The sequence below is a fragment of the Equus quagga genome, chromosome 11 (assembly GCF_021613505.1).
Source record: "Equus quagga isolate Etosha38 chromosome 11, UCLA_HA_Equagga_1.0, whole genome shotgun sequence".
In the NCBI taxonomy this organism is placed as follows: Eukaryota; Metazoa; Chordata; class Mammalia; order Perissodactyla; family Equidae; genus Equus; species Equus quagga.
This window is the reverse complement of record NC_060277.1, coordinates 64,011,303-64,082,963: the sequence shown is the minus strand read 5'-3', so window position 1 is coordinate 64,082,963 and position 71,661 is coordinate 64,011,303. Positions and strand designations below refer to the sequence as shown.

The window sequence follows — 71,661 nt, the reverse complement described above, 5'->3', positions numbered from 1 at the left end:
CGCTTGGGAGAATTTCTTCCTGCAATCATCTCCCAGAAATCCTGACATGGGAAAAAAATCTAAACAACCATGAAAATTTCAAATAATACTTCATGGCAATTACAGAAGAGAGATCACAAATTAACATGTTTATTTGCTAACTGCATAGTATAACACCAACCTAAACAATTACAGGGGGAATTATGCATCATATTCAGTTTTATTCTGCAGGTTACCTTATTTTTGTTCATAATTGCATATCTTCTTATCTTTTTACTCCTTGTAAAAGCTTCTTGAAAGACAATGACCTGTTTTGCTGTCTTGTCTCCCACACTGCCCTTATCGCAGGACCTTACATTTGGTAGGCCCTCAGTAAAGGTTACTGTGTTGTCTTCCCTCCTTGACTGGTAACCTGATTAGGTGTAATCACAGCTACATGGAGCAAAAAAGTGGGCACTTGTGAGCACTTACCTTGAGATGCTGCGATCGGAGCAGTTTCAAAGTGTGGCCCCCACCTCTCTTTATACTCCCAAATCTGCCAGCCCAGCACTCTATCTTGGCTATATTTGGGGGATCACCATTTACTCATTAGATGTAAATGCGTTGCAGCCCTGATCTCTCACTCTTGTTAAATTACTTGGATAAATGACCAGCGGAGGCTGCATAATGCCAAGTCAGCTGGGTAGGGATTTTGACGCTGGACACAGATCTTTGAGACTTAGAGTCCTAGGGGCTGGAACTGGGGCAGAGTGTGCTAAGGTCAGTGAAGGGCAGAACCACAGGGTGAATTGTCAAGCAATGGGTGATCAATAGCAGGGACGTTAACCACATCTCATCTACCTAGCATCGATGTGGGATGGTGTTCACTTCTTCTCAGAATTTTCCGGAAAATTTAAGATCTACCATTTAACACATTGTTATTTATGTATTTAAAAAAATCCATCGATGAAGAGAAGGTTTCTAAAATGTATTACTTATTATCTTATTTCATTTAATCTAGTAACTTGAATAGAATTTAACTTTTTCCTGATCACACAGGGGCCTGGGAGGTTGATGTAATGAAGTTGTCAGAGATATTAGTTTCTTGGTGGATTTTACCCTGCACTAACTGTTCTCAGATGGCTATGAATTTTTGTGTCTACTCATTAGTTTTTATATCTTCATCTTCATGGCCAGTGTCTCAGCTGTAATTCTTTCTGTGGTTGTATGTTTGCCTCTTGTAGGCATGATTTTGCATTTTCCTAATCTGCTGTAGACTGGGAAACAGATTACAAAGATCAGGCTAAAGTCAGAGTCAACAATTTCTGCAGGAAGTTCTAGAGGGTTCTAATGGAAATATGTGGTCTTTGTGACAACTCTTATGGTTGCCCTGGGGGATTTTTTTGCCAAAACATTTGTGATTTTGGATGTAGGAACAGCTGTACATATAGAAGTTAGAGCCACTTACAGTAATATAACCTGACCAGTTTAAATTGTATATGATCAGTGTTTACTGAATCAAGGTTTCCCATCCAGGCTTCCAGTGGGTAGTCTCCGGTAGGTGGAGCATTTCCAAGGGAGAGTTTGTATTAGTCAAGATAAATTTGTGGGCAGAGGAGGAACAGATAGGAATAGGACTTCCACATAGTGTTTTGCAAGGTAGGTTTGACAGAATGCTGATTTTGAGAGAAACTGTGAAATAAATGGTCCCATGGTTAAATGCGTTTGGGAAATGTGGCAAGCTCTATTCCCTGCTGTTAGAGATTCCCTGTAAATACTAGTATGTTAAGGGATCTGACAAAGCTTTCAGTAAAGAAATATGAATAACTTCTTTGTACCTGGTGACTTGATGTTGGAACACCATCTTACTCCCTGTTCCAGAAAACAAGAAGGGAAGGCTGAAGTCTGTCACCCATATGGAAGTTGTCTCTGTTTCTCAGCACCATTTGTCCTAGAAGAAAGCAACAGAGAGATGATCAGGCATAAATCCAGCTGCTTTTATTCAAGGAACAGCCTTTTGTACATAGCAGATGCTCAATAAACGTTTGTTCTGGTGAATAAACGAGTCAAGATGATTCATGGGGAATCTGTGTTGAAAGAGGACTGAAGTGATAAGGGGGAAAGAATGGGACCAGACTCCATCTCACTTAATGGTAATAGTTTACGTTTATTAAGAACTCGCCGCACGCCAGGCTTTACCCACACTGGCTCACTGAAGCTTCGTGAACAGTGCGGGGAGGTAGGTGCTGATATCATTCCCATTTCACAGTCAAGGAAATTGGGCCACTAAGAGTTTAAGTAAGCTGCCCAAGGCCACACAACTAGTAAGTGGCAGAAATGAGATTCAAAGTTCTCTGGCTCCAGTCCCTACGCCTATCACCTTTCACTTGATAAGCACGTCATTTTTGAGCACCTGCTTGGCACAGGGCTCTGTGCTGGGAATAGGGAATGGGATGCGAAATAGGGTCACTGCCCCAAAGGAGCTGATAATGGACGTGGGAAGAGAGTACATAGACATGAAAAGGATAAATCACTTCTCCAAGGTTAAACTAAATGTCAAACTGCCAAAATGAGCAGGATGCACAGTGGATCAGATGTGTATGAGGGATTTGAAACTATACATAAAATATTATCACAATTGCTACAGATGATAATGACACTACTTTGGAAGAAAGAAGAGATCTATAGGGGAGTGGTGACTGTGGAGATAATAATGACCTTTTTGTAGTACTTTCCAGTTTACATAGCATCTTTGTATATTTTATTATGTTTAATTTTCTCTGCAAGCCTGAGGGGTTTATACTATTTATATTATCATTATTCCCATTGTCCAAATGGGGAAACTGAGGCCTGAGAGGCTTAAGAGATTGGCCAAATGGCCCCACAGCAATAGAGCCAGAATTGAAATCCAGGGTTTCTGATTCCAGAGCCTCACTTTTTCCTCTATCCTCTCCACTCTCTTGCAGAGGGTGGGCCTTTATATGGGTGAGAGGAACAGCGAGGGGGATCCAGTCTTGGGGAACTGAGGGATCATGGCTTTGAGACAAGACTTCCCAGGGTGTGTTTCAGGAAGGTCGACCAGGCAAGCCTGGAGTGAGGGGTTGGGGTGGGTAGGGGGCAGAATGGCGGTGAAGGCTGGAGAAGTGGGCCGGGCTTGTTTGAGATGGGCTTCCAATGCCCAGCGAAGGAGTCTGGACATTATTCTGAGATCCCTGGGGAATCACTTGAGATTTTGAGCAGAAAAGTGAACATATATATATATTTTTGAACATGACTCCAGAATTGATGATACGATATAATGAAGAGGGGAGAACCTGGGGGCCTAGAACCATTTAGCAGCTATTTAAAAATTCTTAGTATAAAACTTGTTGAGATGATCATACAGGCTCTCATGACTTCTGGGGGCAGCCAGCAGTTAGAAGGGTTAAAATTAGCTCCTGGATGCCTCTGCAAATTCAGATCTGTGTTAAAACTCTCTAGAGCACCAGAGCGCTGGCCTTCACTATGGCTGTGCCCTGGTGTCTCTGAGTCCATCCTGCAGAGTCGAGGAGAAGTGCATTGTGCGGATCAAAGTTTTTCTGCCTCACTGTCCCATTTAGATGCAGCAGATGAGAAGACTTTTAAGCCCCAGGAAGTAAAAAGACCTCTGTGAGTTGCAGGCTTATTTTCGGAGGTCCTATCTCATGTTATAACAATACCTTAAAATCCACTCAACACACATTAAAAATCTACTTTCATTGAATGTAAACAATAATTGTGGTGTAAAGTGAGGAGGGCCTTGACTAAGCAAGATAGAAATGAGATTTAAGAGGAAAGGGGAAACTCAGAGATAGCCGGAATGCAGGATCCGCAGGACTTTGATGACTGCCGGGTTTGAGGCGGGAGGAGGAATCAGAGAATCCTGTCTTTCATCCAGTCCTCATTTCAGCCTGGAAATCTAGGGGATGACACCAGCCCAGAGGAAATACTAAAGAGGGGAAAGACGAGTTTAGATTTTAGATGTATTGAGGTCAAAATGATGGTAATGTTCAGCTGGTAGAGAGAGATGAGGGGTCAAAGTTTAAAGGAGAAGTCAAGGCTGAAGATGTAGGTCTGTGTGTTTTTGTGTGTGTGGAGGTGTCGCCTGTATAGAGGTGACACGAACTCATTAAGGAGGTTGAGTTCTCAGAGGAAGGCTGCATGTTTAGGAGGTGGGAGGAGGGAAGGAAGGCAGAAAGAATGGGGAAAATAAAAGCTCATTCTGCAGGGAAGCAAATACCTGAGTGAGATCTTGCTGGAGCCCAAAGAGCCAAGTGGGTCCATATTTTACTTCTGCCCTTTACTGACTGTGGCTGGTCACATCACCTCTCTCAGCAACTGTGGTGTTTTCCCTTTCAGCCGCAAAGTCAGACAAATAATTCTGTTTCTGTCCAAGTCACGAGGATGGTGTGGGGGGTCAAATGAGATACTGTCTTCCCATGTATATGTGGCTGTCTCTGCATGCAGTCTGTTTCCAGCCCATGCCAAACAGTGTGTTTTGATCTGTGTCATCCTTGACACAGACTTTAGCAGATAATGCATGACTGCCAAAGACGGAAGCCAGCAATGTGGACTTTACTGAAGATTTTGTATGAAGAAACATAGAAGAGGATTATATTACACACCTTGATGCTAGTGGTTCATTCCTTTCTTCCCCTGAGGTGTATCTCCCCCACTCTTACTGGCACTCAGTTGTTACTGTATTATGGGGAGCCTTTTAGCTCTGCCATAGACCTGCATTCCTATTCATCATGGTTACTCAAGAAAATAAAAGTCCTCAAGTAAAGAAGACCACTTTCATCCTTGGAAAGTTTGGTGACCACCTATTTTTACTCACATATGCCCTTTTGGGGGACTCACCTTACCCTGCCACTACCCCCTGTAGTCCACAGCTCACATCCCACACTGCCGTCCCATCTCTCTCTAACCTGAGAGGAGTTCTGTGAGTGAGGGTTTTCTCCAGGCTTGTTACAAAATTGTTTTGTCAGCTCTAAAGTGAAAGGAACTTTATTAGTAGTATCAAAAGAAGTCAGGGGAAGCGATATTTTCAAGAGAGAGGATAGAATGAAGAGCACTAGAGAAGCTGGAGAAAAGGAGGATCATGAGAAGGATATTGGACTGGTCAGGGAGGTGATCTTGATATTAATGTCAGCAGGATGGTGGGGGTAGAAGCTTTGACGGCCAGGGATTAAGGAGTGAGCAGCTGGTAGGGAGGAGGAAAAGTTTTCCTGATTTTCCTAGGAGCAAATCTCTCCACCAATCACGATATAAGATGCCTTCAGAGGAAGTGCAGATTCGGGTGGTGCAGAAAGACAAGGCAGTAGCAGGGCCAACGAGAGAGGACTAGGAAAAAGTGTGATCCACGTCAGTCCTCAGAGGGCTACTTGAGAAGAAAGGGCAATTAGCTGTGCTGATAGCGGGATCACACTCACCCCTCACAGCTCTCTAAGAGCTTATGTAACAGATGAAGTTTCAAAAAGCAGCAGGAAGCTCCCTCGCCAGGAACAGAAATTTCTAGGTGAAAGTCATGGGACAGGTACATTAGTGAGCGACGTGAATTTATATGTGAATGCCTAATTAAAGATTTAAGAGAGAATATTAGATTCCAGAATGAGAGAGGGCCTTCAATATGATCTAATCTAACCCTAAACTTACAGAATCAGAAATTGAGGTTCTGGACAGGTTACCTAATTAATACTAAAGGTAGAAACAGACTCTCCTCTTCTGCTCTCAAACTCAGGAGAGCTAGTTCAGAGCTCTTTCAAACGCAACACACAATCTTCTTCACTGCTAGCATTTATACACTGAAATTTTGCAAAGCAGAAAGTTGATAGGGGATTATCAAGAGAATTATTTAAATGGACTCTTCTTAAATCTTAAAGAGGAAATAAATTTGTCAGTTTTATATGTTGGAAAACTGAGGCTTCGCAAGGTTAGGTGCCTGGTAATACAGCTAGCGAGGGGCAGAGTGAGAACTGGAAGAAACATCTTTGATTCCGAGTCTGGTTTGTCTTTTCACTACAATTCAGCTGCTTCTGGTTTTGCAAGATCCTGTAAGACACTAATGCTCTCAGAATCATACATGCATCTCAGAATTACACACAAACCAGGCGCCCTTCTCTGAAACAACTTGGAGAGATGTGTGGATGGCCTGGGAACATTATGTTCAGAGAAGAAGTCCTACCAGCTAGGTCTGCTCAATAAACTGGAGACTTCCCCGCCTGGCCCCATCACCTTGACTGATACCTGCAAGGGTCAGAGTCTCTGTCATTTACCTTTTTTTGTCTATTAGTTGTGTTTTGGTTATTTCAGTTGCTTAAAGCCTCATTAGAACTAAGAAAAGAATAAGCAATTCCTTTTACTTACTGCTATTGGGTCTTAAAAGATGTGTCCTTAAATAAAAAAAAAGATATATCCTTTGCTGGACATAGCCAAAATATGCATTTATATTGTTAAAATTCATGACAATGTAGTAACTAAGAATTGACCTTGACCGTCAGAATGCTGGGATTCAAATACTGACTTTACCATTTAAACTATGTGAATTTGGGTAAGTTATTTAACTTTTTAGAGCCTCAGTTTCTTCATTGATAAAATGGTGGTAATAGCGACATGAGATTCTAGTGACAACTCAGTTAATGAATGCACAACAGGGTACTATTTAGAAGTGATGTGATAGTTTGGAAAAAGGAGAGTGGGCGGGACCTGAGATTTAGAAACCAGGAGCTTTCAGTAGAGAAAGCACCAACCCCTGCTGGTGCCAGAGGGCCCCGGAAGGCAGGACAACATCTATGGTGTTCTCTCATGTCTTGTTTGTTGCTGTTTGGTGAGACTGCCAGCTGACTACAGCCTGACCATGGTCCATCCGGTCCCTCCATCCTACCTGCCATGTGTAGCCAATTTCCTGTTCAGATGGCCCAGAACACTCTTAGGTCCACACCCTCACCCCGCCTGCCGATACCTCCCCCCACAACAATAAAACAAAAGGAAGATGGAGCCTGGATACCTGAAAGTAGGGTGACCAACAGTCCTAGTTTGCTTGGGACTGAAGATGTTCCTGAGACCTTTAGTTTTAAAATTGGTACAGTCCTGGGCAAACTCAGATAAGCTCCTCATTGAAAGGTTGTTGGGAATATCATGGCAAAAGCCTCAAATCTGATCAAGCCAGGGCTAGGTGAAACTAGCTTGAGATCTTTCACCAAGCTAGATGGTGAAGAAATTCACACCTCAAACTGCTAATTTTGAAGCTGCAATGCACAGAGTCAGCAACACTCATTCAATTGTTTATTCATCATTAATTGAGGGCTTACTATGCTCTGGAGGATTTTAAGTGCTGGGGAACAACACAGGCAGTCTCTCTCCTCATGAAAATTCTATTCTAGGGGGCCGGCCCTATGGTCTAGTGGTTAAGTCTGTGGCACTCCACTTTGGCAGCCTGGGTTTGGCTCCTGGGTGCCACCTACACCTCTCATTGGCAGTCATGCTGTGGCAGCGACCCACATACAAAATAGAGTAAACTGGCACAGATGTTAGCTCAGGGTGAATCTTCCTCAAGCGACCAAAGGAAGATTGGTAATAGTTGTTAGCTCAGGGCCAACTTTCCTCAGCCAAAAAAAATTTCTATTCTAGGGTGTGTGTATATGGGGACAGACAACAAACAAACAGATATCTAATGTCAGTTAATGATAAACGCTCTGAAGGAAAGGAAAAGCAGGATAAGGAAATAGTGGTTGTGTGGTGTGTAAATGAGTTGATCAAGGAAACCTTCCTGAAGAGGTGATATTTGAAGTGAAGGAGGAAGCCATAAGACTATCAGAGGGACAGTATTCCAGGCAGGGGAAACAAATGTGAAGGCTCTGGGAGGTGAGCTGCCTGCACAGGGAAAGAAAAAAAGGCCAGTAGGGCAGGGGTGAAGGGAGCGAGGGAAACAGGAGTAGGGAATGAAGCGGCAGAAGTGGCCAGGGGCCAGATGGTCAGAGCTTTGCAAACTAAGGTAAGGACTTTAGGCCTTAAATGTCAGCTATTGGTAGAAAGGCGACTTTATTCTTCCTTATTCTGTGCTGCGTGTTGGCCCGATTATCTGCTCTTTTTCTATTCAGCTTTGCTTCATTCTGTCAGACAGAAAGAATTTACTGAGCGCCCCTCAGTTAACAGGTGGCTTATGAAGACACCGTTCCAGGCATCGTGGATAAAAAGTTGGTTTTCTCCAGCAGCTTATGATCTAGTTGGGGGTGTGCGGGTGGATCGCAGTACTGATAACGGAAGAAAGCACAGGAGTGCTGACTTGGAGGGACCCACCCAAAGTCCATTGGAAAGAAACAAAGTTTCAATTTACCAGGGAGGGGAGGATCACTTCCGGTGCGCCCCAGGGCATCATGGGGGAGCCAGGCTGAGGGAAGGAGAGGCCGGAAGTGCCCCGCCCAGAGCAAGACCCGCCTGGAGGCGACAGTGGGACGTGGGCGGTGAGTGAGGCTGTGAGAGTTTGCGGGCCCTGAGGGCCCAGCTGGTCCCCCGGTGTTCCCTGAGCCCCCGGTGTTCCCTGAGCCCCCGGTGTTCCCTGAGCCCCCGGTGTTCCCTGAGCGTAACTGCGGGAGGCAGAGGGCTGCTGGCGGCTGTGAAGCTGGCCGTGGGGCGGGAATTTGAACGCAGGACTCTTGACGTGACCGGCCAGAAGGAGATTTTGGAAAAATTTTTAAGTCGCCAGTTTCCATTTGAAATTTTTCATTGCCTGTGTAGGCACGTGATTGTACTGTATATACGTAAACTTATATAATAGATGGTGCTCAGTCCATTTTGGGTCCTAAAATCTGTGGCTATCAATTGAATCAGTTTTCGGAATCCTGGAAAAAATTATGATTCTGTTGCTCAAAAGGCACCACCTTTGCCATCCATGCTCTTATCAAAATTCCTCATAATTTGAGCCCTCGCGCTGCATCGTACCTCAGTTTCCCCAAGAGAGAGCCGTAAGCCATAGTTTCTGTGAGGAGGGGAGAAAAGAGTCCGCCCTCTTGTGAAGGTCAGGCTACTATAATCTAAGAAAATCCCCGTTTTGGGTGGGTCCCCAAGGGGAGTGTTTTCTCCTTCACCCCCGGAGAGGCTTTCTTTTTCCTTGTGGGCTCCGGAAACGGCATCTTGGTGGCCCGGGGAGCCAGGAGGGAGGAATCAGGCTGGTACATTCCAGCCTTAAGTAAGGTTCTTTCCATGTGCCCACAGCTGATTCTTCTGTTTCCCACTTAGGAAAATGTGACTGATACAGTCTGCAGCAAAGGTGCCTGGGGACACTGGCATGTGTAGCGTGTGCCCGGGCCTCTGCGCGCACTGACAGCTGCCGTGTTAGCCCTGGAATGTTAATCCCCCCTGAAAGCTTAGATGAAAGGCGACGGCTTTCAGCAGCTGTGCTAATGGTCTCATCCATCAAATGACCCTCTCCTCTTCACCTTTCTGTTGTCACTCATGGCCATGTCTTTGATGAGGGTGGATATGAAATCTTCTTAAGAAGCAGGGTAATTTTATTTATGTATTTAAAAACTATGAGCCTTTAAAAAAATTTCAGAGGTAATGTACACGTTGTAGAAAGATGGAAAAATATGCTGAAACGTGGAAGGCAAATTTTGAATCCCTCCTAAAATTGTAGCATACATGTCATCTCTACCTACATTTTGATTTAAGTCCTTTCTCACCTTTTTTTACATGTTTGTAAACATGTATGCAGTTTCTTTAAACACATGTTTTTAAACCGTGCACCGTTGGGATAGTTTTTTGTTCTGCCTTTAAAACTTAACAGATTATGAAAATTTTCTCATCATATGAACTCTTCTTCATCATGCTTGTTCATAGTTACATAGCCTTCCATCCTATAAATGTACCATCATTTATGTAACCAGTTTTCTGTTGTTGGACATTCAGGTTGCTTTAATTTTTTGTTCTTTTACATATTCTAGTAAACATATGTGTATGTAAATGTTTATACATGTCTTTAATTATGAAATTTATAGACTAGACTTTCTGGACAAAGGCTTATGGATGTTTTAAGGTTCACAATAGTGGCGTGCCTGTTGTTGGAGTCTCCACAGGAATGATATTGCATAGGAAAACAAAAAGTATTCACTAATGATTGTGCTTATCGTCCGATGTTGTAAATATTCAATAATCAACGTAACATGACTGCAAAATAAAATGACAGATCTTGTAAAAGTTGCAGAATTTAATCAAGTTGATGAAAGTGGTATTAGAAATCTGCTTGAATTTTGCAAAGCCGTTGACCACTGTGGATGCAGCAGCGCTGAACTGGCTGAGAACAGAAGAACTGAAAATGGACAAAGATGGTGATCCAGTAAGCATTTCAAGAGAATGAGTTTCAGGATCAAAGGATGAGGAACAACTTTAAAAATATCAATGAAAATAGGGGCCGCCCTGTGGCCGAGTGGTTAAGTTCCGGAGCTCTGCTTCAGCAGCCCAGGGTTTCGCTGGTTCAAATCCTGGGCGTACATGCCACAACTAGAAGGACCCATAACTAAAAATACACAACTGTGTACTGGGGGGCCTTTGGGAGAAAAAGGAAAAATAAAAATCTTAAAAAGAAAAATATCAGTGAAACCATCACACCCTTTTTGCAAAAAGGGACATTTTTAATGATTGCATTGCAAAAATTAAACATAAAGGATGCCGTTTCATATAAGATTGTGGGAATTATGTCCCTCTCCTCCCAACTCCCACATTAATTCATTCTCTAAGAATTAGCGGACAGTTGTAAGTATAATCTAAATCTTGTGCAATGTAACGTAAAGTAAAGTTATTTCAATACTTTGGCTTTATTTTTAAGATAAAATCCCAATCAGACTTTTCCCCCCCAAATTTACTATGTCATTTTGGACTTCATGGTAATTTAGATTCACTTTAAGTGGTGGTTTCCCCAGATGACGTGATTGGCCATGTAGAAAATCCCAAAGAATTTACAAAGAAACTCAGAACTATTAAGTGAGTTTAGTGGGGTTTCAGGATCTAAGATAAACATACAAAAATCAATTGTATTTCTATGTGCTATATGCTAGCAATGAACATGTGGACACCAAAATTAGAAATACAGTACCATTTACAATCACTTAAAAACAAAAGGAAAGAAAGAAAAAGAAAAATTTAGATGTAAATCTAACAAAGCGTGCAGGGCTGTATGCTGAAAACTACAAAATGCTGTTGAAAGAAATCAAAGATCTAAATAAATGGAGAAATATACCACATCCATAATTTGGAAGAATCAATATAGTAAATATGTTAATTTCCCCCAAACTGATAAATACATTTAATGTAATTCCTATCAAAAATTATAATTCTGGCTTTAAAGTTTGACATACAGTATTCTAATTATTATTTTCCCAAAGCACTATTATTGTAGTATTTCCCTCAATGAAAAATTTTAACCAGGGTTATGAAGTTATGACTGACATATAATAAGCTGCACTGTTTAAAGTGAATTAGACGTATGTATACACTGTGACACCATCATCGAAATCATGGTAATGAACATGACCATTGTCCCCCAAAGTTTCCTCCTGCTCCTTGGAATACCTCCTACTGTGCCTCTGTGCTTCCCATAAATCCTACCTCTCCATCTCTAGGCAACCACTGGTCAGCTTTCTGTCACTATAGAATAGTTGTTATTTTCTAGATTTTTATATAAATGGGATAGTAGAGTCCACACTTTTTCTTTGGTCTGGCTGCTTTCACTCTGCATAATTATTTTGAGATTCATCCATGTTTTTTTGTGTGTTGATTGTTTATTTCTTTTTATTGCTGAGTAGTATTCCATTGTATGGATTTACCACAATGTGTTTATCCATTCACCTGTTGATGGACATAGTTTTTGGCTATTACAAATAAATATGCTGTGAATATTTGTGTACAAGTTTTTGTGTGGACATATGTTTTCATTTCTCTTGCGTAAATACCTAGGAGTGGAATAACTGGAACAAATGGATAATTTCTTAACTTTTTAAGAAGTTGCCAAACTGTCTTCCAAAGTTGTTGTGCCATTTTACATTACCACTAGCAGATATGAGAAGTCCAGTTCCTCCACCTCTTGGCCAACGCTTGGACTTTTAGCGATTGTAATAGATATGTAGTGACATCTCATTATATTTTAATTGTGTTTTCCTAATAACTCATGATGTTGAGCATTTTTCATGTGCCTGTTTGCCATCTGTAAATCTTTTTTGGGGAAATGTTTGTTTTAATTTTTTGCCTCCTTAAAAATTGGGTGATTTGTTTTCTTTTTATTGAATTTTTAGATTTCTTTATATATTCTGGACTCAAGTCCTTTATCAGGGATATAATTTGCAGATACTTCCTCTCAGTCCGTGACTTCTCATTCTCCTTAACAGTGTTTTTCAAAGATCAGAAACTTTGAAATTTGATAAAGTCCGATCTATCAATCTTCTCTTTCGTGGCTTGTGCTCCTGGTGGTGTACCTAAGAAATCTTTGCGTAAGCCAAGGTCACAAAGATTTACTCTTATGTTTACTTCTAGACGTTTTTATAATTGTAGTTTTGGTTTTCACTTTGATCCAAAATTTTGTTTAGGAGAGTATTTTGAAATTTTTTTTGTTTTAAACTTTTGGTATGATTGTAGACATACTTGAGATTGTGGCCTGTATAATTTGTACTGTACAAGATTGGGGCGGGGGAGAGTGGATGCTAGAAGGTGGAAGAGGGACAGGAATGCATAAAATACAATTTTTATCTAGATTGCATTTTTGTTCTACTCCCTCCTCTCCTTCTGGAGATCAAACCCCTCATGTTTGTGCTTCACCAAATCTTTCTTGTCTTATCCTTCCATTTTTCCTAACTTCTTTCTCTCTCGTCTCTCTCTTACCCACCCACCCGTCCAGTCTACCAGAAAATCCTGTGTGCGCTACCTTCATAGTACATCAAGAATCCACCTACTGATCATCTCCCAGTGTTATTTCTCTGGTCTAAGCCACTGTGGTTTTTTATCTTTTATTTTACAATAGGCTCCCAGCTGGTCTCCTGGGTTCTACCATTGCCCTTTTCGGTTTATTCACCCCACAGCAGCCACAGTGATTCTTGCAAAATGTGTATTAGTATCACCCCTCTGCTCAAAACCCTCCTTTCCCATCTCACTCTGAGTAAAGGCAAAAGTCCTCAGGTAGCCCTTGGGCCCTATGAGAACTCTGGGCCCTCTGGTTCCTCTCCTTTGTCATAATTCTCTCTTGCTCATTCTCCTCCAGCCCTGCTGCGCTCCTTCCTGTCCTGTGACATGCCAACCTGCCCCTGCCTCAAGGCTTTTGCGTTTTCTGTGGTTCCCTCTGCTTGGAAATGCTCTGCCCTCATGTACTCACTTGGCTTACTCCCTTGTTTCCTTCAGGTCTTTGCTCAAATGAATGTCTTCTTATTGGAGATCCCCTCGTTCACTACTCTCCTCACAATACGAACTGCCACCTCCTACTTTTTAATTTCCCATTAGTGCTTACCGTCTGATACATTATATAGCTTCTTACTTGTTGATTGCCTTTCTCTGCTTGTAGAACATAAGCTCCCAGAAGGCAGGAACTATGCTTTATTCACTGCTATATCCACAGAATTTAGCACAGGGCCTGGCGCGTAGAAGATGCCCCATAACTGTTTGTGGAGCAGATAAATGAATGGGTCCTGTTTGAGGGGGCAGCCTGAGGGTGTGTTTTCCATAGGAATTCTTAACACTGCAGAGAGTTTTAATGAAAACAAATGTAGCAGAAGATAACTGTGTGTGTGTATGTGTGGATGGGAGGGGAAGATGGGAAAGGGGATGCTGGGTGGTGATGGAGGTACAAAATACTGAATGCCCTGCAAAGCCATATATAATATTAAAAAAATAATTTCTAGGTGGGAAAGTAAAAAATGACAGTCTGTTAATTTATAAGTTTAGTGTAGTTTTTATTTACTCAGCATTAAGAGAAAAAGAAACATCATAAAACAAGTGACCAAAATTAGCACATTTTGTGCATTTCTTCAGCCACTTGGCAGCATGAGGCAGCTGTGTTCACTCTGCGCTGAGTTTTGTGTGAACCTCCCGGCTCTTCACCCGCAGCTTGTTGACCTGGGACTCGGCGATGTCAGCCCGTTCCTCGGCCTCCTCCAGCTCGTGCTGGAGCTTGCGGAATTTGGCAAGGTTAGCGTTGGATTGTTCCTCCTAAGAATAGAGATAGCATTGTGAGAATTAAGCCTTGTGGTTCTCATTGCACTTGTCACCTAATGGGATTATTTCCTCAACTCAAATAGTTCCCTGTTATGGTCTGTTTGCCATATCTGACTTCAAATCTGGACAGAACTTGCTTGTAACTTCAATTACGTTTTTTACTTTTAAGAACGAAAGAAGAAACAGTTTCAAAATGGAAAGGAGAACCTTATGTCAAACCCATACTTATGTGAAATCTGTTTATGATGTATGGACTGGGTGGAAAGGAGGAGGAGACCCCTGTGCCTTCACAGTGTTTAGTAAGTGAATGTAAGGTCAAATGATAACTTTGGGAAAATCCCACCTTAAATTTTTTCCCATATATTTTGACTCTGGTAGACAGAGAAAGGGAAAAGTGGGGCTAGGAAGAAAGTACACCTCTGTTGGTTGGACTTATTACCATTTATGCCTGCCCCTTGCTTCTTTCCTTTCCTTGCTTCTTGCCTACTACGTTGTGTCTGGAAGAAGGGGGAACAACCAGGAGAAGTGAAACTGGCCAGTCTTCCGGCACATCCTTATTTGCTTTAGCAGATGTGGAGAGATGAGCCACTGATGATGACATTGGTAGTGAGCCAATGAGTCAGTTGGGGAAAGATTCAAGTTTGGTTTTTGAAAACACTTGCTTTTGTGCATTTCCAGAGGGAGAGGATTTTATCATGGTGTTAAGTAGAACTTCTACTGTATATTCTTTGCAGCTATCAAGTAAGGTGGGTTATTTGGAGCTTTCTTTTTTTCCCCTCAAAACTTACAAAATGTCTAATAATAAAAATATCTCCTCTTGAAGTCTTATTTTGTAATTAGGATTTGGAGGTAAATTCGTATTTATAAAATCATCTCTCTTAAAATATGACTGGTAGATTCTTACTTTGTCTCCTTTTTTCTCATTAACACATTCTCTTAATATATTTTTATCCCAAAAGAAGTTTTCTTTTTCCCTCAAAGGCTTAAAGATACTTACAGCCTCCTCTGCTTGTCTCTTGTATGATTTCACCTTTGCCTGTAATTTATCTACCAAGTCCTGCAGCCTGAGAACATTCTTGCGGTCTTCCTCAGTCTGGAAGTTGGAAAAAGTGGTCTGCATTCAACCCAATGCAATAAGCCTACTACAGATGGTAAAATAAATCACTTTGGTATGATGGCAGGTGGGCCTGGGGTAAACTTGGTCAACTTTGAGACTTTTTTCATAGTATTCGCAGTCACCACTCTTGTTAAATGTCCACTATGTGCAGGTGCTGTATTAGGGAATTATACACATCTTCTCTAATCCTTACCTTCCTACCCTGTAGAGTAGATGTTATTCTATTTTATAGGTAATGAAACTAAGGTTGAGAGTGTTAAGTAACCCACCCAAGTTCTAAAAGTAAGAGAGGCCAAACTAGGGCTAAAAGCCAGTTTATCTGTCTTTAAAACTTGTGACCTTTCCCCTCTTATGCTCTCTTGTAAAGGCCTTCCTGATTTTCCAAGCTTGGTATAGGTCTGTGATAAGCAACTGTGTCATTTGCCCCTTATATGTACCAAGTTAATGTGTATCTATTTGTGGGTGTGACATAAATCATCACCAGGTTTCAGTTTCCCACTGGCAGGAAGTCTGGATATTCTAGAAAGCTGTTCCCCTTACCTGGTAGGTGAGTTCCTTTACTCTTCTCTCGTGTTTCCGCAAACCTTTAACAGCCTCAGCATTGCGTTTCTGTTCGCTTTCAACCTCTCCTTCAAGCTCACGTACCTACCACCAAGGAAGGTACGTGCACAGTTAGCCTTGGGGGATATTAATTAGCTCAGGACCTACTGAAGATATTGAGTGGATGTCTCCAGCCCTAGTACAAAGATGGGAGTCAGTATGTGGGAAAAGAGAAGGGTAGAGGGAGTGTTGTTTTCCCCTTCCCAGCCTGGGAGATTGAGATACCCACCCTGGCCTCCAGTTTCTGGATCTGCTTCTTCCCACCCTTCAGGGCCAGCTGCTCAGCCTCATCCAGACGGTGCTGCAGGTCCTTCACCGTCTGCTCCATGTTCTTCTTCATCCGCTCCAGGTGGGCGCTGGTGTCCTGCTCCTTCTTCAGCTCCTCAGCCATCATGGCCGCCTAATTAGCAAATAAATCAAGAAGATAAGGAAACTGGTAATGGAGGGTAGCATGTGGTATCAATAAAACAAATGCTCATCTTGCTCACATCAGTGATGGCCTTCTTGGCCTTTTCTTCTGCGTTGCGTGATTCTTGAATTACTTCTTCCGCTTCGCTCTGGAGTTGTGACACATCATTTTCCAATTTCTTCTTGGTGTTGATCAGGCTGGTGTTCTGTTAAAAATAGTGGAAATTTGCAAGATTTGCAGTTTGCCCTTTGGTGTTTTATGTGTCTTCCTTGTTGGCTCATGGCAAGGAACTAAGGACAACATTTCACTAAACTTTAAATATTTGTTCAGTGCAGAATAATTATTTGCAAGGTTGCACTTCCCTCTGCCCTCGTTGCCCCAACATCCATCTGATTTATGCATAAGGACTTCTGAGGTTTAAGAATGCCTATATTAATGAATTGCTCTTTCAATTATATTTCAACCGGACATCACTAGTATTCTGTCCTTAAAAGGTTGGAAATATTCGGAAAGAATAGATGCTTTTTGTTGAGTGCCTGGCACTGGGATTTCTCAATTAGGAGGAATCTATTCTCTGTGAACTTTCATGGTTTGTTCCCTTGGGGAATGCTGAATTAGTCTTATGAAAATATTATGTTAACATATCAACTCAGTGGTTCTCAAAAGGAAGCACTGCTGTCTCGGTCGGCATTTGGAAATGTTTGGGGGTGGATATTTTTGGTTGTCAAAATGTCTAGAGGGTGCTACTCCACTTAAAGTCCAGGCAAATCAGGGAGGTTAAATGACCTGCAAGGCACAGTGACAGCAAACACAACGATGCTAAATGCTGAAGTGCCCCTGATGGGAAACACTGCACGGAACGTTTTTGAGTTTTGGAGTATAGATATCTTCATTCAAGTTTATTTCACATGATGGTTTTCAAAATAAAGAACCAAACCTTATTTTTAAATAAAAAAGTAATACCCTCTTTTTTTTTTTGGTAGAAAATCTAAAAAAGACAAATAGGAACACACACATAAAAAAACTTATAACCCCATCCCTCTAAGATAACTGCAATTAATATTTTAGAGCACATCCCCATCCCTTTTTTTTTTTTAAAGATTTTATTTTTTCCTTTTTCTCCCCAAAGCCCCCCAGTACATAGTTGTATATTCTTCGTTGTGGGTCCTTCTAGTTGTAGCATGTGGGACGGTGCCTCAGTGTGGTTTGATGAGCAGTGCCATGTCCGCGCCCAGGATTCGAACCAACGAAACACTGGGCCGCTTGCAGCGGAGTGCACAGACTTAACCACTCGGCCACGGGGCCAGCCCCCCCATCCCTTTTAATGTATACATATTTATGAAAATGGAGTGCTTCTACATTTTGATTCTGATTCATCATTTAACAATACACCAGCCTTTGTGTGATGTGAGGGTCTCACCTGGGTGTGCAGGAGCTGGACGCGCTCACTGGCATCCAGGAGCTCCTGTTCTGCGATTTTCCTGCTCCTCTCGGTCTGCTCCAGAGTGGCCCGCAGCTCCTCGATCTCGGCCTGCAGCAGGTTGGCTCTGCGCTCCACCATGGCCAGCTGCTCCTTCAGGTCCTCCTGGCCCCGGAGAGCATCATCCAGGTGCAGCTGGGTGTCCTGTTAAGTAGAAAAAATGTCCTTAGACACTCTGAAGAGGATGTGAACATCCCAGGAGATGAACGGCAAGAAGTACTGGTGCCAGGAACAGGAAATGACAGGCCTGTCATTTGAAAGAACATGAAAATGGTGATGTCACCAGCTCAAGTAAGAGAGAATTATCAGAAGGCAGATTCTTGTTCTGTTTATGCCATTAACTGGTTATTTTTTCATGTGGGAGCCACTAATGTCTATTATTTATGGAACATTTTCCATATGCTTTACCCGGTCCTTGACATCTTTTATCTCATTTGATCCTCACAATAACCCTATGAGGTGGGTAGTTTCATTCTTATTTTGTAGAAGCAGAAACAAAGGTTCTGAGAGGTTAAATAACTTGCCTAAAATCAGGCAGCTAGTAAGTAACAAAACTAAGACTCAACCTCAGGCTTGTTGGTGCGAGCCTTGCACTTTCTCTCGTGTCATACTTTGTCTCTGGATTTCCGTTTGTTCTTTTACATAACATTTCTTTAAAAATATTATGTCCTACATGTATTTAATTTAGCTACCTCCATTCTGTGAGCTGTACAATTTGTTAAAAGAAAAAAATGGATGGTTTTACAAGAAGGTGTTTTGAGGAGTGGAAGACAGGTAACCTGCCTGACTGATCCGGGCCGTTAAATGTGGACTTGTTTACCTTGAGGATGCCTTGGGTGTTCCTATAGTTCCTCAAGGTCTCTGCTGCCAAGCGGTTGGCGTGGTTCAGCTGGATTTCCATTTCATTCAGATCTCCTTCCATCTTCTTCTTGACTCTCAGAGCATCATTCCTGCTTCTGATCTCGGCATCCAGGGTGCTCTGCATCGTCTCCACGACTCTAATGTGGTTTCTCTTCAGCTGGTCAATTTCCTCATCCTTTTCAGCAATTTTCCTGTCAACTTCAGACTTGACTTGGTTCAACTCAAGCTGGATGCGCAGGATCTTTCCCTCTTCATGTTCAAGAGATGCCTTAACAAAACAGTGTTCAATTAATAATGAAAAATAGTGTGAATTTTTGGAGTATGTTCTCTTGTGAGCCAAACTCTTATTAATATCAGCTTGTGTGGGGCTGGCCCCGTGGCCGAGTGGTTAAGTTCGCACGTTCTGCTTCAGCGGACCAGGGTTTCGCCGGTCCTGATCCTGGGCACGGACATGGCACCGCTCATCAGGCCATGCTGTGGCGGTGTCCCACATGGCACAACTAGAAGGACCCACAACTAAAAATACACAGCTATGTGCCGGGGGACTTTGAGGAGAAAAAGGAAAAATAAAATCTTTAAAAAAAAATCAGCTTGTGTAATTTAACAAAGCACAATATAGTAGTTCCAGAAGCCTGCTAGCTAAATCATTCTTTTGTTTATTCGGTCATGGGTTATAAAGGCAGCTCTGTAATAAAGGTGCTTTGTAAAATATAAAGTGCTATGCAAATATTATTCATATATGTACTAACAAAAGTGATATGATTAAACTTGTGTAGTAAACATGAACTCTCAGTCTGTTTTATAAATTAAAATGTTCATGTATCATATACTAATTCCTGTTGTAGAAATTCTCAGTTTTAAAGCATCTATATTTTTTGTGACTATGAAATACGTGTTCACTGTAGAACTTGGGGGCAATATATAAAAACAAAGAAAAATCCTCCTGTTGTGTCCTCACTTGGAGATAACCATTTTAATGTGGTGTGTTTTTTTCTAGTTTTTTTCTTGTTTATGTACGTTTCTACATAATAAAATTATATTGTATATGCAATTGTGTATATTGCTTTAAAAATTACTGTCTGCTATAAATATTTCCATATATTAATTACATTTAATCTCTGTATAAAATTGTAACATATAGGTGTTGCGTAATTTTCTTAATCTTGTTCTTGGACTGGACATCTTTGTGCTTAAAACTTTACCTCCACTTACGATTATTTTGTTGGAATAGATTCTTAGAAATAGAATTGATGAGTCATAGTGTTTACATTTTTAGGGCTCTTGATAACTGTTGCCCATTGCCCTTCCTAAACGTTATATGAGTTTGAATTCTCACCAGGTCTGTAATAGTGTATCCATTTTACAGTATCATTGCCCACTGTGAGTGTTTTCACCGATGTCTGTCTTTGATTTTTTCCCCCACAACCTAATAATGTGTACCTCTGCTTCTTCTAAGGCAGCCTGAATGTCACATTTCTCTTGTTCCACTTGCTTCTTTATTTTCTCCAATTCATGGATTTGCTTCCCACCCTCAGCAATCTGCTCTGTGAGGTCAGAAATCTCCTCTGTGGGTGAACAGGCAAGAGAGAAGAGGTCAGCTGATGGTGACATGGAAATGTCCTGCCAGGGCTGTATGAGGTAGGGAAGTTCTAGAGGACTCACGCTGCAAGTTCTTATTCTCTCGCTTTAGCGTTTCAAGTTGATCCAGGGATTCCTCATAGGCATTCTTGACCTTGAACAGCTCAGTACTGAGAGAACGGGACTCCTTCTGGGAGGCCTCCAGTTCAGCCTGAGTTTCCTCATACTTCTGTTTCCATTCTGATAGGACCTGAAAAGCAGTAAATCGTCAGCCAGTGCAAGGAGAAGGGGAGACCAAGTAAAACATTGATAATGTTAAGCAGTCTGGGCCACCTTGTCAAAGTTCCTTTGCTTCTTATCAAGAGCTGCGCAGGCAGCATTAGATCTCTCCACGTCCAGCATGAGGTCCTCCACTTCGTTCTGGAGCCGCTGCTTGGTCTTCTCAAGAGAAGCACATTTGGCGTTCACAGCTTCTACATGTTCCTCAGCTTCCTGCAGACGCTGGGCCAGCTTCTTCCTGAAAAGTGAGCCAGGCGGGTAAGGAGAGTGGTCAAGAATGGGGGCAAGTGATAACCTCCTTGGCCCCCTTTCACAATCCTGTTTCCATAATGGCAAATAACATGGTTTTCAAACCTTGTAGCCAGAACTGCTTTCTAGATTGATAAACTGCACGAAAAGGTCCAAAGTGGTGAACGATTGGATTCAAGTCCTTGGTATGTTGTTGAATTCTTAGAGGCACTGTTAGTGCTCTGCTGTGTGTGTCTCGTTGCATATGTAATTCAGAATTTTCAGGACTTCTGATTGAGTATGGTTGTGGAGAATGAATGGCCAGGACAATTTTATTAATTGATTTATGTATCTCATCTCATTCCAAAAAGGACTTGAGGCTAACTAGATATTTTTAGTGGGAAAAAATATAGTGAGCATATTAATTTGCTTTCTCAGACTCTCTGTTTCATTTTGTGTACTTTCTCCCTAGAGAACAATAGCCAGTTTCTTCTAATCATATAGAGTTGGACAATCTCATGAGAGAAAAACTGATGAATAAATCAAGACAATTCATCCAGTTTAAGCAAAGGCAGGTTTTTTTTTCTTCTTCTGAATCACCTACATTCTTTGTTCCCAATTGCATGCCTACTGTAAGGTACAGAACAGCCTTTAGCCCTAATGCCCAAGAAGACCTACTTGAAGGTTCCCTTTGGTCTCTACACAGACTAAGGCTTCACTTTATTTAGACTGATCCTGAACATTATGTATGATTTCAGGGCCTCCAACATGACTTTTAAGAGCAATCTCTTTCTACTGCGATGCTTTAGCTGGGCTCTGGAAGCAGAATGTCTGGTGTAATCCCAGCTGCACCATTTATTAACCACGTGCCCTTGGCTTAGTTGGTTAACCTCTCACAGCCCTCAATTTCCTCATCTCTAAAATAGAGATAAGAATAATAATAACAAAATGTCCTATGAAGACTACATGAGCTAATGTGTATATAGTACTTGACACATAGTATGCAGTCAGTAACTGTTAGCTTCTGCTCTTATTACTGTGTTGTCATCATTGTCAACATCATCACAGTTGCTTCTAGGAGTTGTTGAGTTGGGCAGCTAAGAAACGTGTCATTTTCCTCCCCCTGAGTTCAAAGCACATACTTGGCCTCCTCCAGCTCCTCCGTGCGCTGGATGGCGTCCGTCTCGTACTTGGTCCTCCACTGGGCAACCTCGCTGTTGGCCTTGGACAGCGCCCTCTGCAGCTCGGCCTTGCCTTCCTGCTCCTCCTCATACTGTTCCCGCAGGAGGTCACAGTCGTGGCGGGAGGACTGCAGGGCGTGGGCCAGGGCGTTCTTGGCCTGCAGAAGTACCAGTTCAGTGACTTAAATTCATTTATTCAGTGATATTTAATTCACACATCCAAAGTAGAACCTAACTGGACATGTTTAGATTTCATTAGCCAAGAAGATCTTTGGTAAAACTCACTTTAGTTTCTTCCTCTAGTTGACGTTTCAGCTCCTCAATCTGCTGGGTAAATGCTTGTTTGCTCCTTGAAAGCTGAGAGACTAAAGCATCTTTCTCATCTAATTGTCGGGAGTATTCACCTAAGAATAATAGAAGTAAAGGAATTTGTTAATGGCACCAAAAATAAGCCTAGGGGCCAGCTGAGTGGCATAGTGGTTAAGTTCATGCACTTCACTTTGGTGGTCTGGGGTTCACTGGTTTGGATCCCGGGTGCGGACCTACACACTGCTCATCAAGCCATGCTGTGGCAGCATCCCACATATAAAGTAGAGGAAGATGGGCACAGATGTTAGCTCAGGGCCAATCTTCCTCAGCAAAAAGAAGGAGATTGGTTGCGGATGTTAGCTCAGGGCTCATCTTCCTCATAAAAAAAAAATAAGTGTAAAGCTTTTATACTTATATATATGTGCATGTAGACATGTATATATATCAAATATATACTGTATCCTCTTCTAAATATTATTATAGAACTGGTTAGAACTGGAGATTAAAAAGCAGAGTTCCCATAGACGTGTAAGGAGTAAACTTGCTTGCTGACTTGCTTTTTTTTCTTTCTGACCTGCTCAGCAAATTCTGATGGTTTGTTTATCCCCCTCTAAAATGAGAGCATTACTGTTGTTGAGAAGCCCTGGAGGTGCATTTATCTGGTACACAGTTGCAGGCCTCAGAGAGAGGGCCCACCTGCTTCCGTCTGCAGGCGCGCTCTCTGTGCTGTCAGGTCATTGATCAGCCGCTGCTGCTCTTCCTCCTTTGTCTTCAGTTCACTCAGCTGATCCTCTAGTGTTCGGCACATCTTTTCAAGGTTTGCCTACAGGACATGTGACGATGAAGGATGACACATTACATGCAGTAAAAAAGAAAAGTTAAAACTTGATTCTTAAAATATTTTTAGAGTGAATAAATTTATGTCAAGTGGGAGTTGAAAGTTTTGGCACCAACTCTGGAACGTGCTAGGATTCAGGCATAATGCTTAATGAGTGAGTGAGTGCATAATGTCCCTGAAGCCGTCATTGTTGGAGCCCATTCCTTTATCCTAAGGAGACTGATACTTGCTTAAAGTGGATTTTGAAATAATCTTAATGGGTCATACTCAGCATTTAAAAGAAATGAAATAAAATGGAATATATTAGAATAGAAAATATTAGCTCAGTGCTATAAACTGCCTGCAAACAATGTTTAATGACAGAGAACAATGGTATTCTTGCAGGTTATTAACTACTCTCATTTAGAGGTGGTATTGTGTACCTTGGCTTTGGAAATGGCCTCTGCATTACTGCTAAGGTCATCGATCTCCATCTTCATTTCGCTCTTCTCCTTCTCCAGTTTCTGCTTGACCCTCTGCAGGTTGTCTATCTGCTCCCCGAGCTCGGCCACACTGTCTGCGTGCTTCTTCCGCAGTGCGGCCGCCGTGGCTTCATGCTGCAGGGTGGCCTCCTCCAGGTCCCTGCGCATTTTCTGGAACTCAGTCTCCCGCTTCTTGTTCATCTCAATCTGGGCTGAAGTCGCCCCACCGGCTTCTTCGAGCCTCTCGCTGATCTCCTCCAGTTCCCGGGAGAGGTCGGAGCGCTGCTTCTCTGCTTTGGCCCGGGAGGCGCGCTCTGCCTCGATTTCCTCCTCCAGCTCCTCGATGCGGGCCTGAGAATGACACAAGCACATTAACATAAACTTGTCTCAACTTCAAGTTTTTTGGGGTGCAGAAAAAACAGAGGTGAGTTGACTTGCCTGTAACTCTTTGATCTTCTTCTGTAGTTGAATTTCTACTGCCTGCTCATCTTCAATTTTGCTTAGCAGATTGCTAATTTCAAATTCTTTCCTTCAGACAGAAGAACAAGACATATTAGAAGTACCCATATGAATTGAAAGGTGCTATCACATAGAATTTTTTCTGGAGTTCCTACTTTTTCAGTTTTTCATCAAGTTGCTGTTTGTCATTTTCTATGTCCATTGTGGATTCTTGGGCCAGTTTTAGGTCACCCTCCAGTTTCCTCTTTGCTCTTTCTAGATCCATTCGAAGTTTCTTTTCTTGTTCTAGAGACCCTTCAAGCTAATGAGAAAGTAAAATTTGTTAAAAATTGAAAGTATATCAAAAAAATCTTTCAAGTGAATATTAAAAATACACTTACATCATCCACTTGCTGCTCTAGCTTGGTTTTAGCTTTGGTCAGGGTGCTGACTTTGTCCTCTTCTGTCTGCAGGTCATCCAGGGTCTGCTGGTGGGCCTCTTGGAGGGCCTTCTTCTCCTTGGTCAGCTTAGCAATGGTTTCATCCAGACCTGCCATCTCCTCTGTGAGGTTTTTCACCTTGGAAAATTGAGAAGAAATGGTCTCTGCAATAAAGCAGCTTTGTTGGATGGCAGAACCTCTATATGATGGAGCAGATTATGATTCATACCTTATTTTCTGTGGCATGTTTCTCCTTTTCAACCTTGGCCAGTGTCAGCTCAAGGTCATCAATGTCCTTCTTGAGCTCTGAGCATTCGTCCTCCAGTTTCCTCTTCTTGGCTGTCAGCTCAGCGTTGATCTCTTCCTCATCCTCAGCTCTCTCAGTCACCTCCTTGATTTTGGCCTCCAGCTGGATTTTGTTTTTAATTAGTTGCTCACACCTTTCCTCTGCATCAGCCAGGGCGTCAGCTTCCTGTAGAGAGATTCATTGGGATATTTAGAGAATTTGTTACTTATTTTAAACTTGTTCTTTGCACAAAATAGTAGTGTTTACTGAATTCTGATGAATTTCTCAGCATGAATATAAATTAAAGTTAATTGAACATTATTACATGACTTGGAGAAATGCAGCTAATTAGAAGTGAGACTATAGATTTAGAAGCAAATTAGTGTGAAAAATGATTGTATTGAAGCAATCGACTATTTTAAAAAGTAGTGTGTAGAAGAGTGGAAGGATCAAAGGAAGCCTGGGTTCTTGCCCCAAATTTGCCTGCAAATGTACAACCTTGGGCAAATTGCTTTATTCCTCTTACTTTCAATTATCTTATATGTAAGGAAGGGGATTGGAATACATGATTGCTAAGAGCATTTCAGCTGTAATATTCAAAGATTTTCACTTAGTCAATTGGTTAGTTTTGGTTTTGATCATTCCTCACTCACCTCAAACAACTAGTTGCTAGATTAAATTTAAAACAGAAAGGAAAAAGAACTTAAGTAATTTTATGCCTATGAGTACATTTCCATGCAGGAATTTTTAATACACTCAAAACCTTCCTGATAGTCCACAACAGTGCTATAATTGTCCAAAATTTCCAATTTAAGCATTACCTATTAGTCTCAAAATGAATTTTAAAATATAAAGTACATGTAATTTTGAGAAAATATATAGCTCCATAAAGTTTTTATAAGTGACTAAAGGACTCAAATAAAAATCAGTTCAGCCACTAACTTATTAGATTACTCTGGCCTGGGGAATTTCTTTAACTTCTCAGTGTTTGTTTTGTTCATATCTTGAGTTTTTAAAATGCTTAAATGGATGATAATGGGGGATCTCCCAAAGTCCCTTTGCTTTTATTTTCAATAGTGATACACTCAACAGATATTACTCACTGACTGATGATACACCTATGAAAAGAGGTTAAGATCAAGAGGCTGTGATCCTATGCTTTTGGGAAAATGAAACCTTTGTATAAGTGAAATTAGAAGGAAAAGTTGAAAATAGCTTAAAAAGTTTAGGAAAATTATCCTTTTCACGGGTTTCTTCATGACGGTCGGTGTTGGGCTTGTTGGACCGAGAAATGGGAGGTTGTGTTTGGCCAGAGCGCTGCTGCCAAACCTCCTGCAGATTCTGATGACAGCTCCTTCCTGAACCAATAAACAGAGGCCTTAAGAACTTGGGATCTGTGTCAAAGGAAGACTCACAGAGGCACTTTGCTCTGCCTCACAGCCTGCTGGTGCAGTTCGGGTAACTGCAAATAAATTTACTGAGCTGAAACTCAGGGGTTGGGGAAAAGGGATACAGAGAGGAATAAGAATAACTGGCTTTCTTGATTTTAAGTACAGTCTCATTCACTTGGATTCAGAAAAGATGACTATCCCTTTAAGGCTGGGATGGAGTTGGCAAGGCAAACTGAGTTTTGGGGACCTGCCTTTAAATGTCTCCCTTCACGACTGGAAAGTCGTGATGTCGTTAAATACGTTCTTCAGCCTTCCTCCTCTATTTGTAATTTGGAAGTGATTGTGCCTTACTTCCTCATAGGCGTGTTGAAAGTTAAGTGAACTCGTAAAAAAAGCAACTCAAGATTTTCTTTTTCAAGAAAAGGCCTTTTGTAAATTCAAAGTGTCTGTGAATTCTAGAAAAGCTCTGTAACATGGTGCATTGAGAATACAGCACACTCACTGATTGAACCTGGAGTTGCAGGTCATTTTTTTCTTTCAAGAGAGTGACCATTTTCTCCTCCAGTTCCTTCCTTTTTGCCTCTGACTTGGCGAGTTCGTCTTTGGTTTTCTGAAACTCCTCCTTCATGGTGGCCATCTCCTTCTCAGTCTCCGCGCTCTTGAGGAGCGGCTTGATCTTGAAGAACAGTTTCATCCAGGGCCAGTGCTTGACGTTCATGAAGGCTCGTACATTATACTGGATGCAGAAGAGGGCTTCTCTAAAATGACGTAAAAGCATGAGTGCAGGATGATCCATTAGAGACAATGTCATTGCTATGGTTATTTTTTTACACGCAAACTCCCCTTTTAGTGACTCCCCTACTGTAACCGATATGTCAGATTTTGTATATGTTAGATGCAGGCTTTATGCACACACACGTCCTCACACTCACACTCAGTAGTCCTCAGTGTAACCACTTTGCTGATGTATACTGCTCATATTGAACAATTCTGTGTTCTCAAGTTCCTATCAAACCAGCAAAGACGTTGACTTTAGTGGGGGAATGCTTGGCAAGTATGAGTGACACGTACCATTTTAAGATCATTTGAAATATTACAGTATTAGTGGTCTTGGAGTGGATGTGGCAGTTGTAAGTTGATTGTAATGCTTGGCTGTGGGCATACAGATATGAACTGTGAAATGGCGTAGGTTGCTTTCTGAATTGCTCCATCTAAATTGATCTTATGATTTATTGTGTTTTCCTTGAAGCCTTTCCTCTTACTTTAATCACCCCTGAATTATCCACTTTATAAACTCATTTTGTTAGCTTCTTCAGATAATATACTGGCTTTTCTCAAATTACTTCAAATGCCTCATTCTTACCTGCTCAATTAGTTTGTTAATATTCACAGGGCGTTCAGCATGGGTTGAGCTCCAAAATTTGTTTATTTAAATAAAATTTAAAAATGGTAATAAAAGATAACCCTTCTGCAAACTATAGCAATGGACTGGCAAGGTTTGAACTTGTAGCGATATGTACGTCTCTTCAAGCTTGCTAAACTGGAAATTCTATTTCTATACATCTAATTTATAAGAACCGTAACTCTGAGAAGGCAGATACCATGACACAAACTATGATGTAGGTACATGGAAAAGACTTAGGAACACTTATAACGCAGACCTAAATAAGTAAAGATGAACAAAATGAATGCAAAATCTGTGTGTAACGACAGGGAATGCAGTAGTACAGGGTGGATAGAGCTTAATTAGAGAAAGGATGAGGTTAATTAGAGAAAGGAGAAAAGGAAATTTTGAATTTGTAAATAGATAAATTAGGATGAGAGGAGAGAGCTTATGCAAACATGAAAATGGGAGATAAGCAAATTGTTTAGCTTGCCTGGGAAAGTCTGTGTGGTTGGAAATGATAAATGAGGTGGGGAATAGAGAGGGCCTTGACAGCCGTGCAAGACAACTTGGACTTGACGTGGGAGACCAGGGGGAACCACAAACTGAACTATGGTGATGAAAATAGTGCTTACTGCAAGTTATTCCTGCAGCTGTATGTGAGATGGATGGAAAGGGAGAAATTGGAGGGAAGAGGGAAGTTTTGGAGGGAATCCACGTGTAAGGGGTTGAGCAAAGGCTGCTGTGTTGTAGGACTGAGTTCTGAACTGGGTGAGAGGCACATTTTAGCTATAAAATGAAAGAGTGAATGAGGAAGGCTGATTTATAGTCCCTAAGGGACACTACAATTCTGATATGTTGCATGGTTGTTACCTCCTTTGCAACATCTTCTGATATTCTACCCTCATTAGGAATCCCCTACAGACGGCTTGAGTTCTTGTTATAATCTGGGCCAACTTTTCATCTCTCATTTCTTCCAGGAGACCCAGAAGGCCAGCTTTGAAGAAAACCTGCAGAAAGGGAGAGTCACAAGTCATTCCTATACTACAGGAGACACAGAAATGACAGAAGGTACTTGGATCAGGTGTAAATAAATAATAGCTATACCTTTGTATGTCCAAATTTATACTGGGTGTGATCAATATCAATAGAGGCAAGAAGTTTCTCAGAAGCCTTCTTGCTGTCGATGAACTGTCCCTCTGGAATAGCACTTGCATTTAAAAGTTTGTATCTGTTCAGTCAAAGAAAGGAAGAATGATTAGGAAGATGTGAACATCTGTGAAAGTCAAATGATACCCAAAAGAAACATTAATAAAAATCTCAGAGAAAAAGTAGAAGTAGAAACTCCAACTGTCCTTTAAGTTCAGTTAGTAAAACAATATGATTTTTTTGTGGTCTAATGCATGCTCCTTCATATTTTTAAGAAATGCCATCTTTTCTAGCCTGTTATTCTGTTCTACCGTCGCAAGACTATATTATTTGACTTCTTAATGTTATAATATTTACTAAGCAAGATACATGAAATACAATGAACAGGGGACAACAATTACGATGATTAAATATTCACAGCATTCAGTGAAATACAACAGAGACTGGCCTTTGTTTAAAATCCCCATATAAGATCCTGCTTGGGAATCCCTTCCTGCAGATGCGGATGCCTTCCAGCACACCATTGCACCTCAGCTGGTGCAGGACAAGTTCATGCTCCATGGCCCCTAAAAATATATCAGAGGGCTTACTGCTGGGCACTGAGTTTTCAGACTTGTGCCTGTTTGGCTATTTCATGCTCTTATATCTTACCAGGAGTTTTGGTTTCATTGGGAATGATACACCGTACGAAGTGAGGGTGTGTGCTCCTCAGATTGGTCATCAGTTTATTTAAATTTTCCTAGAAAACCAGATAAAAGGGAATTGATGAGAAAGTTCTATTTCAGATTGCTTTTTTTGTAATTATATGGAACAAACCTAGGCACTCTGTTAACTGTTAGGTATAAGTCTGTGAGGCTTCCGTTGCTTTGTATTTTAAAGATCTTAAGAGTTCCAGCATGCCAATGAACCAAAAGGCCAAAGTGCTGGGACCAACTGCAGCTCTCCAAGGTATTTGTTTATAACGCCTAGGATCTATGCTGTAAACAAACTGCACATTCAGTAGCCTTGAAGCGCAGGAAGTCTTCTCCACCAGGAATCAAAAGACCAAAGACTGTGGTCTCGCTCTGCCACTGATGAGCTGCTTGACTCTAAAATCCTGTTTGTCTCTCCAGGCCTCATCTGAAAATAGTTGAGATTACCTCTGAGGTCTCTTACATCTCTCTCAGTGCTAATACTTTTCACAGTAGTAATTCGGTAACCTAGGTTAGCAATTGTCCCAACTTTTGACATTCCTTCCTCAAGTTTGTTATTCTCTGGGACTTGTAACCTCTTGTTTTGTATTGTTTTTTGAAGAGTCTAAAATCATGAGACTGTACAACTTTGTGCGGGTGGATCTTGTGTACCTGAGAATGATCCACAGTCTGAAGCATCTGGGGGGAGTTACTCCCTGGGGGGAGTTACTCCAGAAATAGAGTCAGTGTTTATGACAGATGATGATGTTTTACTTTACCGTAGAAAGCTCACATGTAAATATTTCTGAATATTTCTTAGGTATACTCTTTGAGAAGGCAGAGATTTGTTTGAGGTTTTTTTCACATCTCAGTTACCCATTAGGAAATAAACAAAACAAGTGATGTGAGTTTCTAATCTTGAAAACATATACAAGGATAAGTTGATGAAACTGGAGTCTATTTGGTGAGATAATGCAAATTGGTAGTGAGACAGGAAAAGAACAGGGCAGTTTTCCTGTTTAGGTCATAGGTCATATGTGCATTTTAGTTTTAAAAGGAATGGGCCTTAGCCGTACAAATTCTGACAAACCAGCTGTTAGTCCAGACATTTTGTACACTCCCCTTTAGACGAGCTAGTTTTTAAGCCACCTAAATCAGATTAGTTTTAGTAAAATTATTATTATTATTTCAACATCAAGAAATACTTTCTAGCTTAATCATCCATCTAAATCACTAGGCCTGGCTTTAGATGATTTTCGGCTATTACAAAAAATTAAATCCACCTCAGAGGACAAAGATGTATTTTGGTGGAAGGGTGTCCTAAAGAGTGTGTCTCAACCTTATTGTCAAAGAGGAGCTCAGGAACATTCTTAAAAGGCAACATTAGTGGGATAACGATATGGCCTTCCACAGAGATAGTCTTGAAGTTCAGCTAAACTTCTTTAAATATCAGGCTTATTATATAATAAGCAAGCTTCTGAGGACATTTTGGCAGTCCTGAGTACGTTAGATGATCGTAATAAGGAATAATGGGTGAAGCATCCGACCCTACAGGAGAAGTATTGCTTCGGCTGTACCCTGACAAGAATGAATATTTAAAGTGATTCCTATTAACATTCCATTCCCTCCTAATTTATTCCAAATGCAATAATTATGATAATTCATAGAAACTGAATAGGTTTTTCAAATTAAATTTATACTTTACCCTGAAAAGGGCTGACACAGTCTGGAAAGAAGAGCCCTTCTTCTTAGCACCTTTCTTTGCGCTGCTGTCTGAGGTAAAAAGAAAACCCATCAATTAAAGTAGAATCCCAGGGGTTGGAATGATATGTGAACATTCTGTGGGAACAGGTTTAATTTAGATTAAGGGCACAGAAAGTACCTGCTTCAGCACTAGCATATGTGGAAAAGAGACTGGCCAGAGTCTTCATTGCAGACTTCTGGTACAGCCCAACCACGGTGTCATTCAGGGGGTCCTTATTCTTATCAAGCCAGCCAGTAATGTTGTAGTCCACAGTGCCAGCGTAGTGGATCAGCGAGAAGTGGGCCTCAGCTTTGCCTTTGACAACCTTGGGCTTCTGGAAGTTGGCAGACTTGCCCAGGTGCTGGTCATACAGCTTGTTCTTGAAGGAGGTGTCTGTGGCCTTGGGGAACATGCACTCCTCTTCCAGGATGGAGAAGATGCCCAGTGGCTGAATTCAGAAAAGTAAACATTGGTGGCAACCTACCTTTTCTCAAAAGATATACATAGGGGCTGTCATTTGATCAAATTATGAAACAGTAATTTTCTAATTTGTTCTGATATCAATTAAATATATTTGTAAAGTAAACCAGGGTCACAGCTCAAAGAAGCCCTTTTGTTATCACTAGAATGACTTTTTCACCCTTTTTTCTCATATTCAGTCCACAGCATCATTTTCAATGAAGAGAATAGACAGATACAAACTCCAAATGTCAGCACAGCATGTGGGGGCGATTTGTTAAAATGTTCTGTATTTATTGCACTTTTTCCCTATTGAGTGAATTAACTTATTGTTAAAGTTCTGTTTTACTATGAAAAGGACTTGCTGACTTAGAATGATGTTTACTTTATATGCAATAATTAAACAGTATAAATAACCCAAACCTTATTTAAGACATTTTGTGTATTTATTCTCCTTAAAGACAGATTATGAGGAAGCATAAGCAATTTGACTTCTTGACTTCAAGATTATCTTTTATATAAGCCCCAGTTGTGTTACAAGTGCATTCATTTTTATTTAGAAAAAAGACTTTATTTCTGATGCTGACACTTTGATCATAATGGAGATGGATTTAGAACTAATGAGATAGTTCTTCTAGTGAAGGGGACCATCTCAATAGAATTTTCAGTGCTGCTTTAAAATTAGATTCGAGTCAGTGTTAGAACAAAACGGGTTAGAACAAAATGAAACTAAACATTCTCTCATCCTTCTTATGTAAAAGTTGAAAGGAGAAGGTTAATTCTAAACAGTAATTTTTTAATTTTTTCTGATATCAATCTATGAAAGATTACAGTAATACTTTCTGGAGTTGCTTAAGACACTCGGAAGAGTTATCCTTATGATTCATCCTTTCTTTAGAAGTCAGACAGACCTTCTCGATGAGCTCAATGCAGGCAGCCAGGTCCATGCCGAAGTCGATGAACGTCCACTCGATGCCCTCCTTCTTGTACTCCTCCTGCTCCAGCACGAACATGTGGTGGTTGAAAAACTGTTGCAGTTTCTCGTTGGTGAAGTTGATGCACAGCTGCTCCAGGCTGTTGAACTGCACAAAACAAAATTTCCAACATTAAATGGATTTTTTTGTTCAGTAAGGAAGATTGGCTCTGAGCTAACATCTGTTCCAATCTTCCTCTTTTTGCTTGAGGAAGATTGTCACTGAGCTAACATCTGTACCAGTCTTCCTCTATTTTGTATGTGGGACGCTGCCACAGCATGGCTTGTAGGTCTGCACCCAGGATTTGAACCGGTGAACCCGAGGCTGCCAAAACGGAGCGTGTAAACCTAACCACTATGCCACCGGGGTGGCCCCTTAAATGGATTTTTATTGAAGTAAATTCATTACTGAAAAAATATTTTGTTGAAAAAATGTGGAATATAGTAATAAAATAAATTTTAATTTAGTTGTTCTTTCAAAAATCCCAGGGGAAAAAATGATTATTTTTGACATGACCCTTTTTCATGAATTCCGGGCATTATTTAAGGGCACAGGTGTCAATCACACAGCAAGAGTTCTGGTAGAATCCACCTCCTACCACCTCTAAGATTGCATGGGCATTAATATACATTAAAAGTACAATCTTGATCTTCTGAGTTATGGTTCAGCTTTAAGGGTGAAAGTAATTTATGGGAAAGCCTCACTTCTTTTATTACCCCCACTCCCTAATTCAAGATGAAAGTTCACATTTTCACTTTTGGCTGTCACGTTATTAAGGAAAGCTTATCTTAAGACCTTTAATTGATGTTAAGTAAAGCTTATCTTCAGGATAAGTTAAGGAAATGTTACATTATTAAGGAAATGTCACGTTATTAAGGAAAGCTTATCTTAACACCTTTAATTGATGTACAACGTGAGGTCTGTGAAAATAGAGACCTGATGTGGTCTAGCAGTTGAAGATCTGAAAGAATCTTTGTAATAATTTCTGTCCTCATTTCATAGATGATGAAGTTGATGCCCTGGCAGGGAAATGGTGTGTGTCAGGTGAACCAGGAAAAGAGGAAAGACTATGAACTGTGTCTATGCTTCTACCTTTAGGCCCTTTCTCCTACATGGGGTGTGTGGACCAAAAGCTGCAGATCTGGGTTCCTGTCCTGGCTTTGTCTTCTATGGTGGTAGGATCTTTAGCAAGTGTTTTGATTTTCCTGCACCTCAATTTCTCCACATGTAATTAGCAGTAATAGTAATTACTCCTTCATGGGTTGTTTTGAAGATTAAATGAGGTAATATTTTGAAGTACTTAGTATAGTGCCAGAAATACACTGACTTCTTGATAAATGTTACCTATTATTATATTCTGTTATATCATAGATATTTTGGAGGTAACTCTTGTTCTAGGTGCAGTGTTGGAGAAAGCAATGTGGACACTACAAATGTAAATGAATTATGATTATGTCTAGTATATCAAAGCCCAGATTGCCTTCCTCCCACTTTTTATGAATATGAAGATAACTCACATCAAAGATCTCAAAGCCAGCGATGTCCAAGACCCCGATGAAGTACTGCCTGGGCTGCTTGGTGTCCAGCTGCTGGTTGATGCGGGCGACCATCCAGAGGAACATCTTCTCGTAGACGGCTTTGGCCAGAGCACCGACTGCGTTGTACACCTTCATAGACAGAGTAATGTTTGTTGGTGTTAGTAAAGGCATTATTAATGGAATAATGTTTGTTGGCACTGTTAAAGGCCTGGGAGATGTGTGATTCATTGAGGTCGTGCACTTACCTGCTGCACAGTCTGGCCTTTGGTGACATACTCATTGCCGACCTTGACCCTGGGGTAGCAGAGGGCTTTGAGCAGGTCAGCAGAGTTCAGACTCTGGAGATAGGCAGCCTTGTCAGCAACTGCAGAGACACAATTCAAGAAATGTTTAATGGCGGATGTCCTCCTTAACCTAATCTTTCCATTTTCCTCCAATCCATTTTCTTTATTATTTAAATTAAAATCTTTAAATAATTCTATAGAAGATCAGGTGAGGCTTTCTCTACATTAGAGCATATACTTGCTGATAAATGGTTAATCTGTTACACTGGCTTTTGGTGATTTATTACAATCAGCTTTTGGGAAATTCATCAACAATAAACATATGTTCAGCGTTTATGGAAACACTTTATGTAAGGCAAACGCCATAGTCCCTGTTCTTAAGACCCATTAGTTGTAGTTGGAAGGATAGGATAAATACATCTTAATGTTCACTCTTAGGGTCAGGGAAAAGTCAGAGTGTTTGGATTCTTATCTCAGTTTTGTTCCTCCCAATTTCACCTCATTGGATCAGTTTCTTTATCCGAAAATGTGGGGATTAAATTTCACTGCATGATCCCTACAGTCCCTTTCTAGAATTCTGTCAGTGACTGTAATGTAAATGTCACATGTCAGGTACAAAAGTAACTGCTAAAAAGTTTAGAGGTGGGAGAGAGAACTTCAAGCTGAGGAGGCCAGGAGCAGAACTTCAAGGAACAGATAATTTAGCTTCCGTGGTAGGTCCTATACGTTCCTTGTTCTTTCCATACATACAGTATGTGATTTTTGTTTCTTAGTTCCTTTTTAATCTTGCTTGCTAGACTGTCTACACATTTATATATAGACAACACACACGTGCCTACAGATGTCTAGAGACATCCTTCACCCCCAGCACTGTGTTTGGGCGGATCCTGTGTTACCAGCCACGAAGTTTACCTAGCTAGTGCTGAAATAGACCAATATGCCAAGTTATCATATCTGCCTACCTGCCATTGCCAAGGTGAAGCAGGAACACTGTTCCATCTCATTCTCTCTCTAATGCTCAGGCCCTAGGTTGTGCTCTTTTAGGTATCTCCTTGTTAGTGGCTATTAGGGTTCATTTTAACTTATTTGAGATGGATAGAAATGATGGAGATATGGAGATGCAAGGAAAGAAAAGGGGTGAGGAAAGCATGCAATGTGTGTACCTGTGTATTTGCCTTCAGAAGTCTAGCTACAAAAGAGATGAGAGTTTAGAATAGGTTTTTTTCCTTGTCATATTCTCTAATTCAAACCCAGATGGAGGTTCATTTGGTACCTTCGGTGCCATCTGGCTCAGCTTGCTCTTCACGCTGCTTTTGCTTGAATTTCATGTTCCCATAATGCATCACGGCCCCTGTGAGCTTATAGATGGATACTTTCTCTTCAGGAGTAAAGCCCAGGATGTCAATGGCACTCTGTCAGGGGAAGTGATAGGACAAAGTTAGGGCAGAAGGGACTAATTTATTTAGGAGAATTTACACTATATCCTAAAGTAACCACACCTACAGTGGATTATTACTGTCATTCCCCTACAAAATTGATTTTTAAAAAAGTGTGTGTGTGTGTGTGTGTGTGTGAGAGAGAGAGACTTACGTCAGTGGCCATCAGCTCTTCTTGGTCATCAATGCTGGGGACTGTGATCTCCCCTTGACTGATGAAGGCATAATCATATGGGTTGGTGGTGATCAGGAGCATTTCTGGGTACATAGAATTCAGGGTATATGTCTTACATTAGAAGATGTTAATAAAAATACTAATGTTCATCTGTGAATTTAAATTCTTTCTTACCAATCAGATCTGGCTTCTTATTGGAAGTGATCTGATAAAAAATATGGTAGCTTCTTTCCGCCTTTAGCTGGAAAGTAACTCTAGACTTTTCTAAAAGATCTGGAAGGAGAGGGAAATAGATATTAAACTGGAAAAAAAGAAATCAATGCTGCTGAGATTTTAGATGAACCTCAGTGTCTTTGCTAAAATTGGGGACATTACATTCGACTCCATTGAGATTTCACCTTGATGATTGATCCTCTTGGTGCTACATGTAAAAATTCCAAATACACATGACAGTTGCCCGAGGTTCTCACCATTTAAGCATACTTACTCTAGTAAAAATAAACTTTTCATATGGGAGACTTGTGACCTCTGTATTGTAATTGATTCTTAATATCCCCTCCTTCCTCAGACTCTGTGGCGAGGAGCCACCTTGGAAACACCTACCAAAGCTCAGATCAAGAGCAAATCACAGAGAGGTATTGTAAACCTATAGGTAACTTATAAGAACCCATACATAGCGCTAGTGTTTGTCCTGGAAAAAAATGTCACAATTGCTTCTGAGGCAGGAATTCCAGAATGTGCTACAGAACCATCAATCTGAGATTGAGGTAAATGGAGCACACAGTGGGTTATGGATAAGTCTGGCATTAGCTCACGGGCAACACTGGCAGCAGACTCAACACTCACCAGGTGTTGCAGAATCTCCCTGCAAATGAAATCACTTGTCTCTCTGTTTTGGTTTTTAATGGTCCTACTACTCACATGTTTCAATATCTGCAGAAGCCAGCTTCCCTGTCGTACCAAAGTGGATTCTAATGAATTTACCCTTGAAGAAAGGAAACATTTAGTATTAGAAGATTGAAGCACACAGAGAGATGCAATCGAAATGATAATTCAGACATGGCTTCTCTGGCACTTGAGGGCAGGGAAGACCCCTCTTGTGACCGAGAGACTTACAAAGCGAGAGGAGTTGTCATTCCTCACGGTCTTGGCGTTGCCAAAGGCCTCCAGTAGGGGGTTGGCACTGATGATCTGATCTTCCAGAGTCCCCTGCAAAGGCGAGAGCAGTCCTCACATTTGGGCTCGGGAGCTTCTTCCCTGAGAGCCCAGAGTCAGGCCATGGCCGTCAGACCCACCTGCATTTTGCCAGGTTCCTCCTTCTTCTTCTCCCCAGTAACTGCAATTGTTGCAAAGTACTGGATGACACGCTTGGTGTTCACAGTCTTCCCGGCACCAGATTCTCCACTGCCAAATAGAAACCACAGAAGAGATGAAGACTGCAGCTCACATTGTCAACTTCTAAGACAGTCACCACAAACCAGAGGAGAAGGAAAAATCACATACGTGATCAGGATGGACTGGTTCTCACGATCTGTGGAAGAGAAATCAAGACTGTCAGTCGAAAAAAAATACACATTCAATATGAAGATTCTTGAATCAGGTCAGTTCAAACATAGCTTGTTCTTATTTTTTTTGTGAGGAAGATTGGCCCTCAGCAAACACTTGTTGCCAGTCTCCCTCTTTTTGTTTGAGGAAGATTGTCACTGAGCTAACGTCTGTGTGCCAGTCTTCCTCTATTTTATGTGGAATGCCACTACAGCATGGCTTGATGAGCAGTGCTAGGTCCATGCCCGGGATCCAAACCTGTGAACCCTGGGCTACTGAAGTGGAGCGTGCGAACTTAACCACTATGCCGCTGGCCTGGCCCCAGCTTGTTCTTTTTAAGATTTTGAAGATGTCACCCATGATTTTGGTTTGGGGTTTAGCCCCAAATAGCACTTGCCTCTTGGAGTAAAATCTGTGAAAATGAGAGGCAAAGAATCATCTCTTTTTGTATTTTATTAATTTTTTAGACTTTGTTATGGGAAATTTCAAACACATACAAAAGTAGAGACAATAATATAAATAGCCCCCATGTACCCATCACATAGCTTCAACAGTTATCATTTGGCCAATTTAATATAATCTATATCCCCATCTTGGTCTCACTGGATTAGTTTAAGGAAAATCCTGGGCATCTTATAATTCGTCTGTAAATACTTCAGTAAGAATCATGGAATTTTGAAGTTTTATTTAACAGATAAAGAAACTGAGACCCAGAAAGGAGTAAATGACTTTTCAAATAATTACATAGCTTGTTAAGATCAAAGATATTCAGGTATTTTGACTTCCAGTTTATATAGTTTTCTGCTACCCGGCCTCCCCCCAGTGCTTGATATCATTAAATTGGCCGCTGATAGTATTAAATAAGGAAAGGGTCTGGAATTAGAAATGTTTGTGTTCATTTACTTTTATTTTCCTTTTATATACATTTCTAAAACATTTCTAAAACCAAAATTGTTACTAGTTATGTGAGCGATATGTTGGATTTATACCAATTTTCTGATTTGTGAAATCTCTCATTATTATAGTGATAGATTATAGAATTTAGAGAGTTCTCGAGTCTAAAAATCTATTCAGAGATACAAATATGGATGTTATTCAGCTGTAGGTTTAGACTTCAGAGAACTTTAAAGTTCTATTCAGGGAAGTAGATACAGATTTTGGAACTTAGATTAATTTTTTTTCCTATAGAAGAAAAATCATGAAAGATCATAGCGCGTCTAGTGAGAGCATAGATAAGAAAACAACGTTCTTGTCTCTTTTGGCAATGTTAAAATAACATTAACCAGGTTAAATGCCACCGTTTTGCATGTTTTTTTATAAAAATCATGTTTGGGAGCCCTAAGTAGCCTTGAATTTGGAGCAGCCCCGAAGCCTCGGGAATGGGGACCTTGGTGGGGGCGGTGGTGCACAAAGCACTGTAAATGTGGCTGCTGAGTATTAAATTCTCTGAAAAGAGCCAGCATCTGGGTAATTTCTGGAAGGCAGCTAGCTGCTGTTGACAACCAAAGAACAGTTTACTGGCATGAAATCCTGGTAGAACTGCTGGCCAATCTGTAACAGAAGATTCCTACTTTATTCCTCTCTCCTCTCTCTTCTTTAAAAACAATTTAAAAACAAGTGCAACAAAACCAACAAATAAAAAACAAGGAAGAATAAAACCCTCTCAGTTTCCAAAATCCCATGGAAAACAGGAAACTCAGGAATTTAGAATATTTCCAAAGGCAGTACATTTGGTATGTGAAGATAAAAGATTTTAATGCTGTATTTGGGCCTATAATTCCTATCAAAGCTGTTTGTTTATGCTTTGATAAGGCAGATTTGCTATAATTTTTAAAAAATATTTTCAAAGAAAAGATCTTTATTTTCTTCTGTTCTAATAGGAAAATGCTTCAAAATCTTCAGGAGGAAAGTCAGAGCTCTTTCTTCACTCGGGTTCTACCCCAAAGACTGGCAATATTAGCTGTGTTATTTAAAGATAAAGATTCCACAAAGCTTTCCAGCTATGGCTGGTAACCATTTTTCTTCATTGCTGTGGATGTGGGTATTTACAGAACTCTATTCGAACCTTTTTTTTCTATCCGAATTAGAATGTAAAAAATATAGGAAAGCAACAAATACGTTTACAGAGGTCTGCTAATTGTTTCAACTAGGCTTCCAGTTGCTAGCTGGCTTAGCTTGAGCTGGTCAGTGAACTCAGCGAGCTTCACTTTACTCATCAATAAAATGGAGATGGTTAGTAGGACGAATATATAACATACTACCGCTCTGAAAGTTCTTTGAAAGTAGTGAAGCCCCATGTGACTGCAATGTATTATTGTAATCAAGGCCCAGGCAAAGTCTGTTTGTTTGTTAAAGATTCTACTTCCACATTTCTGTAAATAGATGCATCACTCACTCACCAGTCAGCATGAACTGATAGGCGTTGTCAGAGATGGAGAAGATGTGGGGCGGGGCCTCCTGGCGCTTTTTGCCTCGGTAGGCAGCCACCACCTCAGGGTTATACACCGGCAGCCACTTGTAGGGGTTGACAGTGACACAGAAGAGGCCTGAGTAGGTCTAAGAAAATCAAAATAGGCAACATGTGGATCTTGTTTTTACTCAGAGAGATAAATGGAATAAAGAGACCAATGTTGAAGGGCACTCACATAGATCATCCAGGCTGCATAGCGCTCTTTGAGGTTGTACAGCACTCCAGGCTCGTGTAGATGGGTCATCATGGCCATGTCCTCAATTTTGTCATATTTCGGAGGGTTCATAGGGAAGACTTGATCTTCCCTGACAGTAAGAGTCTGGCAAGTAAAGTAAGAGACCAGTTTGTATTAATGATTGGAGGTAGGGTTTGTGTTTGTCTATTTGTTTTGGTTATAAAACTACAATTACAGACTCTTTCTGTTATGTTATTCAATATCCTTTAAATAAAGGCATGAAAATATGTTTGTTTCAGAGTTTGATGCTAAGAAATCTATTTCCTATGATGAACTAGGATACTACTTTTTTTTTTTAAAGGTTTTTTCCTCCCACATTCCCATCTCAGGTTTATTTATCAGTTTATATCCTTTTACTCTTATTTTAATAGTTTAAATTTTTTATTTTTCCTTGCCATTCATTATAGAAAACTTCAGTTTGGAGGAATGTAATGGAGATATTAATACATTATTTAACTACGTAAATAATAATTCTTCTGATAGGAGAAGCTTTTTTGTTTTAAAATTCCAAGAACAATTTATTCTGCTAAAAGCCAGTGTGATAAACTTGTCTGAGCTGATAAACTTACTTGATGGCTGAAAAGGCCAAGGTAAGGATGACATTTACAGTTAAGTAGAATCTTTTCAGAGAAGCTAGTTTTTCCTTCCCCCAAGTTTGGGGGTGCAGACTAGAAAGTGGGGAATTGAAGGCAAGCCGTGGAGGCTGATACTAGTGGGTTAAAGTCCTGTGGGTGGTTGGGAAGGAGAGATATGAAGCTACTGCTGAGGTTTCTTTTGGCTTCCACATCTGATGTCCATGAGCAGACCATAAGGGTGCTTATATTAGCGATAGGCTCGGAGAATCCCAGCAAGTAAGACTTCAACTCCAAGTGAGGAGACAAAGAAATAAAATGGGAGTATTTTCTCCTTATGTTTTTACTTACTGCTCCACCCTCTGTCTTTACAGTTATTCTCCCTCCTTCCTTGCTTTGTATGGTGCTCTTTACGTAGGATTCCTTGGGCTCCGTGACAAAGACCGATGTTTTAGCATCGAAGGGCTTGTTTTGGGCCTCAATCCGCTCCTTTTCCGATTTTCGAAGGTAGGGAGCGGCTTCACCAAAAACAGCCATCTCAGCGTCCGAACTAGCACTCATGGCTGAGATTTATTTGGCAGAGGATTCTGCCTTGGGGAAAAATGGGGGAGAAGGAGAAATAGAAAGCAGAAGTTATACATGTGAGCTGGAATTTGACATGAAAGAAATGTTGAGTGTCCATTGCCTGGGCCGTAACTCTTCGTCCAAGCTGTCCTTTACCAGTGTTCTGACACAGGAACGCCAGCATGGGACTGGTGTGGAATGAGATTGTAGTTTGAGGCTTCATTTTAGGACTTTGAAAATTTCCTCCCCATATTGCATATATCTTGATCCTCAGGACTAGGGTACCTACAATTGAGTGAGAATCTTTGCCCGTTTTAATCTCTACACTGTAACAATATCAGTAGCTAAAACTGTTGATGGATTGTTTTGTAGCAACTGTCATTCTTTAATCCCCACTTTTCTTTCTGCGTAACGTTTGCATCTGCCATTTGCTAGAACAGTCATATAGTTAGGAAGGAAAGTTTGTCTTGTGCAAATGAAGGTGGATATTTTCAAAGCTATCAAAAACATCTTTGCCTTTTAGATGGCCAATTTTTTTAATCATAAGCCGAATAATTGTTTTTAACATTTACTTTATGTTAATATTTGGTGTTATGTTTCTCCGTGGGTCATTAAAAGAACCTCATAATAAATTTTTAGTACTCTGGATTGTTTGTCGTTTGGTTTGTTACTGAGAGACTTAGCATTGCCTTAATTCCAGAATCTCTTTCAACACTCCCCTTTTGGTGTTAGAGATTTCAATGGTCAGTTAACAGATCTAAGCACAGAGAAGTAAGAGCTTCAGCATGAAGAAGGCCCTTCTTCCTACATAAATTCCACAGGCTTCTTTTCTTTCCATCCAGAAAAAGAAAAGAGACAAAAATTTAAGAGTTGATCACACGCATGTAAGCCATTGTCCTCTGATTGATAGATATACTCTGCAACATTGGCGTGATAAATTGGTTGACTCTTTACTTTCAGGTAGTGGATTACTTGGGGAAGGACAAGGATCTCTTCTAAATTAGATGTGATTTTAGCAGTCTGTGGGTGTAATACTTGTGACTTTTAAAGCCGACAATAATAAATCTTTCTAACAAAAGTAGCAGTGAATCATCAAAAAGTAGCTAAAATATTATGGTTTTAACAAGATTTTTGTGTTTACATTTTTAGATAAGAATTTTTTGGGATTGTTTAAAAAATATCAGTCAAATGTCTATTCAGTGCTTGGCAGTAGAGGAATGCTGGCTTGAAATAGTCTGTTACCCCAGACGCTTCTAAGTGCAGCTGAGAACGCACGGTCACAGCTCATTCTGTCCTAAACGGTCCTTTAATCCTGAAACTCAAATGAGGGTGGTCTCTGAGAATAAGGCATTTTGAAAAAATGACTTCCCAGCATCTATAAGCAGTCATTTGGAAGCACCATCTACTCACATAACTGCAAAAACCGGGAAATGGTGTACAATTAAGAGTTGTTCCCAGCTTCATTAAACTAAATCCCCTTTGTCATCATAAATGAATAAAGCTGGGTCTTACCTCTGGTTTTCCAGATGAAAATGCAGGTTCAGAAGTGTCTAACACTGTAAAACAGCAAGTTTCTTATTAGTGAAGCTCTGAAATTCCAGTAAGATAGTTACAGAATTAAACTTTCTCTGGTCTAAAGCTTGGCTCTGTGAAAATAAAAGGCAAAGTTGGGAGGAAGAGTTTCATGCTCAGAGATGTGTTCAGAGATGGGGTGAGTTCTTTCTGCCCCCTGGGCTCCTTCAAGTCCCAAGGCCCCCATCACTTACCTCTGGGTTCTTGATGGAGATAAGACAGGAGGGACCGTGGTGCTTATATAGGGACTAAAGTGCTGAGGCTGCAGCTATCTTCTCTTTGTTAAGGCAAGACATTTGGCAACATGAACCCTCAGCGTAATTTGTACTGACATTTGGCATGTTTGGATATAATTAGAAGTATTCATGTCATTTTGAGTATGTGAACCAATCTCCTATAAATAATTTGACAGGGACCAATCTGCCAGCAGAGAATGCTTTCTAGTATGCTGGGAAGGTAATCTTTGACAGTGCCTCGTGGGGCCTCACAGTAAGTTCCTACCAACTGTATTCAATTTGACAAACTCTTTCATGCATGCCTGTGGTAACCCAATGATCAGCGACACACTGCTCTCAGGGCCCTGACCACTTTTCCTTATTTTTTGCCACATAAACCCCCCACTGCATTCTCTTGGGTCACTGCCGGGGCCCACCCTGGGGGCCTGGGCTTGGGTAGCAGAGCCAAGGTGAGGGGAGAGTCTACACCGAGTCTCCACCATTTGGCCAGTACCCACCCACCCAACATTGAAAAAAACATTTTATTAGAAAACAATATGCATTTATGATAGGAAAAAATACAGATAAGCAAAGAGAAAAAAAGTCTATAATCCCAATATGCAGAGATAAAATAAGATATAGACCTAAAAGTGGGATCATACTATATGCATATATAAACATAGTACATATATGTCTTATAATATACTTTCAAAACTGTAGGTAATTTTCGTATTGCTAGTGTAATTCACATCCTTATTCTTTAAACAAATTACATTGCAATCATTCTTTTTAAACTAAAATCTTTCCTTTTTAAAAGATCAGTTATACAGCAAAATTTACTCATTTTAAGTGACAGTTGTATGAGATTTTTTTGCCTTTTTCTTGTTGTTGTTGAGGAAGATTGTCCCTGAGCTAACATCTGTTGCCAGTCTTCCTCTTTTTGGTTGAGGAAGATTGTCCCTGAGCTCACATCCATGCCAGTCTTCTTCTACTTTGTATATGAGACACGACCACAGCGTGGCTTGATGAGCGGTGTATATGTCTGTGCCCAGGTTCCAAACCTGCAAGCTTTGGGCCGCTGCAGCAGAGCGCTTGAACTTAACCACTATGCCACTGGGCCAGCCCTGATTTTTGCGCTATTTTAAAAATGTTTAAACTTTACAGTAAAATTCACTTCTTTTATTGTGTAGTTCTATGAGTTTTTGAATGTGCATTAATTCCTATAACCACTGCCACAGACGGGATGCAGAACAATTCTATTTATGTGAGTTTTGATAAATATGTACACTTGTGTAACCTCTACATTCTAGTTGCATGAAAAAATTAAAGCCTTATAGATTAGGCTAAAATTCCCCTTTGAAGAACACTCACAATGGAAGTGACCCCTTCTCTCTAGAGGTAATCACCAATACCCGTTTACTGTGTAATATTCCAGATCTTTTCTGTGCATTTACCAATTCATATTTAAAACATATAGATTAGTGAAACTGGCCTAAGAAAATCGGCCTATAGAAAATATATAATTAGATGTTTAAAATATATTATAAACAGTATCATAGTTTGCATATTTACCAACTTGGTTTTTTCATTCTACAGTCTTGGATCATATTCCATGTTAGTACATAAATTAAAATATGGAAAAATTTGAAACATATACATAAGTGGAGAAAATGGTATATTGAACTCATTGTACTCTTCATCTGGTATCAATAATTATCAGTTCATGGTCAATCTCATTTCATATATACTCCTACTCATTCCCTCCATCCCTGGATTATTTTGATGTTACTCATTTAAAAATATCTGTGTAGAATTCTCTATGTTCTAGATTGTAATCATTTCTTTCTTATACAAGTTGTAAAAGGTTTCTCCTGGTCTAATAATGACTTGGACTGTGCTATGGCATCTCAGTTTTATAGATGTTTTTAAATTTTTTGTAGTTAAAGTTATAAAAAAGTTTATGTTTATGCTTTTTTTGTGTGTATTGTAGAAGGCCTCCTCTATCTCAAGGACTCAGGGTCATAAATATGTTCTTCTACATTTTCAATGTAATTTGTAACTTAGCTGTATTTGTGTGTGTGTGCGCATGTGTGTTTGAATGTAATCTGTTTCTTGATTCCATATTTTGTACTATATTTCTGTGCCAATAGCATATATGTTTTGATACCTAGTAGGGCAAATTTTCCCTGGTTATTCATTTATCCTAACTGGCAAACCCTGGGCCACCAAAGCAAATGCATGAACTTAACCGCTCCACCATGGGGCCAGCCCCTGTGTCTTCTTTCTTTTGTAATTTATACATTATTATTATTTTTTTCCTTCTCTTATTGCATTGCCTAAAACATTTAGAACAATGCTAAATAGTAATACTAGGATACTTGTATACATATCCTATACAAGATAAGTGATCTTTATCTTGTTCCTGACTTTAATTGTATTACATCTAATGTTTCATCAAGTTTTATACTTTTTATCTAGTTTTCCAATAATTTTAATCATAAAAATGAATTAAAGTATTCCATTCCTAGGTATATGACCAAGAGAATTGAAAACACATGCTTATACAAAAAGTTGTACACAAATGTTCCTAGCAGCATTTTGCATAATAGCCAAAATGTGGAAACAAACCAAATGCCCATCAACAGACAAATGGATAAACAAAATGTGGTATATCCATAAAATGGAGTGTTATTCAGCTGTAAAAACGAATGAAGTACTGATACATGCTACGACATGGATGAACCTTGAAAACCTACACTAAGTGAAAGAAGTCAGACATGAGGCACTCATATGTGATGATTCTGTTTATATAAAATGTCGAGAATAGGCAAACGGATAGAGACAGAAAGTAGGTCAGTAGTTGCCAAAGGGTGGTCTGGCGAGGGGGGATTGGAGAATGACTGCTAATGGGGTTCTTTTTGAGGTAATGAAAATGTTCTGGAATTAGATATTGGTTATAGCTGCATAACTTTGTGAATCCTCTAAAATCACTGAGTTGTACATTTAAATGATGAATTTTATGGTATGTGAATTATATCTAAAAAAAAGTTAGATGTTGTCAGTGTTTCTTCCTGCATCTATTGAGATTATTTTTTCTCCTCTAACTTGTTAGTGTAGTGAATTACGTGGTAGATTTTCTCACTTTTATCAATCTAGAATTCATGAAACGAAACCTATTGATATAATATTGTTTAATTCTCTGCTGCTGTAAGTTTACTAATTTTTTAATGTGGGATATCTGTATCTGAGTTCATATGGGACTGGGCCACAGTTTTCTTTTCTGGTTTTGATATCAGGATCATGCTAGTCTTGTAAAATGAGTAGCTTCCCATTTGTTTCTGTTTTCTGCTATAGTGTGTTTAGAATGTGAATAATCTGTTCCATGAAGGTTTGGTAGAGTTCCTTTATAGAACTCTTTGGGCCAGTAGCCTCTTTGGAAGAGAAATCTTTTAGTCTTATTTAAGTTTTTTCATGACTGTTTAGTCTGTTCAGAGTTTCTACTTGTTTTTTGTGGCTCTTTTGGAAAATTTATCTTTTCCTAGATAATTGCCCATTTCATGTGAAGTTTTTTTTGACTTTTTTTGTGCATGTCTTTTTATAATTTAAAAACTCCTGTGCAGTCATCTTTTCCTTTTTATTTTTTACATATTGTAATTTCATTCGTTTTATTTTAAGTTGTATTTGTCAAAGTTTTGTCTTTTGTGTTGGTCTTTTTAATTTAGATTTACCAATTAACTGTTTTCCCCTATTTTATTATATTCTGTTTTTAGTCTTATTCATTCCTTTCTTTTATTTCTTTAGGTTTATTTTATTGGTCTGTATCTAGCATCTTGAATTGGAAGCTTACTTCATTTATTTTCATTCTTTCTTGTGATCTTACAAGTTTATTTATGGTTATAAATTTTCTTTGGGGTACTACTTTGGCTGAATCCCACAGGTTGATATGTAGTACTCTGATTGTCCTTCGATTATGATTATTTTAAAGTTTCTGTTTCCGTTCCAATCCCCAAATTATCTAAAGAATGTTTGTTTTTTAAATGTCTAGATATATAAATTTAGGTATTGAGGGGAGTGTTCTCTTTTAGCTAATTCTTTTTTGTCCCGGGGGTGTGTGTGTGTGTGTTTGTGTGGCATTTTGTTTCCTGGTTGGCCCAATAGGAATGAGCGACGTGGTTCATCTGTCTGTGTCTGTGTGTGTCAGTAATAAAACAATTCAGGGAGTATCCAGATAATAATGTTATCAGCACCCCATAAACCTCTCATGAACCTCCTTATTATAATTCTTATTTCTCTCCCCTAAAGGTAACTACAATTTTTACTTTTGTGATAATTTCTCTGCTTTTATTTATAGTTTTATTTGTATGTGCATCTGTAAACAATGCATTTTTTGCCTGTTTTTGAGCATCATATGAATACAACTTTATTTATTCTTTAGTATCTCACTTCTTTTACCCAACATTATTGTTGTGAGATTTTTTCCATGAAGTTATATGTAGCTGTATTTTATTTTTATTACTGTACAGTATTACATTGTATGATAATATGACAATTTATTCATTCTACTGTAGACAAAATTTGGAGTTGTTCCCAGTTTTTTGCTGCAGGTTTTAAATTTTTTTTGCAAGGTGAACAGTGACTGTCATCTCTGTGATAACTTATTCTAGATATAGTTGATATTTCTTTTGTGGCTTTCTACATGGCGCAATTGTTGTTATTATTTCTCCTCTTCTTCCTCCTAGTCTTCTTTTTCTTCTTTTTAAATCTAGGTTACTGAGGTTGTTTTTTTTTTATAGGGAAGGATTTGACCTGAGCTGACGTCCATTGCCAATCTTCCTGTCTTTTTTCTCCCTTCTTCTTCTCAAAGCCCCAGTGCATGGTTGTACATCCTAGTTATAGGTCCTTCTAGTTCTTCTATGTGAGTCACCACCACGGCATGGCAGCTGACAGACAGGTGGGGAGGTTCCACAACTGGAAAGTGAACCCGGGCTGCAGAGGAGGAGAGCACGGAACTGTAACCACTGACCATCAGGGCTGGCCCCTATTCTACTTTTAACAGCTTTATTCAGGTAGAATTTCATATACTTGAAAGTCATCCATTTCAAGTATACAGTCAATGAGTTTTAGTAAATTTATGCAGTTGTGCAACCATCACCACAATCCAGTTTTATAGCGATCTCATCAACTCAAAAAGTTCCCTTGTGCCCATTTGCGGTCAGTTCCCATTCCAACCCTAAACCCCAGGCAACCAACCACTTATCTGCTTTCTGTCTCTATAGTTTTGCCCTTTCTAGAAATTTCGTTTAAATGGAATCCTACAATGTGCAGTCTTTAATGTCTGGCTTCTTTTCCTTAGCCTGTTTTGGAGTTCATCCATGTTGTTGCATGTATCAGGAGTTCATTCATTTTTATTGCTGAGTAATAGTCCATTGTATAGATGTGCTATGTTTTTTGTTTATCCATTCACCAGTTGATACATATTTGAATCGTTTCTGGTTTTTGGCTGTTATGATTAATACTGTTTAATACTATTCCGTATAAGTCACTTTGTGGACATTGGTTTTCGTTTCTCTTGGTAGATAACTAGGAGTTGAATTGCTAGGTTGTGTATGTTTAACTTTTCAAAAAACTGCCAAATTCTTTTCCACAGTAGCTATCGGTGATATGAAGGTTCCATTTTCTTTACATTCTCACCTATACTTGTATTATCCTTTTTGATTATAGCCATCCTAGTGAGTGTAAAGTGGTATCTCATTGTGGTTTTAATTAACATTTCCTTAATGGATAATGATTTTGGTTATTTTTCATGTGCTTATTTGCTGCTCATATATTTTCTTTAGGTGAAGTGTCTGTCTATCCAAATCTTTAGCCCATTTAAATAAATTGGATCATCTTATTATTTACTAGTTATAGGTCTTTATATATATATGTTTATAAACATATATATAGATGTTTTTGATACAAGTCCTTTATCAGATATATGATTAACTACTGTTTTCTTCCAGTTGTGGAACAACTGTGTAATGTTTGTATTACAAATAGTTGTGTAACAACTGTTTTCTTCCAGTTTTGTGGCTTGTCTTTTCATTTTCTTAATGGTGCCTTTTGAAGAGCAAAAGTTTAAATTTTGATGAAGTCCAATTTATCAATATTTTCTTTTATGGATCATGCTTTTGGTGTGATATCTTATAAATATTTCCTAGTGCAAAGTCAAAAACATTTTTATTCTACATGTTTTATGCTATATTTATAGCTTTATAATTAGGTCTATATTCCATTTCATGTTAATTTTTACGTATTATGTGAAGGAAGAGTCTAGGTTCGTTTGTTTTTACATATATATATCCAATTGTTTCTGTGCCATTTGTTGAAAAGACTATCCTTATCCTACTAAATTACCTTGGTAATTTTGCCAAAAATCTTTAATGATTTTTCTTATTTTAAAATTGAAACTATTTGCTTTTCATGTAGCTTATACATTTACATGCTTCAAAATTTCAGAAGCACAGAAGAATATACAATGAAAACTTTTTCTCACCCTATTTAGTGTGAGAAAACTATTTAGTTTTCCTCCTCACGGTCACTAACAGTTAGCAATTCTTTTTTTCCTTCTCCATGGCTTAATTTTTGCGAATGTCTTAGATTAGTTTTGAAAGATTTTTTTATTATTGCCCACTGAAGAGACAAAATTAATTACATTAATTAAGTGTAATTTCTCTCTAAGAAATGAAATACTAAGCAATAAGATTTTAACGGGATAAATTTATTTTAATGTCTCCCTAACAAGGGAAATTAAGCAGTAAGATTTTTTCAGGTAGGGTTGAGCTCGGGAGAGGGAGGCACAAACTACTATAATATCTAAGATATTTTTTGCTCCCCTAACAATTAATTTTCCCTTCCTAGGGAGCAATATCACCTCGATTGAAAAATGCATATATTAGGTATTTGAAAAGCATGTATATCCCCTCATTGTTGGCTACAAAATTTTATATTTATCTTTCCAATTGAGCTTGTTATTTGTGCTGTTCAATCACCTGTGCTTAGTTTTGTCTACCTGTTCTGTGATTTTTCTAGTAGATGTAAGTGAAAATCCTCCACCATGATTGTTCTCAGATCTTTCAGATTTTTGTTTGTATAATTCAAAGATAGTTGCTAACTCCATAGAAATTTATGATCACTTTATCTTTCTGATAGATTATATCTTTCAAAAATAAAATATGAACTATCTTTGCTGCTTTTAAATTATTTTGCCTTGAATTTTATTTTGGCTAATATTTTGCTATATTTGTTTTTACTTTTTGGTAGCATATATATGGGTTATCTTTTCCCATACCTTTATTTTTGACCTTTCTGAGTTATTTTGTTTTGCACCTTTTAAAAAACAAGTGACTACTTTAAAAATCCGTTATGAGAGTTTCTTTTAATAGGTAAGTTTTAGAGGCAGTAAACTGGCTGAGATGCTTTTTATGGTGTGCACAATGTTTTAAATATCAAGGAAACTAGCCAGATGTTATTTTGTATGATTTTAGGCAAGTCATGTAACCTCTGTAAGCCTCAGTTTGTTCATCCGTTAAAAGAAAATAGTAATAATTTCCCACACCTCACAGGATTAATATGAGTATTCAATGAGAAATATACATAAAGCATCTAGCATAGTATCAGCAGCACAGAAAGTATTTACTAAATATTGTCTATTATCACTCTATTTAAAATCATGTGAAAGATAGGGCTGTATCACTGTGAGTCATGGGATATTACCGGAGTCTTTTAAACAAGGAACTGGCGTCATGAGATTTGTGTTGTGAACACAGTTATGGTAGCAGCATGGAAGATGGATTGGAGGAGTGAAAGAGATAAAGAACCCACTTAAGCAGTTGTTGTACTATTTTAGGAAAGAGTTGAGAACCCGAACTAAACCAGTTGCTCTTGGAAAAGGAAGGAGGGGGATGAAAGCAAGAGGTATTTAGGTTGTAGACTTGACTGTGCTTGCTGCTGGTAAAATAGAAATAATTTGAGGTACTCAGGTATCATTTAAATTTATTCTACTCCAAGACAACTGTAAACTGAATCTCCTAAGATTGAGGGAATGTTTTTCATGGAGAGGGAACAGACTTGGAAGTAATAGACGAAGGCTGGAGATATAACTTGATGGAGAATTGCAATTTTACAGTTTGTAGTTCCAGGAATAATACGTTTTCACTAGACAATGAGGTAATAAGCCACCCTACTTGACATCAAACGTACTTTAGAAATATGGCGATTAAAATTGTAAAATTAGTGTAGATGAAGACAGATCGATAAAGATAATATAGTCCAAAAATGGGCTCTTACATGTATGGCAATTTAGTATATGAAAAGGTGGCATTGCAAGTCACTGGGGGAAAGGAGAGGACTATTCAATGAATGGGGTTGAGACTTAGTATTTGAAAACAAATTAAATTAGGTCCTTGCCCGAAGCCATTTATAAAAGTAAGTTCTAGATGAATTAGTTAGAAAATAAGTTCTAGATGAAGTCAAGCATTAAAATAAAGCAAAACTATAAAAGTATAGAAGATTTATATATATATATATAAATATATATATTTACTTAATCTTCAAATCAAGAAGAAAGGGAGATAAAAGCAAATAGAAAAAATAGCCAAAAGATGTAAATAGACAGTTCATGGAAGAGGCAATACAAATAGCCAATGAACTTGAAAACATGTTCAACCTTAGGAGATGCAAGATCAAATATAACAGCTAGTACATCTCACAAAGCAGGTTGATAAAGATGAAAAAACTTTGATAGTAGCAAACCGTGGTATGGGGGAGTGGATGCTCGCATATGCTGTGGCTAAGGGTTTAAAATTTCAGGGCAATTTGTTGCATCTTTTGACATTTAAAATTGCAGTAATTTCCCTTCTTACTCTTTTTCTCACAGAAGCACAGAGGAACACGGTCTGTCAAAGCTCTGCATTTAACATTTTTTCTAATAGCAAAACTTTGGAAACAATTCAAACGTCCATTCAGTTACTTTGTAATTTAATTAAGTGGCCACCTGTTAAATGCTGGTGCTCTGATTATGGTTGAAACCTGACACTTTAATCTGGGATTTGGATCAACATAACATATTTTCCGTTTGCTTTCTTTGAGATGTAACCCTGATTTCAAATAACAATAAACAATGAAGTAGAGAGTTTTGATGGGGAATACGTATGAGAAAACTAAACTGTGAGATATATTTTGCTAAAGCCTATTTATTGGTATATTCCAAACCTTCTCCAACGTGCAGATATCTTTTACACAACTCTTGTGTGACAACTCATTTCTTTTAATTTATAGTAAAACCTCCTCCAGGGTCTGGCTCATATCCCTTGTCCTTGCTCTTCCTGCTAGTATCTGCTTACAATTAAGCCCGGGACCAGCATTATGTTACCGTATCTAATGATCCTTCTGCTCTAAGAGTCTCTGCCAGAAATTAGCTTACAATTCCTAAGATTCCCTTTGCACTAAGAATTTCTCTGTTCTCTCTCTCCAGTGAGGAAAAGTGGAGGAATTATAGCCACTTAAGGCATCTTTACCTTTTCTAATATGAAACTCTGTAATTATCTCATCTTCAACCAAAGAAAAAAAAAACACTTGCCTTTCACAACACCCCTGCCGAAGAGGAATTTATTAAGATTCATCTATGTTCTTGCTTGTAGTTCGTTTCTTTCTCTTGGTGAGTAGTATGCTATTGTGAGGATATACCGTATTTTGTTCATCTGTTCTCTTGCTTGATGGATGTTCTTCTTGTCTTTTTGTGGACATATCTTTCATTTCTTATGGTTAAATTCTAGTGAATGGAATTGATAGATCTAAAAGTATATAGGTGTGTATTTAAGAAACAGAAAACAATTTCAAAAATAATTGTTGAACCATGTTGCATCCTCACTGGCAATATATGAGAGATGTAGTTGTTCAGCATCCTTGCCAACATTTGTCACTGTCAGTCTTTATAATTTTAGCCATTATTATGGATGTGTAATGGAATCTCCTTGTGGTTTTAATCAGTATTCGCTAGACCAGTGATATTGAGCATCTTTTAATGTGGTTATTGGACCTTCAAATATCATCTTTTTGAAAATGTCTGTCAAAGTCTTTTGCCCATTTTTATTGTTTTCTTTTTATTGTTGTTTTGTATGTGTTATTTATATACAATAAAGTTGTTTGTTGCATATATGTATTGCATTATTTTCTCCCAGCCTGAGGTTTGCCTTTTCACATTCTTAACAGTGTCTTGGTGAGCAGTTGTTTTAATTTTGAAGAGGACAAGTTTATCATTTTTTTTTGTATTTAGTCCTTATTGTGTTCTGTTTAAGAATTTTTGCCCAAGATCACAAAGATATTCTCCTATATTTTTAGAAGGTTTATAATTTTAGGATTTGCATTTAGGTTTGTTATCCTTGTTGAGTTAATTTTGTATATAGTGTGATTTATTATTTTTTCCATACAGATATGTAATTGATCCAGCATCATTTGTTGCAAAGACTTCTTTCCACATTGAACTGCATCGGCAACTTAGTAAAAAGTCATTTGACTGTATATATAGTGGGCTTATCTCCCAATTCTCTGTTCCTCTCTATTCTGTTCCATCTGTCTATATTTTTCTTACCCTTAGGCTAATATCACACTGTCTTAATTACTATAGCTTTATAACAAGCTTAAAAATCCATTGAGTAAGTCCTCAAACTTTGTATTTCTTCTTTTTCGAGGTTGCATTGGCTATTCTAGGTGTTTGATATTTCGATATGCACTTTAATATAAGCTTGCCAATTTCTCTAAAAAAAAATTGCCTGATGGGATTTTGATTTCAGTTACATTAAATATTTATATCAATTTTGAGAGAATTGACAACTTGGAGAGATTGACAGAGAATTGACAATATTGAGTCTTCCAGTCCAATAAAATGGTGTCCCTCTCTCCCTCTTTACTTTTCTCTATCTTTTGTATACATACGTGTGTGTATAATTTATTTAGATCTTTACTTTCCCTCAGCAATGGTTTATAGTTTTCAACACAGAGGCATTTTTTACATTTTTTGTTAAGTTTGTTCCTAGACTATTTTGTGGTTTCTTTGGTGCTATTGTGTATGATATTGATCTTTAAAATTTCATTTTCCAAGTGTTTGCTCTTAATATAAAAATACAACTTATTTTTTTTTCTTTTTTCTGAGGAAGATTGGCCCTGAGCTAACATCTGTTGCCAATCTTCCTCTTTTTGCTTGAGGAAGATTGACACTGAGCTAGCATCTGTGCCAATCTTCCTCTATTTTGTATGTGGGATGCCACCACAGCATGGCTTGATGAGTGGTATGTAGGTCTGCACCTGGGATCCAAACCCACAAACCCCAGGCTGCCAAAGGAGAGTGTGTGAACTTAACTGCTATGCCACAGAGCCAGCCTCAAAATACCACTTATTTTTATATGTTGACCTTATAATTTGACACATACTCAATTTACTTATTGGATTAAGATTAAGTAGTTTTTTATAGACACTTAAATATTCTATATATGCAAATTTATCATCTGCAGATAAAGACAATTTTACTTTTTTCCCTCGATCTTTATGTCTTTTATTTCCTCATCTTGCCTTATTGCATTAGCTAGGCCCTCCAGTGTAGTTTGATAGAAGTGTTGAAAGTGGATATTCTTTCCTTGGTCCCAATCTTCAGCAGAAAGTCTTCATTATTTTATCATTAAGCAATCATCATCATCATCAAATCATATATTGTTAGCTACTGTTAAATTTCATCTGCCAATATTTTGTTAAGGACTTTTGCATTCTTGAGTGATTTGGACTGTAATTTTCTGTATTGTTTTTCTGTTGTCCATTTCATTAATTTCCATTCTGATCTTTTTTATTTTCCTCCTTCTGCTTGCTTTAGATTTAACTTGCTCTTCTTTTTCCATTGAGTTAGGGTGGAAGTTTAGGTATTGATTAGAGCTCTTTCTTTTTTCTTAATGTAGGCATTTACGGCTATAAATTTCCCTCTAAGCACTGCTTTGTCTACATCCCATAAGTTTTGGTTGTGTCTTTATTTTCATTCATCTCAAAATATTTTCTGGTTTTTCTTTTGATTTCTTCTTTGACCGATTGATTATTTACTTTCCAGGTATTTGTGAGTTTCCCGTTTTTTTCCTACTATTGATTTCTAATTTCATTCTTTTTTGACCAGAGAACATACTTTGTATCATTTTTATCCTTTTAAATTTGCTGAGATTTGTTTTCTAGCCTGGCATATGGTCCATACAGGAGAATGTTCCATGTGCACTTGAGAAGAATGTGTATTTTGTTGTTGGCTGAAGTGTTCTATAGATATGTGTTAGGTCTGGTTGGTTTATAGTGTTGTTCAAGTCTTCTGTTTTCTTGTTGATCTATTGTTCTATCCATTATTGAAGATGGGGTATCCAAGTCTCCAACTATCATTATTGAATTGTGTTTTTCTCCCTTTATTTCTGTCAGTTTTTGCTTCATTTGTTTTGGTGCTCTGTTATTAGGTGCAAATATGTATATAAGCATTATATCTTCCTGATGGATTTATTCTTTTATCATTATAAAATGTCCCTCTGTATCTCTAGTAACATTTTTTTGTTTTAAAATCTGTTTTGTCTTCTATCAGTATAGCTACTCCCAGCTTTCTTAGGGTTGTTGTTTCCATGATATATCTTTTTCCATCCTTTTATATTCAATTTGTTTGTATCTTTTGATCCAAAGTAGGACTCTGGTAGACAGAATATAGTTGGATCATGTTTTTTATCCAGTCTGACAATCTCTGCCTTTTGACTGGATTGTTTAATCCATTCATATTTAATGCTATTATTGTTATACTTGAAATTATGTCTTCATTTTAATTTTTTCTGTGTGTCTCATCCCTTTTTTCCTTCCTTTATTCTTCCTTTACTGCTTTCTTTTGCACCAAATTTTATGTATTTTCTAATGTAGCATTTTTACTTCTTTAATGATTTTTTCACATAATTTTTTAAATCATTACTCTAGGGTTTTTCATAAGCACCTTAACTTATCAGAATCAGTTTCAGATATACTTGTTTAATTCCAGTGACATATAGAAAGGTTACTCCTAAATAGCTCAATTCCCTTTTCCCTCTTTTTGTCACATTATTGCAATATATATTACCCCTCTTAATCTTGCAAACCCAATAATACATTGTTATGATTTTTACTTTACTATCTGTAGTCATTTCTTTAGCCTAATATAGCTTTGCTCCCACACAGCTCCTTTGTGTCGTATTGGCCAATCTATTACACATACCTTTCATTTCTCTTTTTCTTTTTTTTAAGTGAAGATGAATTTATTACTTACTGCAGTAAGGGAGAAAACCACCTATGGGTGGCTATTTAAGGAGTTTTTGGGTTTAGTTTAAGGTGAGTTTTTAATGCAGGGATCTGAGTAGGATTGTGCAAAGCTTAAAAAATTTTTTTTAAATTGAGATATGATATATAACATTGTATTAGTTTTAGATGTACAACATAATGATTTGATATATGTATACACTGCAAAATAATTACCACAATAAGTTTAGTTAACATCCATTCTCACACATAGTTACAAAAATTTCTTTCTTGTGATGAGAACTTTCAAGATTTACTCTTTTAGAAACTTTAAATACATAATACAGTATTGTTAACCATAGTCACCATGCTGTTTGTTATATTCCCTAGGACCTATTCGTCTTATAACTGGAAGTTTGTACCTTTTGACCACCTTCACCCATTTTGCTCTCCCCTCATTGCCTGTGTCTGTCAACCACAGTCTGTTCTCCGTATCTGAGGGGCTTTTTTTAGATTCCACATATAGGTGATATCATACAGTATTTATCTTTCTGTCTGACTTTTTCGACTTAGGGTAAAGCCCTCAAGACCCTTGCATGTCACTGCAAATGGTGGGATATGCTTTTTTATGGCTGAATAATATTCCATTCCATATATGTATGTATATATATCACATTTTCTTTATCCATTCATCTCTTGATGGACACTTAGGTTGTTTTCATGTCTTGGCTATTGTAAATAATGTTTCAGTGAACATGGGGGTGCAGACATCTTTTTGAGATAGTAATTTCATTTCTTTCAGATACTCAGAAGTGGAATTGTTGGATCATATGATAGTTCTATTTTTAATTTTGGAGGAACCTTCATACTGTTTTCCATATGAAGTAAATTGATATTTTACATTCTCACCAAGAGTGCACAAAGGTTTTCTTTTCTCTACTTCCTTGTCAACACGTATCTCTTGTCTTTTTGATAATAGCTATCCTAACAGAGGTGAGGTGATATCTCATTTTGGTTTTGATTTGCATGTCCTTGATGATTAGTGATGTTGAGTGCCTTTTCATGTATCTGTTGGCCATTTGTATGTCTTCTATGGAAAAATATCTATTCATATCCTCTTCCCATTTTTAAGTTGGATTTTTTTCCCTGTTGAATTATATGAGTTCTTCATTATTTTAGATTTAGCCCCTTATCAGATATATGATCTGCAAATATTTTCTCCCATTCTGTGGGTTGCCTTTTCATTTTGTTGATGGTTTCCTTTGCTATACAGACATATATTATATATTTTTGTCATTGTCCCAACAATACATTTTGTAAGTATCATTTTATACAATTGTTCTTTAAATCAGTTAAGAGACGAAAGAAGAAAAATATGCAGTTATATTGTCTTTTATAATTACATACTTACCTTTGCAAGTGTTGTTTTTTTTTTTAAAGATTGGCACCTGAGCTAACATCTGTTTCCAATCCTTTTCTTCTTCTTCTTCTTCTCCCCAAAGCCCCCCAGTACGTAGTTTATATTCTAGTTGTGAGTGCCTCTGATTGTGGCATGTGGGACACCGCCTCAGCATGGCCTGATGAGCAGTGCTGTGTCCATGCCCAGGATCTGAACTGGCAAAATCCTCGGCTGCCAAAGCAGAGCATGTAAACTTAATCACTTGGCCACGGGGCCAGCCCCGCCAGTGTGTTTTTTTCTGCAGGTTTGAATTGCTGACTGCAGTCACTTGCTTTTAGCTTGAAGAACTTCCTTTAGTATTTTTTGTAAGGCAAGTCTATTAGCAAATCTTCTAAGTTTTTGTTTATTTGAGAAAATCTTTATTTAACCTTTTTGAAAGATAGCTTTGATGGATATAGGATTCTTGGTTGACAGTTGTTTTTTTTGAGCATTTTGAATATAGTTTTCTACCACCTGCTGGCCTCTATTGCTTCTACTGTAAGAACTCAGCTGTTAATTTTATTGTTTTCTTGTAAGTAACAAATCATTTTTCTCTTGCTGATTTCAAGATTTTTCTCCTTGTCTTTGATTTTCAGCATTTTTACTATGATGTGTCTGTTTGCAGATGTATTTGTGTGTATACTACTTCAAGTTCGTTGAGCTTCCTGGATGTGTCGGGGTTTTTTTTCCCAATAAATACCAGGAGTTTTCAACTATTATATCTTTGAATAGGTTTTCTGCCCCGTTCTCTCTCCTCTCTTGGTACTCCCATTACACAGATACTGGTGTGTTTAATGGTGTCTCACATTTCTCTGAGACTTTCTTCATTTTTCTTCATTATTTTTTTCTCTCTGTTCTTAGGCTTGCATAATCTTTGTCAGTCTGTCTTCAACTTTGTTTATTTTTTCTTCTGTCAGTTCAAATATACTGTTAAGCCCCTCTAATGACTTTTTTTATTTCAGTTATTGTACTTTTCCACTCCAGAATTCCATTTGATTCTTTTAAAATAATTTCTGTCTTTTTATTGATGTGAAGTGGTCACCATGCCTTTCTTTACTTCTTTCATCATGATTTCCTTTACTTCTGTGAACATGTTTATAACGGCTACTTTGATGTCTTTTTCTGTTAAATCCAACATTTGGTTACTGTCACAGGCAGTTTCTGTTGCCCACTCTTTTCAGTGTATGAGTCATAATTGTTTCTCTGTATGCCTCATAATTTTTTGTTGGAAACTGGACATTTTAGGTAATATACTGTAGCAACTCTCAGTACTGACACTCTTCTCAGGGCTTGTTAGTTTTATTTGCTTGTTTATTTGTTTTTAACTGGCTGGCTTATTTTAGTGAAGTTTATTTCCCACCCATGATCTTAAGCCTCTGATGTCACTCCTCAGGGGGGTGCAGCTTTGGTATGCCCACAGTCACCTTGAAAGATAGTAGTCTTTGTGGGACTCTCTTCTTCTCTTTCCCTGAGAACATCCAGCTGTTAGACTCCAGCTGGCTAATTGCTTTATTGTTTTTAATAATGCGCTTAGACATAAATTGCTCTACAAATGAATCCAACCAAATTCTGACCCTTTTGAAAAAGTAGTTTCTAAGGTTAGTGTTTGATTTGTGTTCTCACCCCAGGAGGGCTCCTCTTAGCTATCTTATTCCCTGGTTTTCTCCTGAATACCAGCTGGCCTACAGTTTAGCCTGTATCTTGAGTCTCTCCCAATTTCCTTTCACCACAATTTCTACTGTCCTTGAGAGTGAACTTAGACTTGGAATTCTCTTCCCTATGTTGAAAGTGAAATCAATTTGTTCAGGAGATTAGGGGCTCTCTGTTTTATGACCTGCTAGTCCCTCCAGGCAAAATCTCTGAGCCAGGGCTCTGGAACTGGTGGTGGGACAATTGTAAACTTCTCTCTGAGTGACACCCTTACTCAAGGAGATGAGCACTTAGTGGTTGTGGGGAGCAGGCTGAGGTCCTCTTGGCTTGGTTCTCCTGGTCTGGAACCACCACCTCATGAGCCAAGTGAAGATTTGATCAGGGCCCCAATATTCTAAGCACACTATATCCAATGAATGGTGGCTCTTCCGTGAATGGTGGCTAGGGAGAGGAGAACCCCCATCTCTTGACCACACTTGCCCAGAACTTAACCTCAGAAACAGGTAGCTGGGGGCAGAATGAGAAATACTGATGTCTTGCTCTTCCTGGGAAGAAAGTCCTCTGGCTTGGAGTAGGAGGAAGAGAGAGCTCTGTGTCCTTGGCTATAGTAATCTGGAGTGGAGTCCTTGTTTCTCTTGAGCTGGGAGGGTGGGAGAGAGGAAGGAATTTTGCCTCAAATAGCACAGACCCTTACCTTTCTAACAGAATATTCATAGATTTTCTTGATAGATGTTACTTCATTTGCTGTTTTTCTTTAGGACCATTTCTAGAGGCTTTAAATGTTGTTGTTTTAAAAATAATTTTCACTAATTTCACTGGGCAAAGGGTCATTGGAGCTCTTCAGGCTGTCTTGCTGGAAGTCAGTCCTTCCAGTATTTTCCTTGTATTTTGTGTGTGTGTGTATGAGTGTATGTGTGTGTTTCTTTGCACGTAATTTTTTGTGGATGCTCTAGGTATGTATATATAAAACTTATCATTGTCTTCTTTGTTGTCGTGTTATCAGTTCAAGTGAAGCATAGAAACTTCCCTTCCTTTAAGTCTGTTTACTCTCCCCCATTTATAATTGTCCTAGATATTTCCTCTTAATATATTTAGAGCTACATCAGATAGTGATAGAATTTTTGCTTCAATCATCAAACATAATTTAGAAAACTCAAGAAGAGAAAGCCTATTGTACCTACTCCTATTTTTGATTACTGTTTTTTTCTTTTTGATATTCCAAGATTCCTTCCTTTATTGTTTCCTTTCTGTTTAGAGAACTTTCTTTAGTTATTCTTTTAAGGTATATCTATAATGATCATTTTCTTAGTTTTCATTCATCTGAGAATGTCTTGATTTCCCTTTTATTCCTGAAGCACAGTTTTTCTGGGTACAGGATTCTGGGTTGACAATTCTTTTCTTTCAGCACCTGAAAAAAAATCATACCACTTCTTTCTGGCCTCTATAGTTTCTGGTGAGAAATCCTCTGTCATTTGAATATTTTTTCTCCTATAGGTAAGATGTTATTTTTCTCTGGCTGCTTCCAGGATATTTTTCTTTGCCTTTAGTATTCAGAAATTCATGATCTGTCTTGCTATGGATTTCTTTGGGTTTTTCCTATTTGGATAAACTCCCTATTGAATCTGTAGGTTATGTCTTTTGCCACATTTAGAACTTTTCAGCCATTGTTTTTTGAGTACTTTTCCAGTCCTACTCTCTTCTTCCTTTTCTTCTGGGACTCTGATAACATAAATGCTAGATTTTTTGTTGTAGAGCCACAGAGCTTTCAGGCTTTGTACACTTTTTTTTTTCCCCATCCACCTTCTTTTAGTTGTTCAGATTGGTTTATTTCGGTTGTTCTGTATTCCAGTTCACTGACTCTTTCCTCTGTTCCCTCCGTTTTCCATTGAGTTCATCCACACAACTTTTTCAGTTATTGTATTTTTCATTTCTAAAATTTCCATTTGTTCTTTTTTGTATCTTCTACTTCTTTGCTGAGACTTTATATTTTTTCATTTGTTTCAAGCATGTTCATAGTTTCTCCATGAAGCATTTTTATTATGGATGATTACAATCTTTGTCAAATAATTCTAACATCTCTGTCATGTTGGTTTTGGCTTTTTCCATTCATGTGTCTTTTTTCATTCAGTGTGAAATCTTCTTGATGTGATGAATAATTTTCAATTGAATCCTGGACATTTTGTATTATGTTCTGAGACTCTAGACCTGATTTAAACCTTTTAGTTGGTTTTCTGTGACACTGCTCTGTCAAGGGAAGGGGGTAGTGCCACTTCATTACTGCCAGGTGGAGGGACAAGTCCAAGTTTCTTTCTCTTGACTCCTAAGAGAGAGGTCTGCTCATTACTCCTGGGTGGAGATGGGAGTTCTGTGTCCCCATATGGTTTCCTCAGACACCACAGTTTCTTGGAGGTGCTCATTACCACTGGGCAATGGTGCTGCCTTTCCACAAGACCTCCTCTGACAGTGAGAAGGACAAGAGGTGCCTTGTTACTGCCAGGTGGTTGGGAGTCAAGGATCCCCATGTTGTCTCTACTGACAATTTGTCTGGTTCCATTACTGGCCAGTAGGTATGAAAGTCTCATCTTCCTACTTGGCCTCCTTGATACCACCCCAGTGGGGATGTTGGGGGCACTTCATTACAGCCTCATAAGGGAGAAAGTATAGACTTCCCACTTGGCTTTTGCTGGTGATGGGGTGGTACTGTGTTTTTTTCTATGTTGTTTGGTGGGAGTAGAGCAGTTATTATTTAAAAGTTTCCTCTCTTGCTAGGGTGCCCATTACTCTGTCCTTTGGTTAGAGGGAAAAGGCTTTTGTTGGGGCTTTTTTGGTCTGCATTCATTGGTGTTTCTGTGTTGTCTGCTTCTTCAGCTCCAAGTCTGGGGCAAAGGAGGCAAAAAGAAAACCCAAGGAACTTACCTAGCTGATCTATCTTCTTCTCTCCACCTTTCAAAATCTCTTATGTTATATTTACATATATAACGTCCAGTGATTTTAGTTGTACCTAGTGAGAGGAACAGAGAAAAGTAGGTCGACTCCATCTTCCTGGAAACAAAAGTTTCCTTACTGATTTTTTTAGTCCTATCAATTACTGAGAAAGGGGCCTTAATATATCCTCTGCTTTAGGATTTATTTTTGGATGATACAAGTAAAATACTTAGCACAGTGCACAGCATAGATTAAGTTCTTATTCAATTATCATTCGTTCCACAAATATTTCTTGAGCATTTTTTAGGTAACAGGCAGTGTTCAACTCATCGGACATTCGGCTGTGAACAAAACAAAGTCCTGCCCTTGTAGAGCTTATATTTTAGCAGAAGGAGACAGATATTAAACAAATAAATTAATAGTCAAGTGGTGATTAGTTTCATGGACAGATTTAAAGCAAATCAAAGGGATAAGAAGTATAATTGGCAGGGCAGAGAGAAAGGCTTGCCTTTTGGTACTGAGTAGCCAGGGAAGGCCTCTCTAATAAAGCATAACATGACCAGCATTCTACACATATGAAGGAGCAAGCCATATGGCTATCCAGGTGAAGAGCAGAGACACTTCCTCTCCTCTACAAATTACTGGCCTTGTTTCTATGGGAGAATGTCCTCAGAATCTTTCCCTGGTCAGGCCAGGGCGAAAGTCTAGGACAGTGTGTTACTTCCAGGAGGAAGAGTTAGGCGGTCTTGGTCTGGGTCTGGCTCTTTTATTAGTTATACAACTTTTGACAAACCACTATCCTCTTTGTACTTCAGTTTCCAAAAGGATTCTGTCTATCTCACATCGTTGTGAATATCCAGTGACTGAAAAATTGTATGTGGAAGCATTTTGCAAATAAAACAAGTCGCCCTAGAGATGTAAGATATTATAATTGTATTATTATTACAGACAGTGCTGTCCAACTCGGACTCAAAGGCATTTAGATTGGCTTTTAGCATTATTTAGCTCAACTTCCTCATTGTACAGGTGAAGAAACTGGGGCCCAGAGAGGTTTAGCTGAATTTATAGGTGTAAACATGGTGCGATAGAATATTGTATGCAATTCCTTTGTGAAAGATTTGGTGATAATGTAGAGCTTTGGTTTTCAGAGTGTGGTCCCTGTGCTAGCAGCATCGGCATCACCTGGGAACTTGTTAGAAATGCAAATTTCTGGGCCCCAACCTAGACCTAGTGAATTAGAAACTCTGGAGGTGGGGCCCAACAATCTGTGTGCTAACAAGCCCTCCAGATGATTCTGATACATGCTAAATTTGAGAACCACTGATGGAGAGGTTCACATAATTGCTAGACCCATGAAGAATGCTGCTGGAAGCCTTAATACTCAAGGTCAGCCCTCAGCAAAATTGTGAGTAAATGGCTTTTATGGAGGCATTTTCTTGTCTCCTTCTTTTCCCTCTCTCAGAGTTGCCTTCCCTTCAGGCATATCTCAAGAGACCTCTTTCTTCAGGTGCTGTCTTAGTTGGTTAACCAATAATTCTAGCTAGGGTGTTAGTTGAAATTAGTATGTTTTCAATTCAAGAGATTAAATAAAGTGAACATTCTCCAGGATGCCAAGGATTTTGTCTCTAGTAGTAGGAGATTTAGTTATAAGATATATATAAGATAGATAGAAGGGGAAGTAATGTTTTGGAGTAGAGGGATCTTGAGATTTCGTCTGTTCTTGATATCTGTTTGGTTATTGGAACACTTATGAATTGAGTTGAGGGAAAAGGATTCATGATATTTACAAGTATTAGTATGTCAGCGGTCCCAGAATTCACTTTCAGTAACCATGGTCTTCAAGTTGTTAGAACATACAGAAGTAAAGAAACCAGCCTATTACAAATTCCTAGCAGATTTTATTAGTATATTTATGCCTGGCTGGATACCGAAAACGCTAGGGGCATTGTCATCTCTGCCTAGTTCTCTATGTGTACGGTTTAAGTAGGTTTATCTATATGTTAGAGGAAAATGTCCCTTGCCCTTTGTAACAGTTCGCAATCGTCTTCCCATCTGAATTTCTTTCCATCACAGTACGTCTTAGTGCTACTATCAGGGAGGAACCGGACTTAAACTGCCTCCATCGTTCCTCATTCAGAGTTGATCTTGCAGACAGCTTCCCGCCCTCTCCTTGTATGCATCCTGTTTGGGTTCTCATATCCAGTGTTAGTAGGTTATAAACAGTCCCCAGATCTCAATGATCCCTCATATTAATTAAACAAAAGACAAAAAGAATTATCAGCATTTCTAGATTATCATGTGTAGTTTTGTTGTAAGAGATGAGGAAAGAAGTCTATAAATCACTTAATCTGTGAGGAAGATGAGGAAGAATATGAACCAGAATAGCTGTGACTCTAGATCCTTGCTGCTTTAGTCAGGGACTCCAGAATAACTGACCCATATCTAGTGAAATCCACTCTAAACTCTCTACGGAAGAAATTATTCAGATAGTTAGGAGACAGAGTAATAAAGCAATAGCCCAGTGCTTTTGAGGTCAATAGGTTAACTCTACAGAGTTTAATTAAAATGTGATAATAAAGGCCTACTCGAGGCAGGATATTTCATTAGCCTTCATCATGGCCTTGGTGAACTATTCCTCATAATTATTTTCTACCCCTTTTAAATCCTCTTCTAATGAAGCAGGTTTCTCATTACTAATTAGGATTTCCACACTGGGGAAGAAAATTTCCCAAAGCAGCTTCCTCATTGAAAGAGATCTCCACCGCTGTGAAAGAATAAATTGGTATTCTCTTATCTTATTTTTTAAATGTTCACGCAATGAAGCCAAATTGTAAGCTTAAAAAAGTATCCAAAAAAATCACTCTGGCAATGGCTATGATAAAATTTCAGTCACATTCTTTTCTATATTAAGAAATAAATTCCCTTTCTGGTTCCTCCCTAAAATATATATGGTACTGAGAAAATCAGGTACCTTTATAAGCAGAATTGTATGCAGAAATTAGAAGGCCAACAGAAAGATTTATCTGAAAAATTCTGTCCTTTTTCTTGGAGATGGAGGTTCAGAGGAAAAGAATTTCCCCCAAAAGGAAATAAAATCTATAACCATAGAGTAACTGGGAAGTTTGAATGCATTGAAACTGTTTAACTTCCTCAGTGCTCTCCCAGTCCTTTCTTTAGACAAGTCTTAGAATCCTGCCTTCATTCTGCATTCTCGTTCATTTCCATCACTGTTATCTCTAAGTTGGACCATTTTAATAGCCTTAACAGTCTTCCCAGGCTCTGGTCTTCCCATCCGACTCCATCCTCCATAATACTGCCAGAATTGTGTCGACTCCCCTCCTTGTGAAGTCTCACCAGTTGGAGGCATGTCCTAATTCCTCAACACTGCCTATGAGGCTAGACCCTTCACAGTAGGTCTTAACTTCTGTCTCTGGCTTCATCTGATGTCTTTCGCTCATGGAGCCCATGCTTAAACTCTTCTGAAATCTCATGCTTGTTTTATCGTCTTAGAATGATCATCTCCTTTTCTTTTTCACCTGATAACTATCTACTAATCTTTTAGGAGCTTGCTCACAGTCTCCTTAGAAAATCCTTTCTGGACTGCTTAGGTGAGCAGCCCACTCTGTTTTATTGCCCCACTTTGTTGTCATACTTCTGTCAGAATATGCATGTTGTACCATAATCTGTTTGAATTGCTGTCTCTCATGCTGGCTTGAGCTCCTCAGTGGCAGGGATGATTGTCATATGCTTGGTGCCCATTTCTGTACAGGCACACACTTGGTACTCAGTAAAACTGGTTGAATGGAATTGAGCGTGCATTAACCATCTTTGTGTTTTCTCAGAGCGCTTCATTTCTTTTGCCTTCTGTTAAAGTTGGTTCACTGACCACATCCATTTCTGTCATCATCTCTGCACGCAGTAGGGGCTTAACAAATGCTGAATAACTGAATTAGTTCTAATAGCACTATGGAGCTTGTAATTAAGAGACACGTGTATTTTTAGATTGCAAAATTCTCTGCAGATTTTATTTCCTTGACATTACAGTGACATATGACAGTGACAAAGAACTTCACATTTTGTGCATTTCTTTGGTCACTTTTAGCATTTGGATAAATTACTCTTCACTAATGACTTTTGTGTGAACCTCCCGGCTCTTCACCCGCAGCTTATTGACCTGGGACTCGGCAATGTCAGCCCGTTCCTTGGCCTCCTCCAGCTCATGCTGGAGCTTGTGGAATTTGGAGAGGTTGACGTTAGACCGTTCCTCCTGAGAAAAGAAATGCATTTGAGAGAACAGGAAAACGACATTTTCTGGTTCTTATTGCCTTTGTTACTAGAAGTAGCTACGAGGTTTGCTTCATGAATGAGAAAGCAAAAGAAAAACCTTAAGGAAGTTTTCAGAATTAACAGGATGAGAAAGATAGCTGCAGCCAAATGAAAAAGAAATGTTCTGAGATGGATTTATTATGAAGTTAAATAAGACTTGGACATCAGAGCCCTCATTTGCACAGCCCCTATGAGTGCTGGGAATTGCTGGGAGTTGTAGAGTGTTCTAGATAGGGAGGGAAGTGGGTTGTACCAAGAAGCATTTCTGGACTAACGTGTCTGGAAAATTGCTTAAAGAGGTCTCAGAAGAAATGAACCTGAATCTCTAAGGCTCCAGTAATTAGTAGTAACATTTTTCATTCTAAATAAATATTCATTTTCATACCTAATTTTGTATTCCCAATTTTGTGTTCTTTGCCTTAAAGAAAGCCTCTTAAATTCTAGAAACTTCAGACTGCACAAAACCTAGACCTGCTCCTGAACCTTAATTTTTAATACCAAACATACTTGATTATTGTTAGTGTCTGCTTGTAAGTATAAAGCACAAGCCCTACCCCAAGAATATTTAAGGTGCTCTACCATGTGCCACCACATGGCTCATGAAAAATGGATTATTAATTTTTGGTTGCTTATTTACATTTGTTGGCTCTATATTTTAAGTGCATAAATAGCATCATTATTGATACAAAAATGAGCCAAGAATCTTTCATTTTTGGGAATTTGACAGTATTTGAAATACTCTCTGTGAAGATACAGCCTCTTCAGCTTGTCTCTTATAAGCTTTAACTTTGGTTTGTAATTTGTCCACCAAGTCCTGCAGCCTGAGAACATTCTTACGGTCCTCCTCAGTCTGAAATGAAAGAGGTAGCAAATAGATACTGTCATTATTCGAAAACTCGTGAAAATAAAATATGGAAAACCTAAAAGGCTGGTCACCTGGTAAGTGAGTTCCTTTACTCTTTCTCTCATGTTTGCGCAGACCCTTGACAGCCTCAACATTGCGCTTCTGTTCACTTTCAACCTCATTTTCAAGCTCCCTCACCTGGAAGAGAACAAAGGAGTTTAACAATTGGCTGTAACTAGCTGCGTGAACAGGCCAGGAATTGAGTGAAGTGGTGGAGACCCACCCTGGCCTCCAGTTTCTGGATCTGCTTCTTCCCACCCTTCAGGGCCAGCTGCTCGGCCTCATCCAGACGCTGCTGCAGGTCCTTCACTGTCTGCTCCAGGTTCTTCTTCATCCGCTCCAGGTGGGCGCTGGTGTCCTGCTCCTTCTTCAGCTCCTCAGCCATCATGGCCGCCTAATTCACAATAAAACAAGATCAGTTGAGGCAGCTGAGATAGCACATCAAGATTCAAGTTTGACCACCACTGTGTTGCCCTCTGCTCACATCAGTGATGGCCTTCTTGGCCTTCTCTTCTGCATTGCGAGCTTCCTGGACAATGTCCTCCACCTCTCCCTGCAGCTGGGAAATGTCTGTCTCCAGCTTCTTCTTGGTGTTGATTAAGCTGGTATTCTGTTTCAAGTTAATAAAAAAGAAGAAAAGCAAATTTCATTATAACTATTTACATTTTCATTTTTACTAGTGTACACAGGCATAAATTATTGATCGTTAGAAATAATTCAGAATAAAAACCAAGTCAAAAGTTGATTCTAAGTATATGCCTTCTTTTCCTTCTATCCATATCTCTGTTAATAAAAGTTCTCTTAAATTCTTCCAGATAAAATTTAGTTTTTAATACCAAACACATTTGACTGTTGTCAGTGTCTGCTTGTAAGTATAAAGCATAAACCCTACCCAAAGAAAATATTTAAAGTGCTTCACTATGTGGCACCCCACGGCTCGTGAAAAATGGATTATTAATTTTTGGTTGTTTATTTACATTTCTTGGCTCTCTATTTTAAGTGGATAAATAGCATCATTATTGATACAAAAACAAGCCAAGAGTCTTTCATTTTTGGAAAGTTGACAGGATTTGAAATATTCAGTCAATTCAAGGATACTAATAATGAAAAAGAAAACTGCTACATTTTAACTTGATTTTAAAATTATTTGTAGTATCTGATTTTAACTTTTTCATGATGGCTATTTCCATATATTATAACTTTAAAAAGTATACGTTAATATATGTTTATTATAAAAAAATAGTAGAACATGCAAATTTGTAAAAAAAGAGACAATAATTATTGTACTCTCACCACCCAGAGGTAATCATTGGTAACACTTTTCTTTGTCCTTCTAGATGTTTCCTGTATATTTTTAACAAAGAGGATCATACTTTATATATCATTTTTAAGTTGCTTTTTTTACTTACTGTGTTGTGAACATCTTTCCATGGCAACAAATGGCTGTATTTTCGCCACTGTGAGGCTATGCCACCATTTATTTAACAAGTCCATTGTAAACGACAAATGCTGACTAGCAGTAATGATGGCCTCTATGAATTCGAACATAAGAGCTTCTTTTTATATCCCATGAAGTTAGCTTTATGTGCATACACAATATGTAATTATTACCTGTGGCTTATTCTTTCTCCTGTATTTTATTCGCTTAGCTATTTGCAGCTTAGAGTTGCAAAAGACAAGATGGCCACCAATGTTATGTATATAGTTATTAGTAGGGGGTCTTTGTGCTTTTTTACAAAAGTTCCCACAACTCTAAATTATTTCAAATCAACATGATTATGTCAGTCCATAAATATACTTGTGAATCAGCTAGGCCTCAGTATGTACTTCCTGATGTACATTTTCCAGAACTTCAGCAAGGGACCCTTGCCAAGATTACTCCTTACTTTATAACAAGCTTATCCTGTCAAATTGTCTTCAACTACAGGGAGTGCATTTGCTCAACCATAGTCCTGAACCTCACCTGGGTGTGTAAGAGTTGCACATGCTCACTAGCATCCAGAAGCTCTTGCTCTGCCACTCTCCTGCTCCTCTCAGTCTGTTCCAGGGATGCCCTCAGCTCTTCAATCTCTGCCTGCATCAGGTTAGCTCTGCGCTCAACCATTGCCAGTTGTTCTTTAAGATCATCTTGGCCTCTGATGCCATCATCCAAATGTAGCTGAGTGTCCTACACAGAAAGAGAAAATGACTCTTACTCATGCTCCAATTAAAGCAAATGCAAATTTAGGGTCATGGACACATGTTGATCTTAATAACTTAGAGTATGATTAGATAGGAAAAACTTGCAAGTCCCTTTAATGACAAATTTTTTGTAGCCCAGGATAGCAGTTCTACTCAAAAGAACATGATGTTATATTATTTTAGATCCTGAATCATAAAAGAATACCATGGCTAAAACTACAAAATTTTGGATCAGGAAAGTATCCTTAGAGATGAGCTAGTCTAATGGCGTTATTATATATATTTATATATTAAACAAATATAGATATATGTATTTTATAGATATTTATATATTATAAATAGATTATATATAAATAGGTTATATTATAAATAGATATTTATATACATCAAACAAATGAAGTCCACATAAATGGAGAGATTTGTGCAGTGGCCTCTTTCATCACTTCCTTTGTCTCCCCACCCCACTTCTCTTCACTTGAAAGTATAAACTCTGTCCTGGGCTTTCCAGAGTTAAGCTATTTTTCAGCTATGTACATAAAATTTTCAACTGATTACCATATTACTTAGATGATTTATGGCAAATAGCCCTCCTAAAATTTAAAATTGGAGTTACACAATTACACACAGACTGTGTGACACCGTGTGTGTTTGTCCAATGTACCTTCAGTATTCCTTGTGTGTTTCTAAGACTCCTCATTGCCTCAGTAGCCTGCCAGTTGGTGTGGTTCAGCTGAATTTCCATTTCATTAAGGTCTCCCTCCATCTTCTTCTTGATCCTCAGGGCATCATTTCTGCTTCTGATCTCAGCATCTAGGGTGCTCTGCATCGATTCCACAACTCTGAGATGGTTCCTCTTTAGCTGATCGATTTCTTCATCTTTTTCAGAAATTTTCCGGTCAATCTCAGATGTCACCTGATTTAACTCAAGTTGAATGTGAAGGATTTTGCCTTCTTCATGCTCAAGAGATGCCTTTCAAAAAAGCAACACTGAAGTTAACTAAAGAGCTTTTTTTCCTTTTGCACATTATGGTGATTTGTCCAAGAAGGTATTAAAAAAACTCATGAAGTTTCATACATTTTAATTTTGCCTATTCTGCATTTCCAAGGTACAATTCAGTATTTCTCACTGAATTACATGAGTTATCCCTTAAAGGCTTGCAACACAATACACCTGAGTTGCTATTAATTTTTCCATTTATTTATGATGTGTAGCTGAGTAAACGGAACACGTACCTCTGCCTCCTCTAGGGCAGCCTGTAGTTCGTTCTTCTCTTGATCTATTTGTTTCTTCACTTTCTCCAATTCATGGATATGCTTTCCTCCCTCTGCAATTTGCTCGGTCAGGTCAGAAATCTCCTCTATGGTTTAATAATAAAATACCAAATTCAGTCGAGAAAAAGGAAAAATTGAAAAGATCCCTCCATACCATTTTTGAAATAGAATGATTACAAAGACTCACGCTGCAAGTTCTTATTCTCTCGCTTTAGCGTTTCAAGTTGGTCCAGGGATTCCTCATAGCCATTCTTCACCTTGAACAGCTCAGTGCTGAGAGAACGGGACTCCTTCTGGGAGGCCTCCAGTTCAGCCTGAGTTTCTTCATTTTTCTGTTTCCATTCTGATAGGACCTGGAAGGACATCAGAACTAAGCTTCTATAACCAAGAATCATGCCAGTTTCCCCATAGGAAGCTGCTCACTGTGGACCACCTTGTCAAAGTTCCTCTGCTTCTTATCGAGGGCTGCGCAGGCGGCATTAGATCTCTCCACGTCAATCATGAGGTCCTCCACTTCATTCTGGAGCCGCTGCTTTGTCTTTTCTAGAGAAGCACATTTGGAATTCACGGCTTCCACATGTTCCTCACCATCCTGCAGACACTGGGCC

At 38.8% G+C, this 71,661-nt stretch overlaps 2 protein-coding genes across 2 annotated transcripts in view; both read right to left on the bottom strand.

Annotated features, from left to right (window-relative positions):
• Positions 1 to 13,937: 13,937 nt before the first annotated feature.
• Positions 13,938 to 41,274, bottom strand: LOC124246356 (myosin-8). The gene is made up of 38 exons (XM_046674421.1): positions 41,050 to 41,274; positions 40,067 to 40,210; positions 39,821 to 39,977; positions 37,380 to 37,407; positions 37,172 to 37,280; positions 36,993 to 37,085; positions 36,798 to 36,861; positions 36,051 to 36,149; positions 35,856 to 35,959; positions 35,539 to 35,677; positions 34,227 to 34,345; positions 33,961 to 34,110; positions 32,381 to 32,551; positions 31,149 to 31,458; positions 30,972 to 31,039; positions 29,247 to 29,334; positions 29,044 to 29,161; positions 28,554 to 28,677; positions 28,320 to 28,456; positions 26,565 to 26,820; positions 24,615 to 24,857; positions 24,347 to 24,523; positions 24,122 to 24,267; positions 23,946 to 24,036; positions 23,469 to 23,858; positions 22,905 to 23,031; positions 22,185 to 22,303; positions 21,861 to 22,057; positions 20,545 to 20,728; positions 20,296 to 20,461; positions 20,074 to 20,198; positions 18,593 to 18,901; positions 17,713 to 17,916; positions 16,372 to 16,497; positions 16,113 to 16,283; positions 15,824 to 15,928; positions 15,164 to 15,259; positions 13,938 to 14,160 (listed from the first exon to the last, which is right to left on the bottom strand). The coding sequence occupies exons 1-38, from the start codon at positions 41,257 to 41,259 to the stop codon at positions 14,011 to 14,013; spliced, it is 5,814 nt and encodes a 1,937-aa protein (XP_046530377.1). The 5' UTR covers positions 41,260 to 41,274; the 3' UTR covers positions 13,938 to 14,010.
• Positions 41,275 to 66,484: 25,210 nt separating this feature from the next.
• Positions 66,485 to 71,661, bottom strand: part of LOC124247193 (myosin heavy chain, skeletal muscle-like) — a 51,392-nt gene continuing 46,215 nt past the window's right edge. The window contains 11 exon segments of the mRNA XM_046676275.1: positions 66,485 to 66,637; positions 67,451 to 67,546; positions 67,633 to 67,653; positions 67,655 to 67,738; positions 67,824 to 67,994; positions 68,085 to 68,210; positions 69,564 to 69,767; positions 70,443 to 70,751; positions 71,015 to 71,139; positions 71,241 to 71,406; positions 71,487 to 71,661. The exon segment at positions 71,487 to 71,661 is cut by the window's right edge and continues 9 nt beyond it. Coding sequence (XP_046532231.1) covers positions 66,485 to 66,637; positions 67,451 to 67,546; positions 67,633 to 67,653; positions 67,655 to 67,738; positions 67,824 to 67,994; positions 68,085 to 68,210; positions 69,564 to 69,767; positions 70,443 to 70,751; positions 71,015 to 71,139; positions 71,241 to 71,406; positions 71,487 to 71,661 — 1,630 coding nt within the window.

Bases quoted from the DNA above. Each gene is read 5' to 3' on its own strand.
- LOC124246356 (XM_046674421.1), bottom strand. From the start codon at position 41,259: ATGAGTGCTAGTTCGGACGCTGAGATGGCTGTTTTTGGTGAAGCCGCT. The intron at 39,978-40,066 runs GTGAGTGCCCTT...TGATTTTCTTAG, and splicing joins ATGCAGCCTGGATGATCTAT to ACCTACTCAGGCCTCTTCTG. The intron at 16,498-17,712 runs GTGAGACCCTCA...TATTTTTAACAG, and splicing joins TCCAGCTCCTGCACACCCAG to AACACCAGCCTGATCAACAC.